At 37.7% G+C, this 72,089-nt stretch overlaps 1 protein-coding gene, 1 long non-coding RNA gene and 1 pseudogene across 2 annotated transcripts; 1 reads left to right on the plus strand and 2 right to left on the minus strand.

The window, feature by feature from the left end:
* The first annotated feature begins 4,071 nt into the window (after positions 1–4,071).
* On the plus strand, positions 4,072–26,010 carry LOC142181177 (stearoyl-[acyl-carrier-protein] 9-desaturase 6, chloroplastic-like; annotated as a pseudogene).
* A 6,593-nt stretch (positions 26,011–32,603) lies between these two features.
* Positions 32,604–33,229, minus strand: LOC107813427 (uncharacterized). The gene is made up of 2 exons (XR_001654340.2): positions 33,106–33,229; positions 32,604–32,932 (listed from the first exon to the last, which is right to left on the minus strand). It is a non-coding gene; the product is annotated as an uncharacterized LOC107813427 (long non-coding RNA).
* Positions 33,230–43,274: 10,045 nt separating this feature from the next.
* LOC107813433 (uncharacterized) lies at positions 43,275–46,024 on the minus strand. The gene is made up of 2 exons (XM_016638710.2): positions 45,757–46,024; positions 43,275–44,499 (listed from the first exon to the last, which is right to left on the minus strand). The coding sequence occupies exon 2, from the start codon at positions 44,351–44,353 to the stop codon at positions 43,529–43,531; it is 825 nt and encodes a 274-aa protein (XP_016494196.1). The 5' UTR covers positions 44,354–44,499; positions 45,757–46,024; the 3' UTR covers positions 43,275–43,528.
* Between the last annotated feature and the right edge of the window lie 26,065 nt (positions 46,025–72,089).

Below are 72,089 nucleotides of genomic sequence, written 5' to 3' on the forward strand. Positions count from 1 at the left end.
CTCATAATGAGTTGAGTTAGTTCCTTATTAAGAAGAACGATATTTTCCAAAAAACAAAAAAAATTAATTTCAGAATTTACAAGATTTCATATGGCATTTGTTTTGTTGATTTCTCCAATGGAAAGCTTTTTGGAAAAGTTTATCAGAAAAAGAATACTATTTTATGACACTTTTTAATAGACCTTCTTAGAAGGGTACGTTTTACTTACCGATACGATCACTGATTTTTACTCATTATGCCGGTTAAATCATAAAATTATTTTTTAACACACTAAAGTAACTAAAGTAACTGAACTATGTCTTTAAATTGGTCAAAAAATACATATAACTGGAAGATCAAAGCTCTAGTCCGAGTTAGGACACATCACTCGTTAGCTGTCACTTTACCATTCTTTAAATTTCACATTAGAAAATATAAAAAACAATCCTAAACATTTGATTACCAATAATTACACCCAAAAAAAAAAAAGTAAAGGGATAATGTCACTTGTGGTCCCTCAATTATTAGTAAATTTTAGTTTTGGTCCTTGTAATTTCTAATTAAGTACATTCAATCTTCATTTAATTGAAATGTGTCCTTGATTTTTGTCATTTTATGTAGGAAGCATATAATATTTGGACTAATTTTAGAATTATATTACCGTCAAATATGAAGTAACAATACAAGGTTAACATAACACATAAGTAATTAAATGGTTGAATGGTTAATAATTATGATAAATTTATGAATATTTAAATCAAACAGCTAAAAAATTGCATATTTCAATTAAGTAAAATATTTCAATTAAGTAAAGGATCGGATAAATATGTTTAATCAGATATTACAAGAGCTAAAATTAAAATTTATTTACCAATAACTAAGGACCAAAATTAGTCCTATTCAAAAGGAAAAAAGAAACGATTGAAGTGTTATAAAATTTGTTCAGTATTCGTTTTCCTTTTTCCCCCCCTCATTGAAATGGGATTTATGCAATATGTTATGTACTCAACATTCAGGTCAAACTATATTCATTTTTCCCCCAAATAGGAGAAATTGGCCAACTCTAAGCTCTCAACCATTATTCTCTACTACTAGTAAAACGGCTATTCCAAATTTAAAATTATACACCATGCAACTCACTGCTCTCTCGCACTTCAGCACCCACCCCCTAGCATGCAGTCCGTGGCGGCCTCGCCATCTGTTAGAATATACTATAAACCATGCGTATTGTTATAGTATTCTTTATGAACAATTATTTATTTACTTGTTTAAATTCAATAAAGTTTCATTTTAAATAGATCATGTGTTGGTTTGTGCGTCCATTGCTTACATAGTAGATGATTTAGTGTATAGAGTTTAGCTTATACACGGAAGATTAAATCATCGGTTCTTGTAAGACATAAAAGTTAATGTTCACAATCTAATGATGGAATTGGACAAATCATCGGAATGATTGTAGCACAAGATTAAATATAATTTATCTTGATTATGGGAATGATTTAATTCCAACTTCTTGTGCTAGTACATTTTGTATGTATTGAACGGATCAAGTAGAGATGAGTATTTTATACTGACTTTATAAAATAATTTCTCTAGTCCATTTAATGTACTTATACTCTTAATCCTGATATAATTATTATTAGCTGTGTATGTCACTTGTTTTTTGATTTATTAAAAGGCGAGATTCTTTCGCGAGTCAATAAGCCTGGTAATTGGATAACAATGATATACATTGGCGAAGTAATAATTAGTTGATGGAATCCATGTCTCAATTTTGAGATTGATGATACTCCTTTATGAAAGCTTATAAGTTTTCATGTGTAAACCCGACCGGTTGATTTTGTATCCGACACATGAAATAAGTTAAGTGTAAGTCTAAAGGAAGTAATCAATAAATTAAATAGTCAGTAATTTAATTTGATTGATTAGTATCTGAATCTTAACATGGGGAGTTAGATAAGGTTTTATGGAAGAATTTCGAAATTGAACTAAGGAGTGCAATTACGAATTTTTAGTGGAATAATTCGTAATTTATTATGATGGAAATTAGTTTCAGAATTTCGAAATTAATATCATAATAGGAAGCCTTGTTAATTAAATTATGTGGTCCCTACTGTGCCTAAATAATAGAAAATAGTGAAAACTGTTACTTAGTGGGAAAGAAAACGTGGAAACCGTCCCTTAGTGGGAGAAGGAAACCTAACAGGTTTTGAAAACGGTTTTGACCTAAAAATCGCAGCTATATATATGGATATAAGGGCTGGACGTTTTTTACACATGATTCTGACTGCGGTTTCTACTAGAATTTTGCCCACCCAAAATTCTCTTTTTTCGGTTATTGTTTGGGTAACACAGTAGAAGACTGTGGAAATCTGCTAGTGTGTTTTCAACTGAGGAACTGGAGAACGACCTAGATTTGTTGTGTTTACGCTTCAAGAGGTAATCCTAAAATCTCCATACGTGCTAGTTGTTTAGATTACACGTGAATAAGATTCTCTTATTGTTTCCGCTGTGGTATATATTCCATCAATTGGTATCAGAGCTTACTCACGTCTAATTAAATAATTAGGATAAACCATAAGGATTAATATCATGTTCTATATGCAAGTTTTGAATTACATGCAAAGTTTGTTTTTCTGAAAACCTGCACTATTTTTTTGGTGTGATTATCTGTTATGGGTTGTGTTGATTATTCTGAAAACTTGATGTATCCTTTTAATATTGGTGATGTTGAGTTAGAATAATCTGAAAATTGAATTTTATCATGTAAAACGGAAAAACACGTTTTGCTGAATTAGGGCAGAAAATCGGAGGTCAAAAAGTTGACGGACTCCGATTGACCTGAAACTTGGCAGGTCCATGCGAAACGGCCCAGTGAGCAATACTCATGGATTTTATGCATGACTGAAGTCGTTTTTTGGGCGTTCGGGGTCGTTTAGATGGTGTTTTTGCTGTTTTTCTAAAATTCTGAAATTTTTTTTAGTTGTTTTTAATTCCAGAAATTGTGGGGATCAATTTCCTTGGTCCCCGGGCTTAAAAAATCAGTGATATAATGTTTTTACACGTTGATGTAGGTCTTCTTCCATATCGGATAAAAATATTATGAATAATCACTATGTTATACTAGTCATTGATTATTTGTATTTACTCTCCATCTGAGTATGCATGTTGGTTCAATGGGACTAATATATGTTGAATGTTGATATTCACTTGGCTTAAATTAACAGTTTACTCTCCATCTGAGTATGACATGTTTAAGTTTATGGAGTGAAAATCTGTCATTATATATGTATATTGCAAGAATAGCTTCTTTCCCATCGAAATTTGTTGTTCAAGGTGCATAGATTGTATATATATAATGTGTTTTGAATTTTAATGTTCATAATACAAACTGATTTGATCTATTTAAATATTTAATGTCTCCCAGATTAACAATGACTGCTTTTAATCCCCTTACTGCCATTCTTACCCAAAACAAACTTGAGGGTCCAAATTATGTTGATTGGAAACGAAATTTGGATATTGTTCTAATTGCTGAAGAGTACAAATTTGTGCTCGATGAGGTGTGTCCAGAAAAACCTGGAGATGATGAACAGAAGGCTTACCAGAAATGGATTAAGGCTGATGAGATGGCGCGGTGTTACATTTTGGCATCCATGTCGAATGTTCTGCAACATCAGCATCAGTCGATGAAGTCTGCTTATGACATTCTGGAAAATCTCAAAGAAATGTTCGGAGATCAGAATCGTGCGGCTAAGCAGACTGCCATGAAAGCCCTTCTGAATACCAAAATGGTTGAAGGTTCATCGGTCAGGGACCATGTTCTGAAGATGATGAGTCTTCTGAATGAACTGGAGGTCCTTGGAGCTAACATTGATAAGGACACGCAGGTTGAAATGATCCTGCAGACTTTGCCTGACAGTTTTCAGCAATTTCGCCTGAATTATAACATGAACAAAATGGATTTGTCCCTTGCGAAATTGTTGAATGAGCTGCAGTCGGCAGAGACTATTATCAAGTCCCAAGCTCCTCCCGTGGCATTGAATTTTGAGGCAGTTTCTTCTTCTAAGCCGAGAGGCGGGCAGAAAAGAAAAAGGCTCAAAAACCCTCTGTTGGTGGCGCGACTGCTGGTGTGAAAAAGGCTAAGGGCAAGTGTTATCACTGCAAGCAGCCCGGGCATCATAAGAAGCAGTGTCCAACTTATCTGGCCAAGCTGAAAAATAAACCAGGTGATTTACATCTACTTGTCGTTGAAACATTTTTAGCGGCTGTTTCTACCATGTCATGGTGTGTAGATTCGGGAGCCACTAATCATATCTGCACTTATTTGCAGGGGTTTCAGGTAACGCGGCGGCTAAGTAAAGGAGAAATCAATGTTTATCAAGCAGACGGTTCAGCAGCCCCAGCTTTAGCATTAGGAAATATTAGTATTTCGTTTGGTAGTGGTAGAGTTTTAGCTTTAAAAGACACATTATATGTACCTTCCGTTAGAAGGAATTTAATTTCGGTTTCTAGCGCTATGAGAGATGGTTATGATTTTAATTGTCATGACGTTGATAAATGTGTTATTACTCATAATAAGCGTTATCTCTCTTCGGCTACATTGATTAATGGTCTTTTTGTTGTTGACTCTATTCCTAAACCGTTACCACCTAAAGAACTGAATAATGTTGATTTACCAAGCAAGAGAAAACGTTCTTCTGAATTGAGTGAAACATATTTATGGCACTTGCGTTTGGGTCATATAAATCTGAACAGAATTTCCAGGTTGGTCAAGGATGGACCTTTAAGTTCATTGAAAGTGGAGGCACTACCAACTTGTGAATCTTGTTTAGAAGGGAAAATGACAAAACAAAATTTCCCCTCAAAAGGAAATCGGGCAAGTGATAAATTAGAATTAATTCATTCTGATTTGTGTGGTCCAATGAATGTCCAAGCAAGAGGTGGTTTTGAGTATTTTGTGACTTTCACAGATGATTACTCAAAATATGGATATATTTATTTGTTGCGTCGAAAGTCTGAATGTTTTGAAAAGTTCAAAGAATTCAAGACTGAGACTGAAAAGCGACATAATAAACATATCAAGACACTACGATCTAATCGTGGTGGGGAGTACCTCTCTACAGACTTTATTGGTATTTATCAGAATGTGGAATTACATCTCAATTATCTGCACCTGGAACTCCACAACAAAATGGTGTAGCTGAAAGAAGAAATAGGACTCTTATGGAAATGGTTAGATCAATGATGAGTTATTCCGATTTGCCTTCGTCTTTTTGGGGACATGCCTTAGAAACGGCGAATTATGTTCTGAACTTAGTTCCTTCAAAGTCAGTACCCTTGACCCCTACAGAATTGTGGACTGGGCGCAAGCCTAGTCTGCGGCATATTCGAGTTTGGGGTTGTCCGGCACATGTGCTAAAGGGGAAAACGGATAAATTGGAGGCAAGAACGGATGTATGCGTGTTTATAGGTTATCCAAAAGGGACGAAAGGTGGTTTATTCTATTGTCCTAAAAGAGAAAAAGGTAATTGTTAGCACAAATGCCAAGTTTCTAGAAGAGGACTATTTGATGAACCATGTTCCTAGAAGTAAACTCGTTTTACAGGAACTCAGCAAAGGAATGGAAACTCAGTCATCTGAAAATCAAAACGACCATATCCAAACCCCGGAAGTCGATTTTGACATACCATTGCACTTTAGTAGTGGGAGAAATGTCAATAGACTTAATGTACCACAAGAACAAGTGCCCGCAGTCATACTACCACAAAGTAGTGGGAGTCATGTTGAGCAGACTGCACAACAGGAAGAAGTCGTTGATATCCCTGTGGATAGCATGGAGACTCAGGTTCCTGATGATGTTGTGGTTCAACCACAAAATCAACGTGATGTAGTTGCAACTGATGTAGTGCGTAGTCGTAGTGGGAGAGAAATAAGACAGCCAGTTCGTTACACGCTCTTGGGAGAATCATATGATAGGATCCCTGAGGAGCCTACCTCCGAACCTGTCAATTACGACCAAACACTACATGATAAGGATGCCGATAAGTGGGTTGCTGCTATGAAATCAGAGATGGAGTCTATGTACTCTAATCAGGTTTGGGATCTTGTAGAACCAACTGATGGGGTTAAACCCATTGGATGCAAATGGATCTATAAGAAAAAGAGAGGTGTAGACGGAAAAGTACAAACTTTTAAATCAAGGCTTGTAGCGAAAGGGTTTACTCAGAAAGAAGGGATTGACTATGAGGAAACCTTCTCGCCGGTAGCCATGCTTAAGTCTATAAGGATTCTCTTATCCATTGCTGCTCATTATGATTATGAGATTTGGCAAATGGATGTCAAGACAGCTTTCCTTAATGGAAGTCTTGATGAGTGCATCTATATGATGCAACCAGACGGTTTTATGGAAAGTGGCAAAGAGCACATGTTGTGTAAGCTTTAAAGGTCCATTTATGGACTAAAACAGGCATCTAGGGCATGGAACACTTGTTTTGATAAGGCGATTAAAACTTTTGGTTTTGATCAGTGTCTTAACGAATCTTGTGTATTCAAAAAGTGGGATGGGGACAAAGTGGCATTTTTGATCTTATATGTAGATGACATACTGCTCATAGGAAATAATGTGGGCATGTTGAATTCAGTTAAGCAGTGGTTGTCCACACATTTTGATATGAAAGATTTGGGAGAAGCGGCTCATATCCTTGGGATCAAACTCTTGCGAGATCGCAAGAAAAGGATATTAGGCTTGTCCCAAGGTCTTTATATTGATACAATACTCTCTAGGTTTAGCATGCATGATTCCAAGAAAGGATTCCTTCCTTTCAGACATGGAATTTCTCTATCGAAAGATCAGTCTCCTAAGACTGATGAAGAGATAGAAAAGATGAAGGCGGTCCCTTATGCATCAGCTGTGGGGAGCCTCATGTATGCTATGTTATGCACTAGGCCTGATATCTGCTTTGCCGTTGGAGTTGTTAGCAGATTTCAGTCTAATCCTGGGAAAGAGCATTGGATGGCGGTTAAACATATAATCAAGTACCTGAAAAGGACTAGGGATTACATGTTGATCTACCAATCGGATGACCTGGTACCTATTGGGTATACTGATTCGGATTTCCAATCAGACAGAGATTCTAGAAAGTCTACCTCAGGTAATGTGTTTACTCTTGGAGGTGGAGCCATAAGTTGGAGGAGTATCAAGCAAACTTGTGTTGCTGATTCCACCATGGAAGCCGAATATGTGGCAGCCTCTGAGGCAGCCAAAGAGGCAGTTTGGCTCGGTAACTTCCTGAGAGAGTTGGGTGTGGTTCCTTCGATTCAAGCACCAATTACGCTTTACTGTGATAATAGTGGTGCGGTTGCAAATTCAAAGGAGCCACGAAGCCATAAGAGGGCAAAGCACATTGAGCGTAAATATCATTTAATTCGTGATATAGTGCAGAGAGGGGATGTAGTGGTCACCAAGATTGCGTCAGAGAACAACTTGGCAGATCCGTTTACTAAGAGCTTACCACAGAAGACTTTTGATAAGCATGTAGAAGGAATGTGTGTCAAAATTGTAGACGCATGGTTATTAGTCTAAGTGGGAGATTGTTAGAATATACTATAAGCCATGCGTATTGTTATAGTATTCTTTATGAATAATTATTTATTTACTTGTTTAAATTCAATAAAGTTTCATTTTAAATAGATCATGTGTTGGTTTGTGCGTCCATTGCTTACATAGTAGATGATTTAGTGTATAGAGTTTAGCTTATACACGGAAGATTAAATCATCGGTTCTTGTAAGATATAAAAGTTAATGTTCACAATCTAATGATGGAATTGGACAAATCATCGGAATGATTGTAGCACAAGATTAAATATAATTTATCTTGATTATGGGAATGGTTTAATTCTAACTTCTTGTGCTAGTACATTTTGTATGTATTGAACGGATCAAGTAGAGATGAGTATTTTATACTGACTTTATAAAATAATTTCTCTAGTCCATTTAATGTACTTATACTCTTAATCCTGATATAATTATTATTAGTTGTGTATGTCACTTGTTGTTTTGATTTATTAAAAGGCGAGATTCTTTCGCGAGTCAATAAGCCTGGTAAATTGGATAACAATGATATACATTGGCGAAGTAATAATTAGTTGATGGAATCCATGTCTCAATTTTGAGATTGATGATACTCCTTTATGAAAGTTTATAAGTTTTCATGTGTAAACCCGACCGGTGGATTTTGTATCCGACACATGAAATAAGTTAAGTGTAAGTCTAAAGGAAGTAATCAATAAATTAAATAGTCAGTAATTTAATTTGATTGATTAGTATCTGAATCTTAACATGGGGAGTTAAATAAGGTTTTATGGAAGAATTTCGAAATTGAACTAAGGAGTGCAATTACGAATTTTTAGTGGAATAATTCGTAATTTATTATGATGGAAATTAGTTTCAGAATTTCGAAATTAATATCATAATAGGAAGCCTTGTTAATTAAATTCTGTGGTCCCTACTGTACCTAAATAATAGAAAATAGTGGAAACTGTTACTTAGTGGGAAAGAAAACGTGGAAACCGTCCCTTAGTGGGAGAAGGAAACCTAACAGGTTTTGAAAACGGTTTTGACCTAAAAATCGCAGCTATATATATGGATATAAGGGCTGGACGTTTTTTACACATGATTCTAACTGCGGTTTCTACTAGAATTTTGCCCACCCAAAATTCTCTTTTTTCGGTTATTGTTTGGGTAACACAGTAGAAGACTGTGGAAATCTGCTAGTGTGTTTTCAACTGAGGAACTGGAGAACGACCTAGATTTGTTGTGTTTACGCTTCAAGAGGTAATCCTAAAATCTCCATACGTGCTAGTTGTTTAGATTCCACGTGAATAAGATTCTGTTATTGCTTCCGCTGTGGTATATATTCCATCACCATCATCCTCCGCCGCGTCCTTACACCACGAAATGATTACCCACTCAATGCCACCTGAAAATTAAAGTTAGAAGTGTTCAAGTCATTAGAACCTTGGGTGACCCAAAGCGTTCTCCCTCTCCTCAAGCCCGTTGAAAATTCCTGGCAGCCCAATGATCTCCTGGTCGGATGAATTCTTCGACGAAGTTCGGGCCCTGAGGCAACGGACTTGTTAACTCTCAGACGATTACCTTGTAGTGCTTGTGGGAGATATGATAACTGAAGAAGCTTTGCCAACTTATCAAACTTGGATTAATACTTTTGATGGGGTTCGTGATGATACTATGTGCAGTTAATCTCCTTGGGCTATTTGGAGTAGGGGCTGGTCTGCTGAGGAAAATAGACATGGAGATCTGCTACACCTTTCTGGTCGTGTGGACATGAAGATGATTGAAAGGACTGTGCAATATTTGATTGGATCCGGAATGGTAAGTGTTTTCTGTTGAGTTTTTGTTTAAGATGAAATAGTCTTAAAATTAGAGTGAATGGGAAATGGGATTTGGATTCGGATTTGGTCAAATGATCGATCGATTGATTAATTTTTTGGACCAAATTTATTTGTTAATAGTGAATATTAACGTGATATAATCCGTGTTTGTAACGGATATTTTCCAATCCGTGTATTGTATTGCAATACTAAGCAATAAGCAGCCTAGTGCACCTCCCACAATGGTGCAAGTGCTCCTCCCACCAAGCAAGTGTATATACCACCATGTAAGTGCTTTCTCCATGATCTAGTGCTTGTTGCACCATGGAAGGGGCGGATTCTCCCAAATAACTGCTATAAATAGAGCATAAGTTGGAGAGAAAGAAGAACACATCGAAAAAAAACACTTGAAACACTCTTTATACACTTAATATACACTCTGTATACACTGGATATACACTCTGCATATACTAGATATACACTCTGCATATACTGGATATACACTCTGTATACACTGCGTATACACTGGAAAAACGAATTGCAATCTGATATTCTCTTCAGTAAGAATTCAACATTGGCTATACTTTGCATTCCTTCCTCTCAGAATTTCCATTCGACTTTTGAGTTGTCCTCCTTATTCTGCATTGTTTTTAACTACAAACAAAGCATCCATAAGTGTGATTTGCTGCCGAACTTTGTGTTCGCTGAAACACTGGGGTTTGAAGTACCGCTACACCAGTGTGTAATTCGTTCTATCCTGGGAGGAAATAATCTATAACCTTGGGTACTAGGAGGGGATTAAATTCCTTAAGGAAACACTGTGAATTCAGTGGGCTCGAATTAATTTCTGTTTTTTTATTTATATTTACGTTTATAAGCTAACGTTCTAATTTCCAGAATCATTATTTACAAGTACAGAGGAACAACAATCTTAAGGAATTTAATAATTTAATTTCTGTATTTGTGTTACTTTTATTATTCTGGAGACTATAACCTTTGTGGTTTTTTGTGTACTCCCGTTTGGAGAGTAAAGCCTTCGTGGCGGTTTGTTGGAGATTAAAATCTACGTGATTTTTACTCCATTTTTAAAGCCTTCGTGGCATTTTGTTGGAGATTAAAATCTACGTGATTTTTCACTCCAGTTTTAAACGTTTATTAAACATTTGATTGTGTCATTTTTACAGTAAAAATGGTGAATGACGGAAATCAAGCTGTTCCGATGATGACTGCCAACGCATCGACAAGTCGAACTCCGGCGTTGGCACCAGCAGAGAAACCCGGAAAATTTTCCGGGATGGATTTCAAGCGCTGGCAGCAAAAGATGTTCTTCTACTTGACTACGTTATGTCTACAGAAGTTCATCAAGGAAGATGTTCCTGATCTTCGAGATGAAACTCCAGAGAATGATAGCTTTCTCGTGATTGAGGCGTGGAAGCATTCTGACTTCTTGTGCAGAAATTATATTCTTAGCGGACTGGAGGATAATCTGTATAATGTATACAGTGGCGTGGAGACGTCAAAAGAATTGTGGAATGCACTTGAAAAGAAGTACAAAACTGAAGATGCCGGGATGAAGAAATTCGTCGCCGCAAAATTTTTGGACTACAAAATGGTAGATAGCAAGTCTGTTATTACCCAAGTCCAGGAATTGCAAGTGATTATTCATGATCTACTTGCTGAAGGTATGTTTCAAATAAATACTGATATTGAAAGTAAATTTTTTAGTAATTTTACTAACGGAATTTTCATTGAAGGTCTTGTCATCAATGAAGCATTCCAAGTAGCAGCAATAATTGAGAAGTTGCCTCCATTGTGGAAGGACTTCAAAAATTATTTGAAACACAAACGAAAGGAGATGTCCCTTGAAGATCTCATTGTTTGATTGAGAATCGAAGAGGACAATAAAGTTGCTGAGAGAAGAGGCCGTGGAAATTCAACAATAATGGGAGCAAATATTGTTGAAGATAACAAAAAGAGAAAGAAGGCTTCTGGTCCGAAATACAACCCAAGCAAGAAGCGGTTCAGTGGAAACTGCTACAACTGTGGGAAAACCGGACACAAATCTACGGAGTGTCGTGCTCGGAAGAAAGACAAGCAAAGGGGTCAAGCAAACATGGTAGAAAAGCATGATGATGTTGATGACTTGTGCGTCATGCTTTCTGAATGCAACCTGGTAGGAAACCCAAAGGAGTGGTGGATTGATTCTGGAGCCACTCGTCATGTTTGTGCTGTGAGGGAAGCATTTTCTACATATGCTTCTGCTGGACCCGAAGAGACGCTCTCTATGGGAAATGCTGCTACAACAAAAATTGAAAGATACAGTAAGATATTTCTCAAGATGACTTTTGGCAAAGTCATGACTTTGAACAACGTCCTTCATGTTCCCGAGATTAGGAAGAACTTAGTCTCTACTGGACTTCTTGTAAAGCACTGTTTCAAGTGCGTTTTTGTATCTGACAAGGTAGTGATTAGTAAGAATGAAATGTTTGTAGGAAAAAGTTACCTTACTGAGGGCCTGTTCAAGCTGAATGTAATAGTTGTTAAAACTAATAATAAAACTTCAGCTTCTTCTTACTTACTTGAGTCAAATGATTTATGGCATGTACGTTTAGGTCATGTCAATTATAAAACCTTGCGAAAAATGATAAACTTGGAAGTATTGCCTAAGTTTGAATGCGAAAAATCAAAATGTCAAATATGTGTGGAATCTAAGTATGTTAAACATCCTTATAAGTCGGTTGAAAGGAATTCAAATCCTTTAGACTTAATTCACATAGATATTTGTGACATGAAGTCAATACCATCTCGCGGTGGAAAGAAGTATTTCATAACTTTTATTGACGATAGTACTCGATATTGCTATGTTTACTTACTTAATAGTAAAGATGAAGTAATAGACGCATTCAAGCAATACAAAAATGAAGTTGAAACGCAACTTAACAAGAAAATCAAAATGATAAGAAGTGATAGGGGTGGTGAATATGAATCTCCTTTTGAACAAATATGTTTAGAATATGGAATTATTCATCAAACAACAACCCCTTACACGCCCCAATTCAATGGGATTGCGGAAATAAAGAATCGTTCATTAAAGGAGATGATGAACGCATTGTTGATAAGTTCTGGTTTGCCACAGAACTTGTGGGGGGAAGCCGTTCTTACGGCCAACCGAATACTAAATAGAGTACCCCATAGTAAAACACAATCCATTCTATATGAAAAATGGAAAGGAAGGAAGCCCAACTTGAATTATTTTAAAGTGTGGGGGTGTTTGACAAAGGTGCAAGTTCCTAAACCCAAAAGGGTAAAAATAGGACCGAAAACAGTTGATTGTGTTTTCATAGGATATGCAACTAATAGTAAAGCATATCGATTTCTGGTTCATAAATCAGAAAATCCCGACATTCATAATAATACGGTTATAGAATCAGATAATACTAAGTTCTTTGAAAATATATATCCATATAAAAAGGAATGCGAGTCGATTGGTGAAGGATCTAAACGACCTCAGGAAGAAACAAAAGAAAGTACATTTAATCAGGGGATCCAAGACGTAGTAAACGTCAAAGAACGTCTACTTCGTTTGGACCAGATTTTGTGACTTTCTTATTGGAAAATGAGCCTCGAACATTTAAAGAAGCTATGTCTTCTTCGGAATCATTGTTCTGGAAAGAGGCAGTCAATAGTGAAATAGAATCCATATTGAACAACCATACATGGGAATTGGTTGATCTTCCTCCTGGAAATAAACCTTTGGGTTCTAAATGGATTTTTAAGAGAAAAATGAAAGATGATGGCACTATTGATAAATTCAAGGCAAGACTTGTTGTCAAAGGGTATAGACAACGAGAAGGTCTTGACTACTTTGATACATACTCCCCAGTTACAAGGATTACGTCCATACGGATGTTAGTAGCATTAACAGCAGTGTATGGTCTTGAAATTCATCAAATGGATGTTAAAACGGCCTTCTTAAATGGAGAGTTGGAGGAAGAAATTTACATGGAACAACCTGAAGGGTTTGTGGTTCCAGGTAAAGAAAATAAAGTATGTAGACTTGTTAAGTCCCTTTACGGACTAAAACAAGCACCCAAACAATGGCATGCGAAATTTGACCAAACAATGTTGTCAAATGGTTTTAAGATAAATGAATGTGATAAAAGTGTGTACATTAAAAATGTTCCAAATCACATAGTCATTGTTTGCCTATATGTGGATGATATGCTGATAATGAGTAATGACATTGCCAACATAAATGCTACTAAGCGTATGCTAACTAGCAAGTTTGATATGAAGGAGTTGGGAATTGTGGATTTAATTCTGGAGATTAAGATCCAAAAGACTCCTCAAGGTCTGGCATTGTCACAATCTCATTATATTAAGACAGTACTTGAAAAATTCAATCACTTGGGCTTTAAAGTTGCAAAGACTCCAATTGACGTGAATCTTGCACTAGCAAAGAATAAAGGCCAAAGCATATCACAATTGGATTATGCTCGTGTGTTGAGATGCTTAATGTACATCATGAATTGTACACGACCAGATATAGCTTGTGCTATAAGTAAACTAAGTCGGTACACGAGCAATCCAGGCCAATCTCACTGGATGGCAATGACACGAGTTTTGGGATACTTAGAACATACCCAAAACTTTGATTTGCACTACAGTAAATATCCTGCGGTGATTGAAGGATATTGTGATGCAAATTGGATCACTGGTTCAACTGATTCGAAGTCCACAAGTGGATATGTATTCACTATTGGTGGAGGAGCGGTATCTTGGAAGTCGTCCAAACAAACATGTATTGCCCGCTCTACAATGGAGGCTGAGTTCATAGCCTTAGATAAAGCCAGTGAAGAAGCTGAATGGCTCCGGAATTTCTTGGAAGATATTCCATTTTGGCCCAAACCGTTGGCACCAATATGCATACACTGTGATAGCCAAGCGGCAATTGGAAGGGCTGGGAGCGTTATGTATAACGGTAAATCTCGTCATATACGACGAAGACATAAAACCGTTAGGCAACTTCTCTCTAGAGGAATTATCACGATTGACTATGTAAAGTCAAGTGATAATGTGTCAGATCCACTTACAAAAGGCCTAACTAGAGAGGTAGTTGAGAAATCATCGAGGGGAATGGGACTATGGCCGAGAACAAGTCATTGTGGCGGTAACTCTACCTAGAAGACTGGAGATCCCAAGATCTAGGTTCAAGGAGATCAAACAAAGTCATTAATGACGGTTCAACATTGTCAACAAAATTTGTTTTAGTCTATTCTCGTGATGAGACAAAGTTCAGTACCAAGGATAAAGCATTAAAGCTTTTTAATGATTTCTAAATTTGATACAGGGTATATCAAATAGTGTATCTACGGGATGACACGTTTAGGAATCACCTATGTAAGTGTGAAGTGTTAGCCGCTTCAAGGAGAATTTTGCAAGGCCAATTATCTACGCACTTATGAAACCAGGCAGTGTTCATGGCTGAAACGAACACAACAATGAGAACCAAAGACGGTTAAGGGTTGATTGTGTGACTTATGGTTGTCTAGGTATACACTAAAGTTCGACGGTTCAAAGATTGTTGGGATATATACTATTAACCATGAGTTTGGTTTAGATATAGTATTTATTATGAAATAATTGTTTATTCAGTTTTAATAAAGTTTTAAATAGATCATATAATAGTCTGTGTCCTTCGCTAATATAGTAGATGATTTAGTGTATAGAGTTTAGCTTATACACGGAAGATTAAATCATCGGTTCTTATAAGTATAAAGTTTGAGTTCACAATCTAATGATGGAATTGGACAAACCATCAGGAATGATTGTAGCACAAGATTAAATATAATTAATCTTGATTATGAGAATGGTTTAATTCCAACTTCTTGTGCTAATACATTTTGTATGTATTGAACGAACCAGGTAGAGATAAGTATTTTATACTGACTTAATAAAATAAACTCTCTAGCCATTAAATGTACTTATACTATTAATCTTGATATAATTATTATTAGTTGTGTATATTATTATTGTTTTGATTTATTAAAAGGCGAGATTCTTTCGTGGGTCAATATGCCTGGTAAATTGGATAATAATAATATACATTGGCAAAGTAATAGTTAGTTGATGGAATCCATGTCTCGGTTTAGAGATTGATGATATACCTTTATGAAAGCTTATAAGTTTTCATGTGTAAACCCGGCCGGTGGATTTTGTATCCGACACATGAAATAAGTTAAGCGAAAGTCTAAAGGAAATAATCAATAAATTAAATCGCCAGTAATTTAATATAATTGATTCGTATCTGAATCTTCACATGGGGAGTTAAATAAGATTTAATGGATGAATTTCGAAATTGAATAAGGAGTGTAATTACGAATTTTTAGTGGAATAATTCGTAATTAATTATGGTGGATATTAATTTCGAAAATTACAAATTAATTCCATAATTGGAAGCCTTGTTAATTAAATTCTGTGGTCCCTACTGTGCCTAAATAATAGGAAATAAAGGAATCCTTTTTCTGGTGGAAAAGAAAACCTAACAGGTTTTGGAAAAGGGTCTTAACCCTTAAAACTTGTGCTATAAATACATAAGGTTTTCCATCTAGAGGGATGGGTAGATGGTGGCTGAAATTTTCAGCCAAGTTTTCCTAGAAATTTCGCCCACACGAAATTGCTATTTTCGGGTATTATTTGGGTAACACAGTAGAAGACCGTGGAACGTTCGAGGATCACGATTGTGCGGGTGATGGAGATTCCATTGAGAAGTTATGGAACTGAAGGCTCACGTGGTAGAAGAGATATGTTCACGCTTCAAGAGGTAACCCGTGAAATTCCGTTTATGCTAGTTGTCTAAATTACATGTGAATTTTGATACTGGGATTGCTTCCGCTGCATATAATAATCCATCAATTGGTATCAGAGCTCACTCACATCTAATTAGATAACTAAGTTTTTCATGAAACAAGAATATGGTGTTTATGTGCATTTTTTGAATTACATATATATGTGGTTTTCTAAAAAACTGCACTGCTGTTTTGTGAATTAACTGTGCATAATTTATGGATTATTCTTATAATCATGAGATATATATTTTCTTATTGATATTTGATTGAGATTATCTGAATTTTTTGGGGTAAACCTTAGAAAAACGCAAAACCTGTTTTTGACCGAATAGTCGGAATTTTCGGAGGTCAGCGAACTTGACGGACTCCGATTGAGCTGAAATTTGGTGGGTCCATCGGAAACGCCGTGGTGAGAAAAACTCACTGCTATAGCAGTGAATCATGGTATTTTTCGGCGTTTTGAGGTCGTTTGGACTGTGTTTTGGACGTTTTTCTATTTTCTGGAAATTATTTCTTAATAATTTTAATTCTTTTTTAATTCATTGGTGTTGGGGATGACTCCCCATGGTCCCCATGATTAAATACTAGTCATATAATAGGTTTACACATTGACTATTAGGAAATAAACGTGTTGTTGTATTAAATTCAATAATAGAGGTGTAAGATTTTATTGACTAGGTCTTACAAGGTATAATTCATATTGTGTAATGATATAATTATTTTGTAAGAAAGTAAAATTCTCTATTTGATATCCTGGATGACTAATGATTGGAGCGTTTGGCATGTTTGTACATAAAAAATTTCTCAAATTTAAGTTTATATTTTCATGCCCTACGTGATTACTAGTTTGGATTTTCGATGAAGAATTTTATTCTCTGATTGGAAGTTCTAATTAAGTGAAATATGACGGTATGTTGTATGAGTTTTATAATGTTGGTATGACTTTTAAGCTATGGTCTACCATAAAATAATTTTATGAGCTAAATATATATTCACTTGTAAATTGAGAATTTTATGAGTAATAAATAGTTACCACTGAAGTGGTTTGTTTATTTGAACTCATGAAAAATTCTTAGTAAATTTGTACATGTGAAATTATATCTATTCATGGATTGAGCATTATGATTAATAAGTAGGATCCACAAAATGGTCTATTTATTTGAGTCATTGAAATATGTTTAATATACCATGTGAAAATTATCCTTGAGAAATCTACATTAATGGTGGAGGTTCATAACTAGAAAAAGAGTATTTATCTTTGGGTACTAGTGAAACTAACTCCACCCATGAGAAGAGATATTGGGGTTTTCACTGAACGGGAGAAAATATAATATCTCAGGTTCTTATGTATTTAATAAAAGGATAATTTATTGCAAAAGGAGATATTATATATCCTAGAAATAGGAAGAAAATAATATATGCCTTGAGCTCATAGTGTAATTATAAGGAGAATGGAAATCAATATCATATTTATTTTAATTCATGAAACTACTTAAAACGGTTATTCTCCGAGTGTGGTTACAGGCTAGTGGTCATGAATTTGACGGACTCCGATTGACATGAAACTTGGTGGGTTCATCAAAAACGATCTAGTGAGAAATACTCAATGCTATGCAGTGAATCATGTTGTTTTTTGGCATTTTGAGGTTGTTTAGATGGGTTTTCAAGCAGTTTATTAAATTGAATTTGTTATAAATATGAAAAATTATTCTTTATATATCGGCTATATTTGTGTTAAATCTGAAGCATGTGATTTAACTTGATATGATATATATGAAGAATGCAAATCACATGGATTTAATCCTAACTATGCCAAAAAATAATTTATTTGAATTTGGTCTAGTTTTGGCGATCATGAATTCAACGATCTCCGAATGACCTGAAATTTGATAGGATCATCGGAAACGATCATTAAAGAAGAACTCACTGCTATGCGGTGAATCACATCGTATTTTGACGATTCGGGATCGTTTAGATGAGTTTTTTGGTGGTTTGACGGATTAAAATGCGATTTACATACGAAAAGTCATTCTTTCTATCATTTTATTTATGTCTAATCTGGAACATGATAACACATGTTGATTTGACATGAATTGGTATATGATAAAAATGTAGGTCATATTTTAAATTCTTAAAAAATGCTTAAAATGATAATTTTCCAAATTTGGTCGCAATTTTTGGAGATTGTGATTTTAACGATCTCCGATTGATATGAATTTATCAGAAACAGTCCAGTGAACAATAATCACTGCTATGCAGTGTAAAATAATAATTTTAGTATTTTAAGACTGTTTAAATGGGGCATTCAGTATTTTTTTTTAATTATGGAACTTAATCCTCAGAGAAATGTTCGTGGTTATGATAAAGTGGTGATAGGAATTAACCCCTATGATCTCCATTTTTTATTTATAGTGAGATAATAAATTTATGCGTTGACATTAGGTCTTCCTCCATATCGGATAAATTTATTATGAACTCACTGGCTATAGTTACTAGTTATTGATAACCAGTATTAACTCTCCATCTGAGCTTAAAGGGTTGAATCAATTTTGTAACTACAATACAATCATGATTAAGTAGTGATAGAAATATATTTCTATGGTCTTCCACTATTAATTTCAAGTGAGTAATAAATTTATGCGTTGACTTTAGGTCTTCCTCCATATCGGATAAATTTATTGTAAGCTCACTAGGTGAAATACTAGTAATTGATATCGTGTACTTACTCTCCATCTGAGTATACATGTTGGATCAATGAAACTAGAGCTATTAAAAATGATGTTCACTTGACTTAAATTAACAGTATACTCTCCATCTGAGTTGGGTCTGTTTTAATTATTGGAGTGAATAATCTGGCATTGCATATGTATGTTGCATGAGTAGTTCTTTCCCATCGAAATTGCTATTCAAGATGCATGACATATATGTGTAGTGTGTTTTAAAATTTTTGTATTAAAATATATACAATTGACTGAAAATAATAGTATGCTCTCCATCTGAGTTGGTTCTATTTATTTTTGGATTGTATAATTCTTGCATTATATAATATACTTTGTATGAATAATTCTTTTCCCATCGAAATTTATTATTCCAAATGCATGTATGTATATAAATATTGAATGCAGTCTGAATTTTACTATTCAGTGTTTTGACTTATTATGATCTATTTAATTTTTTTATCTCAACTCCACAATGATTTTATGCAATTTGTCGTATTACTTGTTAAAATTTTCTTTTAGTGATAAAGCATTAATTTTAAGGATGCAATATATGTACTTTTGTTAGAAGGAATTTAATTTCGGTTTCTGGGCAAAATAAGAGATGGATATTTGTCTTATTTTTCGAATAACTCTTGAGTTATTGAGCTTAATAAACACTTTATCTCTTGTGGTACATGAATGCATAACCTTGTTATTATATATTGATGTCTCTCCTGAACAGAACAATATTAGTCTACCTCATAAGAGAATATGTTCTTCAAAATTGAGTGAAACTTATCTGTGCACTTTTATCTAAGGCATATTAATCTGGATAGGATTTCAAGTTGGTCAAGTATGGACCTTAAGGTTCATTGAAAGTAGAGGCACTACCAACTTATGGATCCTGTTTGGAAGGAAATTTGACTAAAAGATGTTTCCCTTTAAAAGGAAATAAAACTAGTGATAAACTAGAATGAATCCTTTCTGATTTGTATGGTTAAATGAACATACTCGTAAGAGATAGATTTTGAGTATTTTATGACGTTCATAAATGATTACTCAAAATATTAATATATTTATTTGATGCAATGTAAGTCTTAATGAATTAAGTAATTCAAGGTTTTTAAGACTTGAAATAGAGAAGCACCAAAGAAATATATTAAGTTACTACAATTTGATTATAGTGGCGAGCATCTCTCTAAAGAGTTTTTTAGTTACATATCAGAATAGGGATTACATCTCAATTGACTACACCGTAAACTCCATAATAGAGTCGTGTAGTAGAAAGAAGAAATAAGTCTCTTTTGGATATGGATAGACTAATGACGTGTTATTCAGATTTGCCTTATTTATTTTTGGAATATTTCCTGGAAACTTCAAATTACATTCTGAATTTAGTTCCTTCTAAGCTAGTACCTGGGACATCTATAGAACTGTGGACTGAATGTAAGCTTGGTCTGTGGCATGTTCAGATATAGGATTATCCCGCATATGTGCTGAAAGGGAAAACAGATATGTAAGTTGGAACTAAGTATGGACAGGTGCATGTTTATCGAATATCCAAGAAAACGAATGAAGCTTTATTTTATTGTCCTAAAGAAAATAAGGCAATTGTTAAAACAAATGCATTTTTCTAGATAAGGACTGTTTAATAAAACATGTTCCTAGAAGTAAACTATTTTTACAGGAACTGGGCAAAGAAATAACTAGATGTTCAAGAACATCAAAACCCACACGTCAGAATTGACGTTCCATTGCATTTAAGTAGTGGGAGAACGTTAATAGACATAATATGCCTTTATCGAGTGGGAGTGATGTTTGAACATTGAACACTATAGTAAGAAGTCACTAATATTTCAATGTCGTGAGGTAACGAAGGTAATATTAGTGGTACTTCGTCTTAGTGGGAGAAAGCTAAAGAAAATTATAGTTCGGTGTTCATTCTTGGGATAGTTTCGGTAACAGGATCTCTGAAGAGTTTAATACCAAACTAGATAATTACGACAAAGTACTACTGGACAAATATTGCATCAGATATAACTTGACAAGATTCTTTAACAAAACCTTATTTGGTAAAGACTTTTAATAGTTATGTAAAAGAATGCTTGAGAAAGTTGTAGATGCATGGTTATGAGTCTAAGTGGGAGATTGTTGGGGCATATACTATTAACCATGCATTTAGATATAGTATATTCTAATAATTATCATGGTTAAAAGTCTAAGTGGGAGATTGTTGGGATATATACTATTAACCATGAGTTTGGTTTAGATATAGTATTTATTATGAAATAATTGTTTATTCAGTTTTAATAAAGTTTTAAATAGATCATATAATAGTCTGTGTCCTTTGCTTATATAGTAGATGATTTAGTGTATAGAGTTTAGCTTATACACGGAAGATTAAATCATCGGTTCTTATAAGTATAAAGTTTGAGTTCACAATCTAATGATGGAATTGGACAAACCATCAGGAATGATTGTAGCACAAGATTAAATATAATTAATCTTGATTATGGGAATGGTTTAATTCCAACTTCTTGTGCTAGTACATTTTGTATGTATTGAACGGACCAGGTAGAGATAAGTATTTTATACTGACTTAATAAAATAAATTCTCTAGCCATTAAATGTACTTATACTCTTAATCTTGATATAATTATTATTAGTTGTGTATATTATTATTGTTTTGATTTATTAAAAGGCGAGATTCTTTCGTGGGTCAATATGCCTGGTAAATTGGATAATAATAATATACATTGGCAAAGTAATAGTTAGTTGATGGAATCCATGTCTCGGTTTAGAGATTGATGATATACCTTTATGAAAGCTTATAAGTTTTCATGTGTAAACCCGGCCGGTGGATTTTGTATCCGACACATGAAATAAGTTAAGCGAAAGTCTAAAGGAAATAATCAATAAATTAAATCGTCAGTAATTTAATTTAATTGATTCGTATCTGAATCTTCACATGGGGAGTTAAATAAGATTTAATGGATGAATTTCGAAATTGAATAAGGAGTGTAATTACGAATTTTTAGTGGAATAATTCGTAATTAATTATGGTGGGTATTAATTTCGAAAATTACAAATTAATTCCATAATTGGAAGCCTTGTTAATTAAATTCTGTGGTCCCTACTGTGCCTAAATAATAGGAAATAAAGGAATCCTTTTTCTGGTGGAAAAGAAAACCTAACAGGTTTTGGAAAAGGGTCTTAACCCTTAAAACTTGTGCTATAAATACATAAGGTTTTCCACCTAGAGGGATGAGTAGATGGTGGCTGAAATTTTCAGCCAAGTTTTCCTAGAAATTTCGCCTACACGAAATTGCTATTTTCGGGTATTATTTGGGTAACACAGTAGAAGACCGTGGAACGTTTGAGGATCACGATTGTGCGGGTGATGGAGATTCCATTGAGAAGTTATGGAACTGAAGGCTCACGTGGTAGAAGAGATATGTTCACGCTTCAAGAGGTAACCCGTGAAATTCCGTTTATGCTAGTTGTCTAAATTACATGTGATTTTGATACTGGGATTGCTTTCGCTGCATATAATAATCCATCAAAGATATCAAATCTACCGATTGACCGAGTATATCCGACATAAGTTCACTACGGAAAGTTCAAAGGGAAACCTACTCATCCAGATGCAATTAATCCTTGTTTGCAAATCACACAAGTTTTTTCATGCATACTTCCGTGATATAGCCATTCCCCATTCATGTGGGGGATTGTTGAATTTTTGTTTAAGATGAAATAGTCTTAAAATTAGAGTGAATGAGAAATGGGATTTGGATTCGGATTTGGTCAAATGATCGATCGATTGATTAATTTTTTGGACCAAATTTATTTGTTAATAGTGAATATTAACGTGATATAATCCGTGTTTGTAACGGATGTTTTCCAATCCGTGTATTGTATTGCAATACTAAGCAATAAGCAGCCTAGTGCACCTCCCACAATGGTGCAAGTGCTCCTCCCATCAAGCAAGTGTATATACCACCATGTAAGTGCTTTCTCCATGATCTAGTGCTTGTTGCACCATGGAAGGGGCGGATTTCTCTCAAATAACTGCTATAAATAGAGCATAAGTTGGAGAGAAAGAAGAACACATCGAAAAAAAACCACTTGAAACACTCTGTATACACTTAATATACACTCTGTATACACTTAATATACACTCTGTATACACTGGATATACACTCTGCATATACTGGATATACACTCTACATATACTGGATATACACTCTGTATACACTGCGTATACACTGGAAAAACGAATTGCAATCTGATATTCTCTTCAGTAAGAATTCAACATTGGCTATACTTTGCATTCCTTCCTCTCAGAATTTCCATTCGACTTTTGAGTTGTCCTCCTTATTCTGCATTGTTTTTAACTACAAACAAAACATCCATAAGTGTGATTTGCTGCCGAACTTTGTGTTCGCTGAAACACTGGGGTTTGAAGTACCGCTACACCAGTGTGTAATTCGTTCTATCCTGGGAGGAAATAATCTATAACCTTGGGTACTAGGAGGGGATTAAATTCCTTAAGGAAACACTGTGAATTCAGTGGGCTCAAATTAATTTCTGTTTTTTTATTTATATTTACGTTTATAAGCTAACGTTCTAATTTCCAGAATCATTATTTACAAGTACAGAGGAACAACATTTTCAATGTGTACAAAGAGTATAAGCTCCGTGCATTAATCTGGCTAAACTTTTTAGGGGTTTAGATAACTAAAAAACGATAAGTAATCTTTTATAATTGATTAAATTATACTCTTACATTTTGGTGTATATGTACACGTACGTAAATACTTTAACAAAAGGGGTGGTGATTTTTTATATGATTCCTAACAGTTGTAGATTTTGCTCGGCCTGTTTTGGCTTGACCATTTTTGTTTGGAACAGAACTACCTCATTGCATAGTTTGCTTGCCAAGAGGCAAATAAATTAATCTGTCTTTTAAATTTTTTTAAACATTTTGCTCTATTTTTACTAGTAAAGTTGTTAACAGACCCGTGTAGATAGTCTTTCGGTGGATAAATGTAATGCGCTCCTTTCTATTTGAGTACTATTTTTTTTACTAGTTTGTTTCAAAAAAATCGGTATATTTCTATATTTGAAAATAATGAACTTTAAACTTCTTGTATTTTTTTTAATGAGAAGTTTTTATAGCCACATAAATACTTTGATATATTTAAGATCACAAATTTTAAAAATCTTGTAGTCATTAAATATATTTATTTTTTAAACTTCGTGCCGTAGAGCCGTAGAACTATATCAAACAAATTATAACGAAAGTGAGGAAGTACTTATTAAATTTAAAAAGGTAAATTTGCATTTTCTGTACTTAATTAGTCTACAGGGCGCCGTGCATCTTTCGTTAAGTTAGGACATAAGAGTAATAACTACTCCCTCCGTTTCATAATTAATTGAGGTACTTTCCTTTTTAGTCTGTTCCAAAATAAATGACATATTTCTAAATTTGGAAATAATTCAACTTTAAACTCTTTCATTTTACCCATTTACTCTTAATGAGAAGCTTTTATAGCCACACAAATGTCATAGTCTCACAAACTCTTTACCCCTTAAGCTTTTAAAACCACAAGTTTCAAAAATCTTTTTTTTTTTTTTTAAACTCCGTGCCGAGTCAAACTACCTCATTTAATGTGAAACGGAGGGAGTAACATTTACGTGGCAAAAAGTGACCGCTTACGAGTGTTTACTTATGGATGGAAAAGAGTTAGCATATGAAATCGCTGATCCTCTCCAAAGGTGGAGGAATAAAGGAGCTAGCGACGTCCGACTAACTTAATTCAACTTCACCTCTCAAGGGTTTTATCGAACAAGTTTGCTAAAGGATGAAAATACTTTAATTTGGAAATGAACTTCAGCTAAAAGGGGATATTGCGTTGTAGATCAAGTTTTGATTTTCTTGGTAACATATTCCCATGAAGGAGTCATTAGTGACTGCATGCAAATTCACTCCTCAAAAGAGTTTAGAGTTTATGTTCTGACGGTGCAATTTACACAATTATCACTTATAAAGTTATTGTACGTAAATCTCTATGATAAGTGTTCAATATTTGTTAATCTGAGAAAAATAGTAGTAATTGACATGTTAAATAGGTTAAATTATATTGATCATGTAAAAAAGAATTTACATTATCTATATATGTAGCTAACTCAAATCCTTTATCAAGTGAAGTTGTTAAATCCTTGACTTTATAGGATGTAGGAACAGAGAACAACCCCTACTTAGGGTTTGTGTACACATCATTCCAAGAAAGAGCAACATTCGTGTCACATGGCAATACTGCTCGTCTAGCCAAGGGTGCCGACCCAATATTAGCACGCATATGTGGAACAATAGCAGCGGACGAAAAGCGACACGAAAACGCCTACGTCAAGATGGTTGAGAAATTGCTGGAATTGGACCCAAATGACTCCATGCTAGCTATTGCTAAAATGATGAAAAAGAGGATTACGATGCCTGCCCACCTAATGTACGATGGGTGTGATACAGATCTATTCGAGCACTTTGCTGCTGTGGCTCAAAGGTTAGGAGCGTATACAAGTCATGATTATGCATATATATTGCAGTTTTTGATCGATCGATGGGCATTGGAAAAGCTTGAAGGAATTAAGGATGACGCGAAACGTGCGCAAGACTGTGTGTGGATTACCACCTAAGATAAAAAGGTTGCAAAAGAGAGCCGATGAGAGAGCTAAGAAGTTGGAGTTGCGTCAAGTGAAGTTTAGCTGGATTTTCAACAAGGAAGTGAGCAGAGGCGGATCCAAGATTTAAATTCTATGGGTTCAGTTTTAATGTTTTTAACATTGAACCCATTATATTTTTAAAGTTATGGGTTCATATCTATTATTTTTGCAATTTTAATAAATTTTTACATATGAATTTTCACTCCGCGTCGAAAATTATGGATTCAGTTGAACCCGTAGTTAATACACTACATCCGCCTCTGGAAGTGAGTGTATAAAAGAGTTCATTTGTGAAAAATGTACAACATTAGCCACACGGGCAGCTATATATGCCTAGATATGGAACTTGAAAATGGTAATGGAATGAATGTGTAAGTGTCCTAATTTGGTTTGACATATTACTCAAACTGATGTCAATAATAAATTTTGCCTTCGATACCGATTGTTTGATTATCACTAGTACTGTCATGGGCTGCTTTCCAGACATGCCCCATGACCCCTTGGCCGCGCCCCATGGCGGCCTAGCAAGCCTCACAATGCCTAGCGCCATGGTCGGCCCCGTGGTCTTGGCTGCGCCAAGTGACAAGCGCGCATGTGCCTCTGTCGCCCCACCGATGCCTCTCGCCAGCGCCCAAGGGCTGGCCATTGACAACAGCGCCGCGCGCCCTGACAATGCCGCGCGCGCAGATCCTGATGCCTCGCCAGCGCCCAGCTGCAGGCCCATTCCAACAGCGCCTCGCGCACAGACCCTGATGCCAAGCACCAGTGCCCAGCCTCAGGCCAGCACATCAAGTGTCGCGCGCGCCCACAGCAACGCGCGCGCAGACCCTGACCCGCAAGCCAAAGATGCTGCCATCGGACTTAGTTTTTCCTTGTAATAATCTAAGTCCTTTTCATTGTAATCATAGGCTAGTTTACATCATTTTCATTTCAGTGTGCTTCTACAGCTTTATTAGGACTAGTCTTGTAATGTTGGTTTATTTTTTTTAAGCATTATTAAGGGGGACCAAACAATCAAACATTTCAATCAGCATTTTCTGGTGTCTCTCCCCTCGACACCACATCATTGTAATCATCATTTTCAGTCATCAATAAAATCATCATCAGCATTCAAAACCCAATTCTCTCTCAAGCTTCCGCAATTGCCCACGACATTGGTTTTCCCGCACGGCACTGACAATCTAGTCTAGCGTGCGGCGAGGACCTCATTGGCGGACAGCAACCGCACTGACATCGGTTGCTTAGCCTTACGTTGCCCTTCCAAAGATCATCAGGAAGGCGTTGCGTAACAGTTGGTATCAGAGCCTAGGCTCGACATCGGACGAGGGAAAACATTTGCCATCATCACCATTTCTGACCATGGTGAATCATGGGGAGCGTCTAGCATCCCTAGAAGAGACGGTTGACCGATTACGACCCATCGTAGAAACGGTGCCTGATCAAAGCAACAACCTAGTGCAAAGGTTGGACGACCTGGACCGCCGAATGCGGCAGGCCGAAAATGACATTGCAAACATCAGTCGTGACTCCGACGAGGACCGACAAACGGCAGCCATCGAAACTGCCAATATTCATGGCAAATTTGAGGACCTCCAACAGGAGCGTGCCGACGATTTAGCCCATCAGCAACATGAGGCAGACAGACTAACTGCCATGCAGCAAACCATAAACGACTTGACTGACAAGCTCAACGTTGTCAATGCTGCCTTACAGAGCCTACTTCGGGAAGGCGACCATCACATCAGGGGTGCAGCAAATCTCACCCCCATTCCACAAAAGCTTAAGATACCGGAGCCAAAGCCATACGACGGATCCCGGGATGCTAAAGAAGTGGAAAACTTCATCTTCGACATCGAACAATACTTCGATGCCGTGGGCCATTTGGAGGAATCCAAAAAGGTAGCGACTGCTGCCATGTATCTTCAGGGCGATGCCAAACTTTGGTGGCGGGTCAAACACGAAGCCATCAAGGCCGGTGAAGATACTCTTCAGACATGGGACGAATTGAAGGTAGCCATACGCCTGCAGTTCTTTCCCGAAAATGTGGAATACAACGCAAGGAGAAAGCTACGGGACCTCCGCCACACCAGATCAGTGAGGGAGTACGTGCGCGAATTCTCCGCACTCATGCTAAACATACGCGACATGGGGGACAAAGACAAACTCTTCGCATTCATAGAAGGTTTGAAACCTCATGCCCGTATGGAACTACAGCGACAACGGGTAGACACCCTGCCCAAGGCCATTCAAGCTGCAGAATGCCTTGGCGACTATCATTTGGGAACTCAGAATGACAGGCCCCAGCCGTCTGTCCGAGGGGGATCCAACGGGCACCATCCCAGCAATGGTGGCCCAAGCAAAAGTGGGGGAGATCGGAGTGCATCAAAAACTAAGACTCCTCCCTCCAACAGCAACAGTGCTGCATCCATCAACAACAATCAGGGGAGAAAGCCTCCCTCAGAATGCCGTCATTGCGGCGGGGCACATTGGAACAATGAATGCCCAAACATCAAGGTCAATGCTCATCAGACGGTCGAGGATGAGTTAGACACATCAGACTCATCAGACGACGACCAGGTAGGCGCCTTCAATGCAATTGTTGGCTCTATCCCTCATGCCTTAGCGGGGACCAGTGCATGTCCTCCTAAGAAAACATCAGTCCCGATCACCAGGAAAGGGAAAGAAAAGATGGACGAAGGACCTCCTAAGCAAGCGAGGACCCTAATGTTCGTCGAATTGAAAGTGAACGGCAAGCCCCTTCACGCATTGATAGACACGGGTGCCACCCATAACTACTTGTCATCAACGCAAGTAGAGCGCCTAGGTCTTGTGGTACAAAAGAGCAAAGGCCGTGTCAAGGCTATCAACTCACCACCTCAGACATTGGGTGGAACAGCTACAAATGTCCCAGTGAAACTTGGCCCATACAAAGGAAGCATCGACCTGCGCATCGCAATCATAGATGACTTCGACATCATAGTGGGTCTGGAGTTCATGAGGCAGACCAACACCATTCCAGTACCATTTGCCAACATGCTCCTGATGATGGGAGAAAACGGGGCCAAGCCCTGCACCATACCATGCTTTCCCATAAAGATGGCCGCTGAAAACATCTCGGCCATGCAGTTGGAGAAGGTAGTCAACAGACATGAACCTCAGGTTCAGGCTACCCTTCGCAGCAACAATCAGTCATCATGTCATCGGCCTCAAAAGACTGGTGACGCTCATCATCGTGTGAAGACTTGTCAGCCATGCCACAAGGACAAGTCGGATCACTCATCACAGCCGGGACCCTCGCAGCCATCACATGTCCCTCAGAAACCATGGGAAAGTGTTTCCCTCAGATTCATCACGGGATTGCCCCAAGTCGGCAATCTTGCATCCATCATGGTTGTCATAGATCAGTTCTCAGACTATGCAACTTTCATAGCAGCCCCGCAAAATATCTCAGCAGAAGATACAGCTCGACTCTTCTTCTCGCACATTGTCAAGCATTGGGGCCTGCCCAAAAACATTGTTAGTAGGCGCGACTCACGCTTTACTAGCAACTTCTGGACCCATCTCTTCAGGTGCTTTGGGTCAACATTGAGTCACAACACAGACATCCATCCACCATCGGATGGCCAGACAGACCGGTTCGATGATATGCTGGAGGAATATCTCCGCAACTTTGCAACCGGATCCCAGAAGCATTGGGTGAAGCTCCTGGATGCTGCTCAACTGTGTTTCAATTCTCAAAAGAGCCATCATACAAACAAGAGCCCTTTTGAAATTGTTACCGGACAGCAACCGCTTCTCCCGCAGACGGTGAATGCCTCAACCATGCCGAAATCTCCTCGAGCTGCCAACTTCTCGAGCGAATGGGAGCGCAACATGGAGATAGTGCGGAGCTATCTCATCAGGGCCCAAGAGCGGGCAAAAAGGTTCACCGAACAAAAGCGTTGCTTTTCCCAACATCAACCAGGGGATAAAGTAATGCTACGCATCCCAAAGCAGTACTTGTTTGCAGAAAGGACCCATGACCCTCGCCTGCAACAAAAATACATCGGGCCCCTGTCCATTGAAAAACGCATTGGGGAGTCCACATACCAGGTGAAAACTCCATCCTGGTGGAAGATCCATCCAGTCTTCCATGTCAGCCGCATGAAATCATTGCTTCGCTACAACAACAAGCTCACAGAACAGAGGGGCGCAGACCTCCCATCCAACAACCATCAGAATCATCATCATCATCATCATCATTATAAGGCTCCGAGGACGGCGCCAACTCAGGTGGGGGAGAATGTCATGGGCTGCTTTCCAGACATGCCCCATGACCCCTTGGCCGCGCCCCATGGCGGCCTAGCAAGCCTCACAATGCCTAGCGCCATGGTCGGCCCCGTGGTCTTGGCTGCGCCAAGTGACAAGCGCGCATGTGCCTCTGTCGCCCCACCGATGCCTCTCGCCAGCGCCCAAGGGCTGGCCATTGACAACAGCGCCGCGCGCCCTGACAATGCCGCGCGCGCAGATCCTGATGCCTCGCCAGCGCCCAGCTGCAGGCCCATTCCAACAGCGCCTCGCGCACAGACCCTGATGCCAAGCACCAGTGCCCAGCCTCAGGCCAGCACATCAAGTGTCGCGCGCGCCCACAGCAACGCGCGCGCAGACCCTGACCCGCAAGCCAAAGATGCTGCCATCGGACTTAGTTTTTCCTTGTAATAATCTAAGTCCTTTTCATTGTAATCATAGGCTAGTTTACATCATTTTCATTTCAGTGTGCTTCTACAGCTTTATTAGGACTAGTCTTGTAATGTTGGTTTATTTTTTTAAGCATTATTAAGGGGGACCAAACAATCAAACATTTCAATCAGCATTTTCTGGTGTCTCTCCCCCTCGACACCACATCATTGTAATCATCATTTTCAGTCATCAATAAAATCATCATCAGCATTCAAAACCCAATTCTCTCTCAAGCTTCCGCAATTGCCCACGACATTGGTTTTCCCGCACGGCACTGACAATCTAGTCTAGCGTGCGGCGAGGACCTCATTGGCGGACAGCAACCGCACTGACATCGGTTGCTTAGCCTTACGTTGCCCTTCCAAAGATCATCAGGAAGGCGTTGCGTAACAGTACTTGCGCTCCAGTTCACGTGGCAATTTTGTCATTTCATCGGCTTTGTAAAGTTAAATTTTTTAGTTTGCTCCAAGTGAAAAGCTTTTATATTTACACCAATATTCTAAAATAATTAATATAACACTATAAGTTTCAGAATTTCATAGCCATACAAATATTATGATTATCATAAACTTCAAAAGTGGTGCATTACAGTTTCAAAATATTTGGTCTTAATCTCTAGACTTATTATTAGTAATGTTAAAAACTCTACATGGCTGTCATAGAGAGATAATTATATAAAGAGTGTACTGTCATAAAGATGGATGTAATTGTTGTAGGTAAAAAAATGTTATAGAAAAGTAAAATTTAACATAAAAAACTGTTATCGTACACAAATCTATGGTAAGTATTATTTTGTAACTTGATAAAAACTATAATTAATTAACATGTTAAATTAAGTTATACTATTGATCGTGCATAGAAAAATCATTACAATTGTATGGGTATGTACATAGCTTAAATCCTTCATCAAAAGAAGTTAACATAGTCTATATATATATCATTGACTTTAGGATCCAGGAACAGAGAATAATCCCTACTTAGGCTTTGTGTATAAATAGAGCAACATTTGTGTCGCACGGCAATACTGCTAGGCTAGCCAAAGAGGGTGGAGACCTAATATTAGCAAGCATATGCGGAGCAATAGCAGCGGACGAAAACGCCTACGTTAAGATCGTCGAGAAATTGCTGGAATTGGACCCAAATGATGATGAAAAAGAGGATTACAATGCCTGCTCACCTTGGGTGTGACCCACGTCTATTCGACCACTTTGCTGTTGTGGCTCAAAAGTTGGGAGCGTATACAACTCATGATTATGTAGATATATTGGAGTTTTTGATCGATCGATGGTCATTGGAAAAAAATGAAAGAATTAAGGGTGAGGTGAAACGGACGCACGAATTTGTGTGGGGGTTACCACCTAAGATAAAAAGGTTGCAAGAGAGAGCCGACGGGAGATCTAAGAAGTTGGAGATGCGTGATGTGAAATTCAGCTGGATTTTGATCAACAAGGAAGTGTGTGTATAACAAAGTTCATTTGTGAAAAATGTGCAAAAATAGCCACAAAGTGGCAAGTAATAAAGCTATGCCTCGTATAAAAGTTGAAAATTTGTAATGGTTTGAATATGCAAATCTCCTAATTTGGTTGACTTGTACATATACTAAATCTCACTTTGATAGCCGGTCGTTTAATACCATTAAAGTTACTACATGGTGATAAAAGAAGATTGGGATTTATAAAGGAGCGAATGAACCGGCGTTTGCTAGTTACATTTGGTTTTTCTCTTTTTACAAAAAGCTATATTACATTAGAAAACGGGGAGGGGAAATGGTTAAACCATTTAATCTTGAGATTTCACATTCAATGTTAAGTCCTAAACAGGAAATTGGGCAATAGATTGGTAAACTGGGTAACCCTATTATGAAACTTATTTTGAGATCTAGACCGTTGGGGATGCTATACTGATGAAATGAAAATGAGATTTGAACCCTCCGCCATACAAAGGGCGGAGCCACCATTGTAGCTCCGGATTCGGCGAACCCGGTAGCTTTGATTCAATTCATATATTTGTCTTGAAAAGTTCATTTATTAGTAATAAATTAACAATTTAGAACCCAGTAACTTAAAATGTTTAGAATAATAAACCTGCAATCTTCAAATTCTAGCTCCGCCAATGCTCGAAGACACAGAGCTCACCCTCAAATCCCTAATTATATTTAGTTACCTCCTTTTTGGTGATTTAAAAACTAAAGAACAGAGTTTTCTTTTTCCCCTTAAAACTGAATCTGCAAGACAAGCAAGGTAACAGCGGAATAGCATAATATAACATGGAAATCATACTTAAGCCGTTCAAAACATAAGAGTAAAATTATTACATAATATGGAAATTAAACTAAAGCCTTTGACAACAGATATGTTTTGGCTTCAAACACTACTTACATCATTACTCTAATAAAATATTGTTTTATTAGTATGAGACTATAAATACTAGGTCTTTACTTCCTAGTTAACATTTCAATGTCCCATGGTGATCATGCAACGTAGACCTTCCCCTTTCAGCATATACTCAAATGCTTTGTTGATCTCTGAAAATGGAACTTGGTGGGTAATGAATTTCTCCAGCTCTAGCTCCTGAAATTTTTTCCAGCTCACCAATTAGCTAAAAACATAGACTGATAAATCTAGAAATAAAGTTTAACTTCTATGCCCTCACGGCCAAAAAGACACGAGTAAAACTTCATTGATATTGTAAACATTCTTTAAAATGTCTGTGTATAGGTTACATTGTTATGGTGTAGAATCACCTTATTCATGTACTTGCCCACCACAGATGGAAGGTCAGTTTTGGGCTTGTAGTTGCCAAAGAAGGTGCCCTTGAGAGTCCTCTCATTCAACAGATTCATTGGATGAGTTTTGAACGCATCGTCATTCAACCCAAATCACCTCCCGAAGCTATCCGAACCATCGAAACTCACATCCGAGCCCTCTAACACATAAGTCAATATCTGGTTAACTTTTCCAACTCAAGCTTCCTCAAAAGAGACTAAATGTCTCAAACCTTACCAAAATCGTTCCGGATCGATCCGACCAATCCAATACCACATAACATGGATAAACAAAGCATAAAGAAGCTGAAATGGGAGAAACGGAGTGGTAACTCATAAGACGACTGGCCGGATCGTCATAGACAAACATTTTAGCCGTGTTCGTCTTACCTCAAGATTTCACACACACACACACACACACACACACACACACACACACATATATATATATATATATATATATGAATGCATAGGTAGAGGCATGTAGTTTTGCTGACATGAGGGTTAATTGGTGCCTTGGTACTTGACAGTTCATAATGTGTTCCCGAATCACTTTGCTTGTTAAAATGAAGGAGATAATAGCTGGTGACAGTCGTGAATGTCACAACATCGTGGGTGAGCAAGGTGTAGGATAATAGCTGAGTAATGTTAGCATTGGTTAGTTATGTTAGTTAGTGAGTAAGTAGCCAATAGACTAAGTTAATTAGCTTAACAATGTACAATATATATAGATTAGCACTGTAAAATGATTTGGTGGTATGTTCAATACAAATGAGAGTTTCTCTCCAGAACCGACTTTCTCTTTTTCTTCGATACTTTCAGTAGCTCAAATATCACACAACAATGGCGTGATTTAATATGGTATCAGAGCTTGGTGGATCGATTAAAGCTCAATTTGATTTTTACTTTTCGATTGTAGAGAAACTGTTTTCGTTCAAATCGAAGGAAGTTAGTTGCTTCTTCAGAGGCTTTGAAGCTCAACAATGGCAACGTTAGACATTGATAACCCTAGACACCCTTTGTTTCTACAACCATTAGATAATTCTAGTAATGTAATCATCTCGATTCAGCTGAAAGGAACTGAAAATTATTCAGTTTGGAGCAAAGCGATGGTGATAGCATTACGAGCAAAGCGTAAGCTAGGTTCATTGACGGAACTTGTACGAAATGTCAATTCACTGAGGATCTAGGAGAAGATTCGGAGCGAGTCAATGCAACAGTCCTAACAACGATAATGAACATTGTTTCACCAGATTTGATTACTGGAATTGTTTATGCTGATAATGCTCATGAAGTTTGGCTAGATTTAGAGGATCATTTCAACAAAGTTAACGTATCTAGAGTGTATAACCTTCAATGACAGATAGCCAAAATTCTTAAGGTACTTCAAGCATTTCTGTTTATCATTTTAGACTGAAATATCTATGGAATGAGTATGGATCCTTAATTCCTTCACTTCCTGTTACTATTGGAACAAGGGATTTTATTGAACATCTAGATCAACAAAAAAAATTTCAATTTTTAATGAGACTAAATGAGTCATATGGAGCCATTAGAAGTCAAATTTTATTGCAATCTCCATCACCCTCAGTAAATCGTGCGCTTGCAATGTTGATCAATGAGAAAAATCAGAGGAGGTCTATTTGTCTAATTTACAAGTCAATTTGGCAAGTGATATGAATGATTCTACAACATTCATGAGTACTAAGGAGAATCCAGTAAAATTTAGAAAATTTAGCAATCTGTATTGAGAGTATTGCCGATTCAAGGGTCATACCAAAGATACTTGTTATAAACACCATGGTTATCCACCGGGTTTTAAGGAAAAAAGGAACCAACACTACAGACAAGCAAATGCAATGGTAATTGACAACAATCATGAACAGGAAAATGCTAAGTACAAAGGTAAAGCTGAAGGACATCAAGGAATGACTAATTTCTTCACTGAAGAGCAATATGGGCAGATAATGAGGTTGTTGAACAAGGAGATGTCAGATGATCACATGGCTAACATGACAGGTAATGATATTTCACAATTTTTTGAAAATTGCAGAGATCCTTGGATTATAGATACTGGAGCAACTAATCACATGACTTCAAATCATAATTTGTTGTATAAGAGAGGTAATGTGCACCCTCCAAATGGTAAGTCTGTCCTTGTCACCTATCAAGGTAGCTACAATCTCATAGGAAATGATACAGTCCACGATGTACTGTGTGTGCCTAAGTTTAAGTATAACTTATTGTCAGTTTCAAAATTAACAAGGGAACTGCAGTGCTCCGTGAACTTTTTTCCAACATTCTATGTGTTTCGGGACCTGGAGGGTGAAGGGGATTGGTAAGGAGAGAGGTGGCCTTTATCTCTTGATCCCAAGGAAGATTGACAGGAATAAGTAGCACAAAGAATTAGGAGTTGTCTTGCTACAGAAATGATGACTGATATATTCACATGGCACAGAAGGCTTGGACACATACCTGCAGTGGTCATGAAGAAGCTGGATTTCTTGAAGAATAAGGGTATATCAAGTTGTAGTTTTGAATGGTGTTGAAAAATAGCCAGATTTACAATTGGTTGTTCAAAAATAGTCTAGTTTCAAAAGTAATCGAAATTTAGCCACTTTTTATGTAAAGATAAATTTGAGCGAAAACACTGTTCAAAACCCGAAAAATACGCCAATATATTATACTGAAGTTCCAGCATAAGTATGTTTGAACTCCAGCATATTATACTGGAGTTCTAGGATAAGTATGCTGGAACTCCAGCATAATATGATGGAGTTCCAGCATAAGTACACTAGAACTTCAGCATAATATACTGGAGTTCCAGCAAGTATAATTGTCCAGTATAATATACTGGAGTTTGGAGCACTGGTGCTCCAGTCTCCAGTATATTATACTGGAGTCAGCAAAGTATATCGGTCCAGTATAATATGCTGGAGTTCATACACAGGTGCACCGAACTCCAGCATATTATGCTGGATCGGTCTCTGTTGCAGCAAAATAGTATCTATTTTTCATTGACTTCGTAAACGCTGGCTATTTTTGAATGACCAGTCCGAAAACTGGTTATACCGTGTTATTTTTACGAATTTGACCCAAATTCAAATTAGTAGGTTTGGCGTATGTGTAGTTTAAATCTAAAAAGAATTTTAATCTTAGGTGATTTACAATTATATCCTTAAATTATATAAATTTTTAAGGTTATAAAAGTCCATCAATATCTTGGGGATATTTTAGTCGTGCAACATTTAGCATAAGTTATTCGTGCTTTTATAATAATATTAGTCTATATGTTCGTGCGATGCACGAGGTATTTTGCGTCAAATATTGCAAAACACGTTCAAAAGTAATAAATTTTAAATTGCATATATATTCTAAAACTATATGTTACTGAATATGGATGAAATTTTTTCGATCCATGAATATATATGAAGTTCGATAATTAGTTCCTTGAAACAACAAAAAAGGAAAAAAGAAAATAATATATAATCCAAACTAATTACCTCATTAACAAAAGTTTTGACACAATCTAAGGATAAAATGGAACTAAATATTCTAAGAATTATGTTAGCTGTAAAATTACTTAAAGAATGCAACAACATTTAAAAATTATGGTCACACCATGTAATGGCGACTCTACGGAAGTCATAATTCTTTAGATTAAGATATATTAACAACAGAGAAAACAAAGAATAAAAAGTCAATTTGTAATTTTCTAACTTTCCTGACATTGTTTTTTTGTTGTACTGTACGTTATCCAACGTTAATTAGTACAAAATTTTATATCTAAAATTAAAAATTCTTAATTACATAACAAATTAAAAAAAATAGTTTACCTCTAGAAAGTCTTCAACTCCAATCCTAATCAATTCAATTTCTAGATTCTAACTCCTTAAGGTTAAAAATTTAGTAACGATAAGGATATATATAGCTAAACTATTAAATGAAAAGGGAAAATGTTTAATAGTATGATACCTAAATTGTAAGGGAACACGTTTTGCCACATCCATTATTTTTTTCGTTAGTTTTATTAGGGGTTGACCAAAGCTGTCCACTTTAATAAAAAAAAAAGAGATATTCTATATTCAATAGTATAGATAAAATAAGCAAAAAAACAACAGTATAGATAAAGGATAAAAATACTCTTGTGCCAATCCTTTAATTGGAGTAGTATTTTGTAAGGGAAGAAGATCAATACAAAAAAAAAAAATGCTAGTCATAGAAAGACTTTTAAATATGATAGGTCTCTATAGTTATCGTATAGCTTTACTTGGACTATATAATCAATATTTTGTAGTGATAGCAGTTTTTTACTTCGTATATTAGATTGCAACTTGGACTTCAGAAAAAATACCAAAGCAGTTACCTCTATAAACTCTATTAAATCGATATATCCAACAACCATATACAAAAGCGTAAATACGCATACAAATAGCGTCCAAATATTACGGAATATAGTTAAATATCACATAAGGGGCATATCCGGTTTATACGTATTCTCAAATTTATATTTAGTTATGGTAAATTCATATAGCATGACAAAAAAAGGTAACTTTGATATATAAGCAATTTAAAGAGTATATAAGTCGGTCAAAATTAAAGTTTGAATTTTCTTCTATACAACATTATACATTATCTTAACAAAAAAAAAAAAATCTTAAAATACCAACTCTCTGCAACAAAGTCACAAATTAAAAACAGAAAAAGAAAAAAGAACATACAGAAGAAAAAAAGACAGTAAAACTCCACACACCATTGTCCTAATTAAAATATTTTCATGGACTTGGTTTGCAATAAGGTGCGGCCAAGACACAGCTTCACACTATATAATAGGAGGTACATCTTTTACTTCAGAAAAAAACACATGCTCAGTGCTTATCCCTATAAAAGTAAATAAAAGAATAACATGAATCCAAAAATATCAACTGTTGATATGTCATACTCATAATGTCAAGAGAAGTTAAGTAAGTTGCTAGATGCTTTTGAGAATACCATACACAGTTTCTGCTGCTATTCAAGAAGGGCAGGACTCAGGAGCAAAAGTGACAGGAGCTTCATACCTCTGCTTGATGTCCATCTAGCAATATATGATCTGTGATTTTCCTCTCAGCAAGAATGCTACTATTTGATGGGCCTTCACTGCTAATAGCAGTCTGCTATGTGAATTTGATCGGCATAATTGCGCTTTGTTTTCCAAAGTTATTGATATATAGAAGTATTCTTGTTCTGTTGTTCCTGTGAGATTGATATGGCAAGAGCAAATAGAATATATGTATTGTTGACTTTGGGGTGCCAATTTGAGCCCAAACCTATCTAACCCGTCCAGAGATTAGTGGGTTGGATTACATAATTTTTGCTCATGGGTTAACTTGGGCTGACCCATTATATTTTAGGAATTTTTACCTTATATAGCAAAGGTTAACACCTTATTTATTTTAAATAAATATAATATAGATACCTTTTAATGTTTATAGCAAAATATCTAATTTTGGTTACCTCCTACTCCTAAGCCACTAAATACGCTATTCGGTTACACTATTTTCTTTCTCTCTCTACTTTGATACATGAAAATTTCTCTTTCTTAATTTCTATATTTGTCGCGAGAAGGGTTTTTGAGGGGTTCCGAGAAGGGTTTTTGAGGGGTTTCCAATTACTTCGTCACTTTCACTTTTCATTGCAGAGCCAGATTCATCCTAGGTTTTGAGCATTATGCGGTGAAATCAAGATGATGCGAATAACCGAAATCACAAAATCCAAACCCCTGACCTCATCAATCGAAACCGTAGGTCACAATTTCATACAAAAATGCTTCGTCAGTCGAACAACAAAAGGAAAAGGCAAACTCAAAGCAGGGTTTTCATTGTCTTTTTTTTTCATTGTAATTCAATCTATCTCATTGTATTTTTATGTATTTCATTGTATTCATTGTCTTTTTTTTCATTGTATTTCAATGTATCCCGCTGTATTCTATGTATTCCATTATATTCACTGTCTCGCTATATGCCAAAAATATGTTCATATGTTTTTTTTAAATTAATATAATTTATGTATTCAGATGTATTATATAATTTCTCTGAAAATTGCTATATTTTTTGGGGTATTTTTCGGTTGAGAATCTTTTTTATAACTGGAAATACAAAATTTGTGTGTTATAATTGAGTTTGTTAAGTTATATTAGGAGTTTATTATGTTAATTGATTCACTTTTCGTTTAAAAACAGTGTAATCCCATGTTTTACGCCGTAATACAGTCGAATACAATAATTTGTCCAGCTGTAATCCCATGTTTCACGCCATGAATACAGTCGAATACACTCGAATACAATAACTGATTAGCTGGACTTCCCTGATTCACGCTTGTTTTTGTTACTGTATTCATGAATACAGTAGCTTAAATACATCTAATGCATCTTATAACAACAGAAAATGTATCTACAATCCGTAATATTGTAAATGGTATCTATAGATAGCTAGTTACCATTAAAAGATAGTGCTTTATAAAAAATTCTCTATATTTTATAACTCATTCTGACCCATTAAGCAGCCCAAATACAACCCATGAAACTCACTCAAAACTAAAGGTATCTAAACCCAACTTATATAGAAATTTATTTAGTTGCCCTAATTTTCCTTTTTTTTTTTCTTTTTTTTGTATTTTCAATTTTCTATTTTTTTTCCTGCACCACCCACTCACCCACCCTGCACCCCCCCGGGCAAAACCCCCCTCCTCTCAAAAAAATAAATTTTTACTTTTTTTTGTATTTTTAATTTTCTGTTTTTTTTCTGCACCACCCACCTCCACCTGCCCCCCACTCCCCCGCGCGCAAAAACCCCCTCCCCTCAAAATTTTTTTTTTTTCCTTTTTTTTTTGTATTTTCAATTTTCTGTTACTTTTTTTAAAATTTTTAATTTTCTATTTTTTTTTGTTTTTCTGCATCACCCACCCGCCCCAACCCCCCAACCCCACACCCCACCCTTAAATTTTTTTTCAACTTTTACATTTTAAGGTAAAATGCTTTTTTTATGCAAGATGAACATGATTCTAAAACATGAGTCAAGTTGGGCGGGTTGGGATATGACCCATTATTTAACTCATCTTGATTCAGCCCATCTTAACCCAAGTACACTTTGGACTGGATTGAGCAATGACTCATTTATTGACCTAACCCATCTTGGCCCGTCCAAATTCAGCCCAACTTGCCCATCTGCCACCCCTAAATTTGTTGTATAGTCGAAGAATTTGGCCCCCCATCTACATAAGTATATTATAAGCCATAATTTGATTTACTTGATCGGCAAGATAGGTGACGTATTTGTTGGCAGTCAAAGTTTTATACTACTTGGACGCTAGAAATAAGGAATGTATACATGATTAACATAGTAGTTTTATATCTTGGATATTACAATTACATCCATCTTTAATTTGCTTCGTTAGACAAATACTTTAAGTATTTAAGGTATGCGCTTTGCACATGTACCCATGTTAATGAGTATATAATTTTATAAAATTATACAAATATTATTAAACAATCTGTTTGAGATATACAATACTATAAAAAAAAAGTGTCAAGTCATTATTGTGCTTTCGCGACTATTTATCGATTGTGATTATGGTATTCATGCTTGACAAAGACTAAAAACTAATTCGGAAAAATTGCCTCTGGAATATTATATTTGGACATGTTCGATTTATGTGATTAAAACAAAAATACATTAACTGTCGCATAAAGCAACTTAAGGGTGTGTTTGGTATAAAAGAAAATATTTTTCAATTTTTTCATGTTTGGTTGGTTTTTTTACTTATTAACTCATTTTCCTCCAATTGGAGGAAAATATTTTCCTTATCAAGAGAAGGGAAAACATTTTCCAAAAATCCCTCTCAACCTTCCCCATCCCACCCCCTCTCTCCAAAAAAAGGATTTTTTTTTTAAATTTCAGTTTTTCTGTTACCACCCACCCTATTATCCCTCCACCCCACCCCTACCCCCTCCTTAAAAAAAATTTATTTTTTAACCTTTTTTTTTTGCAATTTCAAATTTCCGTTTTTTCGTTTTTCTGTACCACCCATCCCCTCCCCCTTTTTTTTTTTTTTTTTTTTTTTTTTTTTGTAATTTTAAATTTCTGTTTTTTTCGTTTTTCTGCCCCCCTCCCCCCCTCCCCTCGAAAAAAAATAATTTTTTAAATATATTTTTCAGTTTAATTTTTTTATTTATCGGTTTAAAGGTTCAAAATTTTACAAGTTCCAAAGTTATGAGTTCAGAGGTTTATGTGTTTGGAAGTTTACGGGTTTAGAAATTACAAAGTTTACGGGTTCAAAATTTCGCGCTCAAAAGTTTAGCGGTTCGAAAGTTTATGAAATTTGTGGGTTCGGAAGGTTGTTGGTTTGAAAGTTTATGGGTTCATGTTTATTATATCTAAATTATTTATGAATACTCTTGAGAAGTCATTTTCTTTAATTTGCGTAACAAACACCAAAAAATCAATAAGATTACTACTTGTTTACCAAGAAAACATTTTCTACGGAAAACATTTTCCGTTATACCAAAGACACCCGAAGTGTCTTTTATTTTGAAAATGTTTTGAACTTTTTTCTTGTAAAATCTTCCAAAATAAAAATGTTATCCTCTTTAAAAATTGATAAATATGTCTTAAGTTTTTTTCGAAAATTCGCTAATTTTTTTATTTTAAATATCAGTTTATGTAGATTTTTTTAATTTTTTTTTTAAAAAAATTACAGGATAACTTATTTCACCTACTGTTAGAACAATGCCATATTATTTTGATTGACAAAGCAACTATAATCAACAACCACATCGTTACTTTGCTATTGATTATCTTTAACTTCTCAGTTTTGATATCTCTTTCTGTGTGAATTAGCGATTTTTTGATCCTTCTGATCCTGATCCGATGTCTTTTACAAATTGATAACAATACAAATACGAAAAGATATTATATAAGATATTTATTATTAAAACTTTCCGAATCATTCAAATAAGGAAGAATTTAATACATAGCATTTAGTTGATTTAAAAAATGCTAAGTTTTAGGGGAAACTAAATCGACTTTAGATCTTTACACAAAGATGCGTGGTTAGAATTTAACTTTATTTTTATCTAATTTAGTTTACATATGATTAAAATAATTGTTACAAAAAAAAAAAGATTACAACTTAGACGTAGATACTTTCTGCGATTCCTAATTAATTATAAAGATCATTAAACCTAGAAAACTTAAAGTAGAAGAGTAAGATTCTTATCAGTTTTTACATGCATAATTAGGAATAGGCGTGGTAAATTCACAAAGATCTTCAACTTCTAGGAAACTTGAAGTAGAAAAGTATAATTTAAACAAGGAAAGTTTTAACAATCAATTTTTTGTTGATTTTAGCATCCTAAATAGTAGGAAAAATAATTAAATTACTATTTTGTCCAATATGAACTATATTTTTAAAGGTTAAAAAAGATGAACGATATTTCGCTAAGGATTTTCGTGCTTTTAATATATATATATATATATATATATATATATATATATATATATATATATATATATATATAGACACACACACACACACCTTTAAGTATTTGGGCCTGCCAGCACTTGTGAGAAGATTAAAGAGATGTTGTCTTTTATTAAGTATTGAGAACTGATGTTGAAATCAGTTCTTTCAGCTATACCCGCCTACACAATAAGGGGTCGTTTGGTTTGAATACGGCTTATGCCGGGATAAGTTATGCTTGGATTAATTATGATCGGGTATCTTGGTATTATTTTTTATCCACTTTTGATAGGTTGTATTAAAAATGACAGTTGCATAATTTCTAAGAAGAATAAGATATAAGTTATCGCGGCACTAATTACCCCTCTCTACAAGGTAGAAATTATCCCAGTACTAATTTTAATCTCGGATAACTTATATCAAGTTTGCTAACCAAACAAAGTATTAACAACAACAACAACAACAACAACCCAGTGTAATCCCACAAGTGGGGTCTGGGTAGGGTAATATGTACGCAGACCTTACCTCTACCCCGAGGGGGCAGAGAGGCTGTTTCAAAGTATTAAGGTGGTATTAATTTTTTATTCCAGCACTATACCTTCTTATACCTCGTACCAAACGACCCCTAACATGCTTCAGAATGCCAGATGGGTTATATAAAGATATCACGTCTTTATTCAATAGATTTTGGTGGGGGCAAGATGAAGGGATACGAAAGTTTCATCTACAAAAATTGCGAAGGCTTTGAGACAGCAGTATCTAGCTATGTGATATATTAAGTTCACTAATCAAATACAAAACATAATGTTGCTCTATCTCCAAAGCTAAGAATTTTGAGAACCTAATAAATAAACTCTTTCTACACACCGAAACCGACGAGTGTAACGAAGCCCATATCCTCGCCTTACTCTTCCACCTTCTCCTCCTTGGATTCAGCTGAAGCACCACCTGCAGGAGCAGCAATGGCAATAGCACCTCCACCAGCGGGTACTGATTTTGCAAATTTTTCACGTGCAGTAGCAATTAACCCAGTGATAGCCTTACCCTTGACTTGTGATAGCAGTAGCTCTATCCTATCATCATCATCAGCTTCAGCTCCAACACAGGGTAAGATGTCCTTCAAGTCATTGGCGCAAGGAGACGTATGGCCTCCCAAAATGGCGAGCACATAGGCAGCTGCTACCTTCACTATTGTGTCAAAGGAGTGAGAGGAAGCTGCTTTGAATCTGCAATTGGCATCATAAAGCTTGCTTGCAATTAGGTAGCATGAGTAAACTTCATACATTGCGTATTTCACCTCCTCCTCCGACAGAACTGAAGACGATTGCCAGTTAGTACGCATTTCACCATTATTAATGATAGGTCTCTTAATATGATCAAGCCCAGCTTCAACCATCAGATCTTCTAGTGTTCCAGTAAGAAGCTTTGGCTTCATAAGAATCTTAGCACCCAAATAACAAATATCCACGATTCTGTTACATTCCAATTTTATCTCGCTGCGAACTTCAGATACATAAAAGAGAGTAGATTTATGGCTTATGTTTTTAGGACCAACAAGAGTGATACTTTTGTCATTCAGGAACTGCATAAGAGAATCGGGGATTTCAGTTAGATCATCCAAGGTCATCATGCGCCTAAATTGAATAATTAGGCACTGCTTCTTTACACAAAGCAGCAGCAAATCTCCTCCATTTATAATATCAATTCCAGCAGCTGGATTTGGATACATCAATTCACCCCTTAGTTTGGAGATGCAAGGGTTCAGAAACAGTCAACACTCTTGTTGTTATGGTGGCACCACCCATACTGACAAAGCAAGGGCTCATTTCATAGAGCCAAGGTAGGGGCAACAGCTCTGACATTTTCACCCGTGTGCTGTCCATTACAGATTACTGTTAAATGGAATATATATGAAACATAAAGTATGAAAAATGTAAAAAGACACATTATCCATGGGTAAAGCTGACCAGGACCAGCAAAGTACATACATGAAACATAAAGTACGATAAAAAGTAAAACCACACCACGACCAGCAAAGTTCATACATGAAACATAAAGGACAAAAAAAAGTAAACAAACAATTGAAGATTTGGCATCAACCTGTTGGATGACATGAGGAGCTTCGCATTTCGATATTCTGGAACCTTGTTATTCATCAAATGATATGATATAAAAGAGATAACAATTTTCTTGCGACATTACAATCTCGCAAATTTGTTGCACTAAATCTTTCACGTCAAACCGAAAATACATTAATTAATCAATTCATTTGGGACCCTGCAAATCCATTCTTTTCCAATTCAAAGATGCTCCCCCTCCCCAAATACTACACTTACGTAAAGAATTTTCTTTGATAAGGTAAGTATACACTTATCCGAGGGTCCATCGGAAACAGTCTCTCTATCTCTATGAGGTAGGGGTAAGGTCTGCGTGCACACTACTCTTGCCAGACCCCATTTATGGGATCAAACTGGGTTTGTTATTGTTGTTGTTGTTGTTGTTAGGTAAGTATACACTTATATAAAGATTTTGACATGTGTCACACGTCAATTGAAAAATTAAACTGTTCCAGATCTAAAAGTTGCGTTCCACTGTGCCAATCCTTTTAACCGCTAATATGGAAAATATAGTGGTAGCAGACCAAAAGAAAAATGCAATTAAAGAACCTTGAGAATAATAATGTACGCAGGAGTGATCCCATGGATTCAACTTGCAGGACTGGAAAAGCGTTCTAAGTGGTTTATATCTCCAGGCAGCCATTAATATCATCAAATGTTATGTTTAAGTACTCTTTTGATCGTGATAGATTTTCCTTTTCTTTTTTTCTTCCAAACTCCTTAGTTTCCCTTTCAACCAAAAGCGGGCAAGCCCACAAGTTTTCAGGTCTCTGAAAGTATTAGAGGTTTCATGCAGCTGTATTGAACTATCCTAACTTTTCTCTCTGCTGCACCAACGTGGTCTCAATAAATTGCTAAAAAGAATGGATTTGATTTAACTTCTATTTACCATCCTAAAGGAATGAACTTTTCACATAGCACCATCTATGAAAAAGATAATTATGCATAATAGTCATAATTAGACAAAAAATAATCACATGACAAAGATTAGCTGAGGCCAGAGTGAAGGGAATACCCTACAAAATTGGCATCAGATAGTTCTCGAATATCTTCATCTACATTTTCTACAGTAGCTTTGACCTGCAAGAGAAGTCTGTTAACTACCACCGAAAAGATCTTATCTGGTAGCACGTTTGGCTAGCACATAGACAGACAAAAACAACTCTTGAATGTTTCATTATTTAAAGGTAGAAATATATCAAAATTAATATTAGAACATCAGAAAATGAGTTTTGTTAATATGCTTTTTACATTAAGGGTGAGTTTGGTAGGACAAAAATATTTTCCGGAAAAAAAAATTCTTGAAAAATAATAGATTTTCTTATTTATTATCTGGTGTTTGGTTAGGTAGCAGAAAATATTTTTTTTGAAAAATATATAATTTAGTTAAACACTATGGGAGACAAAATGGGTAAAGAATAGAGAGGGTAGTAGGTTTGATTCTAGGGGTGGGGGCGGCGGGGGGTGGCGGGGGAAGGGGTGGTGGAGTGGGAGTGGGGGTAAGGGTGGGGGTTGTGGGGTAGGGGTGGGGTGGATAATAAGGTAGGAAATGTTGAAAAGAGTTCCAGAAAATGTTTTCCCTCATTTTGGTGGGATTTCATTCTCGTCCAATTGGAGGGAAACGAGTTCACGAAGAAAATGTTTTTCAAAATATTTAAACCGACCAAATATGAAAAAATTAAAAATATTTTCCTTTATACCAAACACCCCCTAAAGCTGCAATGAAACAATTTCTATTGCTTTAAATAATTTGGTTTCTTTGCGAAGAGAAACTACACCAACTGGGGGAAATGGAGTGAATTAAGACAGACAGACTAAAGAAAGTAGATCACCTCAATCAAGATGAAAAGAGTATTTACAAACCACTAAACAAAGCATATTAATTTTGCATTGGATGGATTTCTAAGAAAACCTTATCAAGAGACAAAACCAAAAATTCTAGACGGAACATCATTGTTCAAAGGATTCACAGGCAACCTCAACTATGTTAAATAGAGGCGTAGTTGACAGAATTTAACATCCTAGTTCAATTTGTCTTGATGGAAAGAAAAGCAAAGGGAAAAGGGTTGAATACATAGACGGCCCCTCAGACTTACCAAATTTCTTCATTTAGCAACTTAGTTTTGAATTAAGGCTACAAGAACTCCTCAATCGATGCCAAATTGTTCCAATTAAACACAACACTCGGTCTTTCGAGCAACTTAAGGGCATGGCGGACAAGAGAGGTTGCTCAGATGATCAACACCGCACCTACAATCCTAGGGTCATGGGTTCCAGTCACGAGCAATAACTCCAACAAAGGGATAGAAGGGGAATCAAACAGAAAGGAAATCTAAAAAAAGGACATGGTGTCAAGCGCCTCCTACGTGGAAAACTCAAACAATTAAAACATTCCACCTATTATTTTAATTTCACACATCAGATTTAACATAAAAAATTTATTCTTAACAAAAAACTATCTCTGTCCCTACCCCCTTCTTCTCGCCCCCTCTCCTTCCTGATCTATCCACCGTTAAACCACCACAAAACCCATAGCTACAATCACATAAGCATATTTTGAAGAACTTACGGTGTGCTCTGATCCTCCTTTGCCTCCCTTTCCACGTCCTGACATCCTCAATAAACTTCAATTCTCTGCAAAACCTTTGAATTTATTAAAAGTGAAAAGTAGTTGCTAAAACTTTTTACATCATCTCATGAATTAGAGAAACTCTATCTCAAAAATGTTCATTCTTTAACCGGAAATTGACAGATTAATTAATGAACAAGACGAGAAAACTGACGTAGACAAATGAAGATAGAGAGAGAGGGATAGATTGGTGAACCTGATAATAGTCGGAAGTTTAAGAGCTTGAATACTAAAGAGAACTGTAGATGATAATGGAAATGCAGGGGCTAAATTGTTGGTCTATTTAAGGGGAGTTGAGAGCTTCGATCTGTGTGTGGTCACGGGGAATAACATTTGACGAGAAAATAACCCGCTAAACTTTTTTTTCAAACCCGCTAAACTTTTGATATTGTTTTCCATTTGGGGCTAATTTCTTCTAAGTGTAACTCATTTTTTATTTTCCAAAACAAAAGTATTACTGGCGATTATGTCACCTCAACATGTAACACATTGTACTTTTTAGAATTTTAATATAGAAACATTAGTGGCCATTGGAAAAGGTTGCAACAAAAGCAGTACTTTTTCGGGCGAGTAGGTCGCTACAGAAAATATTTTCTCGCAATTACTGAACGGTCTCCAAATACTTTTGCAGTCATGGGGCGCCTCTATCAGGATCCATGGGGCGCCTCTATCCGGATCCAAGAGATCAACCCCACTCGGGACTGTTATCACGATCCAAAATCCAACTAGCCGTGATGACACCTAACCTAACCTCACCTGCTAGGTAAGCCAACTAACCACAATCTTATTTAATAAATATTTGACAAATTCTAATACACTCCTCAAAGACTGGTAGTACAAATCATGAGCTTCTAATAGTGTAATTTACAAAACTGATATGAAATAAATACATCTTCTGTTTGAAAAGTACATAAACAGAGTTTAATGAATCTAAGACTACCATGAACAAGAGGCAGCTACAACAGGGACGCCGGTACATTTTCCAAGTCAGCTCCCATCGAACACAGCAACGTCGACATCCGAAATCTGCACGCAATGTGCACGAAGTGTAGTATGAGTACAACCGACCCCATGTACTCAATAAGTAACAAACCTAAACTTAGGTTGATAGTAGTGACGAGCTTGTACCAAAGTCAGAATCCACTCCAATATCCAGTAACATCTCATAACAATATAGTTAAAGCATCACAAGGCATAACTCAATAATAAAATTCTCAACTCATTCACAATCCCAAAAAAAATATTTTCTTTTCAAGTATAATAGTGAAACTCAATTCTTTTCATTGAAATCACCAAAATATGAGTAAGTCTGAAGACTATGATTTTTCTCATAAAAACTTTCTTTCTAAAATAGAAGATTTCATTTTTTTCAAATGGCATGAAGAAAGTACATCTCTATGCCTGTATTTCAATGTGCATGCCAATGCAATACAAAATAGTGATAAAACTATGTGTATACTCTCAGAGTATCAATTCACGCAGTCCTCCCTGTCACTCAATCCTCTTAGTCACTCAGTCCTCCCAGTCACTCAATCCTCACAGTCACTCATGCCTCACAATCACTCAATCCTCACAAGTCACTCGACACTCGGCACTCGTACTCAGTAGGTACCTGCGCTCACTGAAGGTGTGTACAGACTCCGGAGGGGATCCTTCAGCCCAAGCGCTATAACAAGTCATCTCGTGGTATAAATCAATCAGGCCATCGGCCTCACTCAATCATATATTAGTAACAACATGTTGCGGCATGCAGCCCGATCCCATAAATATCCTCACAAAATCAGGCCCTCGATCTCACTCAGTCATCAATCTCTCCAGTCTCTCGGGCTCAAAATGTCATGAAAATTAGCCCAAAAATGATGATATAATGTATCAATAATAACAATTGAGACTGAGATATTATATGAATAAATGAATATGACTGAGTATGAAATATCAATGAAATCAGTGAAATGACAGCAAGAAACGACCACTATGGGTCCCAACAATATCGACATAAAGCCTAAATATGATATCTAGCATGATGTACAACTCAATTTACTTATCACATGGTGAAAACACAGATATCAACAAAGTAGGACCACTACACAGTGTCCTGCAGAGTCACCATTCACAGGGTGCACGCCCACACTCCCGTCACCTAGTATGTGCGTCACCTCAACATCAATCACATAGCACATAATTCGGGGTTTCATACCCTCAGTACTAAGTTTAAAAGAGTTACTTATCTTAAACCGTGAAGTTCTTTCTCCGCTGCGCCCTTGCCTCGCAATTCGGCATCCGAACGCCTTGAATCTAGCGACAATTAATGTGATTCATTCAATACAAATTGTAGGAATTAGTTCCATATGAAAATACTAATTTTCCCACAAAATTCGAAATTACACTCAAAAATACCAGTGGGTCCCACATCTCGGAACTCGACAAAAGTTACGGAATATGAATGCTCATCCGACCAGAAGGCCAACAATATAAATTTTACCAAATTCCGACATCAATTCGACCTCCAAATCCTTAAATCAAATTTTCAAATCCCTAGGCTAAATCCTTCGGATTTCACCCCAAAAATAAGTAATCTAGTCGGGTAATCCCATATTATTGACTAGCAATGACTAGAGTGACTTCACTCAAATTTTCCCATAAATTCTTGCTCAAAAATCACCTGAAAACAAAATTGAAAATAAGGTATAAATCCTTACCTCTTTGATGAAGTACTTGAGGGATTTCTTGTTGGATTTGAAGGATTGGACGAGCTTTAGCTTCTTCCTCTCTCTAGAATCTCTCTTCCCTCTCTCTAAAAGTACCAGAATTTCCCAAAAAAAAAAAAACAAACCCCAAACGAGTTAAATAAAATGGGGTTCGGGTCTTAAAAACCTGGTTTTGTACAGCTGCGGTGCGTGGGACACCGCAGGGCATGGGGCGGATGTGCAAAATGCGTCTGGAAATGAAATTTCGGATCATTATGGAATTCCCTACAGGTGCGGCATGCCAGGCGCCGCGTAAGGCGGCGCAGTAGTACAATTTTCGGCAATGTTTGGTAATTTGGCCATAACATCTTGTAGGAGTGTCCAAATGACAAACGGTTTGAAGCGTTAGAAACTAGACTCAAAGATCTTTCATTTGATAGGTTTTTAATCACATAAATCCTTATATATATATGTAGATATATTCGTTCAAAGTTTGGTCTTGTGCGTGCTCATTTGAAACTTTCGTCTAAAATGAAAATTTTCAACTTGGCTTGGACTTAGGCCTCTCCGTAGACCCTAAATCACTTATAATATGCCTTGTACACTTACTATCATATCCAATTGATATCCATCATATTAATAGTCTTTGTTTACAGACAAAATAATATAATTAACGCACGCCAACTTTCTTAATAGCGCTTAAGTACTTCAAAATTTTTTCGGGGTATTACATTCTCCCACACTTAGGATCATTCGTCCTCAAATGAGAAGTAGAGTCTGTCCCCAAACACATAACATAATTTAACCCTTTTCTCACACACCTCCAGCTCCCAAATTTTTACTAAGTCCCAAATTTCTCAAAAATTTCGGCAGAGTCTCCTTTGTAATTGGGTCTATCCACCTGCCGGAGAATCACCAAAATCATCCTAACAACACATTCACAACTCGACAAAGCATCACAATGTATATCAACAACATTAATCTCAACATTACATGCATTATATTATCAAAATTGATACATGGACATGAGTTGCACCTATTTAAATCATAACACATAGAAAATACCTTTCGATCCACCATTATTGGGCTATACAACCAAGTGAGAACATTTTCTTTCCTTAACGTTTTCGGCCTTCAAGGTGGGCTCCTCGACTCACACACTTTGCCATAATACATTCACAGAAGCAATCTCAACTTTCAGACTTATCTGATAAGGATGACAAACAGATTCCCCTCATAAGCCAATTATCCATCAACTTACCTTCAGTAGTATCCCACCGGAATGATACACAAAAGATTTTCAACTAACATCTTAGACATAGATATATGAAAATACAAAATACATGGAGGACAATTATAGGGAGTCATCATACTCATAGTTTGGTATATTCCATTTAGGATTTCATAAAGCTTGACGTAACTACACATATTTTACCCTTATTAGAAATTCACATAACATACTCATGGATAAAATATTGAGAATAATCCATTCACTTTCTTCAACTTTAAATCTCTATGCCAAACACCCGAACTAAACCTTTGGCGACCTCCAATAATTATTCTAAGGTATCTACTATAAAAATGACCATAAAATTTCCTATCCAATATATATGATCACGGGGTGATATTTCTTCTTTGATATATTTGAACCTTCAAATCACTAAAACACCTATCATACATGCATACCCGAGGGTGATCCCAAGTCATCCTATACCATATAGGCCTGACAACACCACATAACTGAAAATTACTAATTTGGCCTTAGTCCATAAACCTTGGAATCAAACTTCCAACATCCAATTTTTTATTTTTTTCAAGACACGAATTTCATGTCTACACACTGTATAAATTAGAGCAAGTTGTATTAAGCTTTAACCATGACCCTAAATATAATTACACCATATACTACGCAACTCGTATACTTGCAACACCATTTCCGATCACAGTAACTGCTCAAAACCAAACAAGTACTAGTATGAAACTCCATTTTCCATAAAGTCTCGTTCCAAAATCTTCGTACACTTCCGATATTATTCTCCCAAATCTACCGTAATCACATTCCATAGTACTCATTCTAGGTCCAATGACTTTATATCACCAAACACAACTATCCCAACTATTCCGATGTAATCCCGCCTTTTCGGCATAGAACATTATTTAAATCCAACTCATCAAATTCTGTGAGAAGGCCATCTATATGTGCATGCGCCCAATTTTATTTTTTCAAATTGCCCTGATCTGGAAATATCATGGCATAAACAGAAAGGAAACTATTAATCATATAAATGAGTGGGGAATCACAATTTCCACATAACTCACGTGCTAACAATAGTACCCGCACGGACAACTGACGTGCCAATCACATCAATATATAGATCTACACGGACAGCTCACGTGCTAACAATAAAATACGCATGGATAACTCACGTGCCAATAATATAATCTACCGGGTATAATCTCAGACCTCCAGTTCAAACATTTTATATGGGAGCATTCAAACAGGTATACATTTTCATGTTGAGTAAGATAAAACTTTCATGTTCTTGGACTGGTATAAGTGACATGCTAAAGTGTAGGCATGTTATTGTAGCTCAAATAATAATAATAATAAAATATTTCATCGCTGAGGCATTTATCAAGTTCATTCAGGTATTTTAACTTCTATGTATCCTCAATCACAGCTCAAATAGCTCACGCATTGTTACATATTTGAAAAACATCATAGCATAAAGCTCAACAGTCGTTTCCAGACTTATCATAACTTAGGCATTTTCTCGAGCACAGATAATTTCTCAGGTGCTTGCACATGGGTTCAAACCTCACATATATGCACACTCACAACACATAGGTATCACAATCAATTAGCGAAACTAGTGCCTCTACTGAGTTCAAATAAAATACTCACATCAACATGCCGCGAATCCCGAAATATTATACTTCTGGGAACTCCCAGTCTTCAAATTCATAGATCACATTAATCACCGTAACTGATCACAACTCCAGCACTCGAATGACTAAAATATTCCTCATGCACGATCATCCCACTAGGAATACTTCCATAATTCTTTTGTATCACATAATAATAATTCAAATATCAATAGTCTATCAACCATGTGAGTGTAACGATCCGAACCGTTGTTTCCTGTATTTTCGTCTCGTATTCCCCGTTAAATGCTTATTCATGTTTCAATATTTGTACTTGGTGAATTTGAGTCAATTTGGATCGATTTTGGTATGAAATGAGACAATTAGTCTCTTTAAGGAAGAATTAGTTTGGAAAAGTTAACTGGACATTGACTAGCGAGTTAGAGGGCTCAGAATTGAATTCTGATGATTCGGTTAGTTTCGGGGGATGATTTAAGGCCTAGGAGCGCAATCGGAATTAATTTTGGAGGTCCGGTGAAGAAATTAGCTCATTTTGGCGAAGTTAGTATTTTGGCGATTTCCGGTTGATAGGTGAAATTTTGATCCGACGGTCAGAATGGAATTACGAGAATTTTGTAGCTTCATTATGCCATTTTGGATGTGTGTGCAAAATTTCAAGTCATTCGGACATATTTTGGTCGAGTTTTTGATCGAATGCTCGTTTTGGAAGTTTTAAAGGAACTTAGACTTGAATTCGATGTAATTCGATAATTTTGGTGTTAGTCGAGGTGTTTTGATAATTGGAACAAGTTTGAATAATATTATAAGATGTATTGGTATTTTTGGTTGAGGTCCCGAGGACCTCGGGGTGATTTCGGATGGCTAATAGGAACTTTTGAAGTTGGGAAATTTCATAATAGACGAAATTGTAAATGAGTGTGCACAAGACCTGACGTTAAACGACCATATCTCCAGTTATATAAGGAGTTGTGTGAGGATCTACCTATAAAATTAAAGCCTTTTGAGTCTAGTTTCCAACTCAACAAACAGTTCGTAATTTGGAGTTGTATACAGAAAGTTATGATCATTTTACTGGGCATGTGTCAGTAGCACGGCCTTAGCGCGGGAGCGCGTAGCCATCGCTAATTGAATTTTCTTCTGCCTCACTAGTGCGGGATTAGCGCGGGATTAGCGCGGGCGCGCTAGTGTCAGGCCTCTAAATACACCTAAGGACGGAAAATGACGGACTTTGAGTCATTTCTCAAGCCTAGGGCTTCCCCAACACCCCCAATTCAACCAAGGCACCCAATTGCATTCCTAAGGTAAGATTTTTGGAGTATTTTGAGTTGATTACTACTCCCAAACACTTATATTAACATGGATTGATCTTAAAAATCCTTAGATTTTCAAGAAATTCCTTCAAGAACTCAAAGGAGGGTTTTGCAAGATTTCTTCCAAAAGGTAATCCTACACCCTTAGACTCACATATATGAATATATTATGGGAATATGAGTATGAATCAAGTATTACAACTTATTGTATGGTGGTTGGAAGCCATAAATTCCCAATTTAAATACATGAACATGGTAGGGATTTAAAGGTGTTTATTTGATGGAATTTTTGTTGGTTTGGGTGTGAATGGTTGATCACACATGTGATGTTAGGAGTATAAATTGTTAAAGAATAATAGTGGGATGAATTATTGGTTAATGGTGATAGTTGGAGGAACCAATGCTATAGTTAAGAGGTGTAAATATTTATGCCTACAAGATGTTTGATAATATGCCTAAATGACATAATTTATGGGATCTAGTACTAATATTGGCCCTATTGAGTGTTGTATTGTAGATTGAAGTTACATAACTATATGGGATCATTATAGTATCATTAAGGGGCGAATTTCAGATATGTATGGTTAAAACCCCGTCTTTTAGAAATCGAACTTCATCGATGTTTGTGTGATTTTTGGCAGATTCGTCACACGAGGAGGCCAATTTGAGAGGAAAAGGCATAGCGAGCTAGAGGTGAGTAATGATTTTAAATGATGCACTGAGGGTTTGAAACCCCGGATTGCACAACATACTGCTATGTTGAGATGAGACACGCATTGTATGACGAGCGCGAGGTCATTTACTATTGGGGATTGTGACTTGGTCCATCCCAGTTGATATTTTTACCGCGTAATTGATAAAGATTTATTGTTTTTCACTATGATTGGGCTTATTGCCATATTTGGGTTTCGTGCCAATTATCTGAAATCTTTTGTGAATTTACATCACTATTTTCCTCACGAATTGAAATATTATTTGAACTCAGTCCAATTGAATTATATTATTTTGTGAACTCAGCTACATTTATACTCAACTCGAGATTTAATGATATTTATTATGCTGTTGAGCTGAGCACTATTGTTTTACTGATGCCCAAGAGGCTTATGATTATTTTCTGGACTGATTGAGGCTGAGGGCCATACGTGAGGATATGTTGAGTGATGTGAGGAGGCTTTCAGGCCTCGAGTGTTATATGAGGAGGCTTTCAGGCCTCGTGTGTGATGTGTGAAGGCTTTCAGGCCTATTGATATTGCGCTTGGGCTGTAGGAGCCCCTCCGGAGTCTGTACACACCCCCAGTGAGCGCAGGGTACCCAGGTGAGTTGGGAGTGGGCCCGAGAGGCCGTTGCTTGTGTGTGGTGAGTTGGGAGTGAGCCCGAGGGGCTGACATTGTGTGCTGGTGAGTTGGGAGTGAGCCCGAGAGGCTGATACTATACTGAGATTTACATATTGAGCCCGAGGGGCAAGCTTTTGATTTATCCTTACTGTGGAAATTATTTGTCTTTACTGTTTTAAAAGAAGAATTATCTGATACTCACTATTTTACTGTATAACTGATTTTACTGCTTGGGATAGCGCTATATTGTGCCGTTATGAGATTTTATGTTTTCAGTCGTTATTTATTTTTATTACTCACTGGGTCAGAGTACTCACATTACTCCCTGCACCATGTGTGCAGATACAGGTAGAGCTGAGTTCGCTCCTGAGCACTGATTCTTTCCAGACCAGATAGTGACTAGGAGTAACGAGGTAGCTGTTGACGTCCGCAGCCCTGTTTTCTCCCTTATCTTTGTTATTTATGATAATTCCAGACTTTGTAAAATATTAGTAAACTCTGTAGTAGCTCATGACTTGTGACACCCCGATTTCGGGCTGAGTTGGGAGGATTTTCCTTGTTCTATCACGTTTATTTCGCATTTAAGATTATATTACCCATAATTTAGACTTATTCCTGCTAAGTAATTATAAAGAGATGTACTGTTTTGTTGATTGGCCGGCCTTGTCCTCATGAGAGGCGCCATCACGACCGGGTTGGGATTTTGGGTCGTGACAAGTTGGTATTAGATCCTAGGTTACATAGGTCTCACGAGTCATGAGCAGGTTTAACAGAGTCTCGTGGATCGGTATGGAGACGTCTGTATTTATCCTCGAGAGGCTGCAACACCTTTAGGAAAGACTTCATATTCTTGAATTCTTATCGTGCATCTTTGATTCAGCTTGAAAAAGTGACTCTTATAATTCCTTCCACGTGTTCGTATGCGCGAACGAGCACTCAGTATTAGATGTGCCTTGATGGCCTGTGATTACCTTATCGAAGGGAGAGATGTGACCTTTGTGAGTTGATGTTAGGCCAGTCTGAAGGACTTGAGGACGGATCTTTGCCTATGGCTTGAGCACCGAGGTGCTAATTGTGCGAGCAAGTGTTTTGAACTTATATGTCTGGTATTGTACCTATTAGTGGGAATTATGGTTGGATAGCTACGTGAGGAGTATGTTAGTACTACGAGATGTATCTATATGACTTGGAAGTGACGAGGAAGGGTTGTAGGATGATAAATGAACTATTAAGTGTTTGATTTTCATTGTGATTAGATGTGTAGCCCCGAATTATGGGCGCGTGGAGAATCTTTTCATGTCTCCTATTTGGAGTGAAGTGAATTTCATGTTACGGTATGAGTTTAGACTCAGAAAGATTAAGTGATTGTGTAATGTGTATGACCGTGGAAGGTATACAAAAATGTTAATTGGAGGTGAAACAGGTGGGTTATCTCCTGAGGAGTGTCCTAAGGTAGTGCGATCCTTATGTTGTCTATTAGAAGATCTCATTTACAAGTGAAGAATATGCATTGAAATCTAAATTGGGCCTCCTAAAGAGTGGGCTTAACTGTTGTGTGAGTGAATGCAAGAATTGTAGAAGAGTTAAAATTCTAGACGATTCATGTTTCCACAAGCTTATGAAGGAGTGAGTTTAATATCACTATGGTATTACGGCAGCAATAGAGTATATGCGTTGTGAATTATTGAGTGCATTTTGATCTATGACTTTGAGCCAAGTTGGGGAGTTTGCTATTAATTAAGTCGATTGCACGGTTATGTGCTATATTGGTTCCATTTTAAGGCGTGTTGGTGAGTCAGTTATGGCTTACGGAGATTTAAGGTCGATTAGGCGGTGGCCGGGCCCATTTTTATGCTATTCCAGGAAGGACAGACTCTATTGCTTCAGATGATGTCATTATAGGAATTGTTCTAGTCTGCCACAGAGATGCCTTTGTATTATTCGATCCCGGTTCCACCTATTCTTATGTGTCCTCATATTTTGCTCATTATTTGGGTACGCCCCTGGAGTTTCTTTCTTTATCTATTCATGTATCTACCCCAGTGTGCGATACTGTTGTTGTGGACCGTGTGTACCGGTCATGTGTTGTGATTATTGAGGGTCTGAAGACCCGAGTTGATCTATTGCTATTGAGCATGGTGGATTTTGATATTATATTGGGCATGGATTGGTTATCTCTGTGTCATGTTATTCTAGACTGTCATGCTAAGACAGTTACTTTGGCTATGCCAGGTGTACCGCGGATCGAGTGGCGTGGTATGACTGATTATGTTCCTAGCAGAGTAATTTCTTTCTTGAAAGCCCAGCGTATGGTTGGGAAAGGTTGTCTGTCATATCTAGCTTTTGTGCGGGATGTTGGAGCTGAGACTCCTAGTATTGATTCTGTCCCAGTTGTGAGGGACTTTCCTGATGTATTTCCTGCAGACCTGCCCGGCATGCCGCCGAACAGGGATATTGATTTTTGCATTGACTTAGTGCCGGGCACTCAGCACATTTCTATTCCGCCATATCATATGGCACCAGTAGAGCTGAAAGAATTGAAGGAGCAGCTTCAGGAACTCTTAGATAAGGGGTTCATTCGGCCTAGCGTGTCCCCTTGGGGTGCACCTGTTTTATTTGTGAAGAAGAAAGATGGCACAATGAGAATGTGCATTGATTATAGGCAGTTGAATAAGGTAACAGTGAAGAACAAGTATCCTTTGCCTCGCATTGATGACTTATTTGATCAGCTTCAGGGAGCGAGGGTATTTTCTAAGATTGATCTCCGTTCGGGCTATCACCAGTTGAAAATCAGGGAGTCGGATATTCCCAAGACTGCTTTCAGGACTAGATATGGTCACTATGAATTTTTGGTTATGTCTTTCGGGCTGACCAATGCCCCATCAGCGTTCATGCATTTGATGAACAGTGTATTTCAGCCTTATCTGGATGCATTTGTTATTGTATTCATTGATGATATCCTGGTGTATTCGCGTAGCCAGGAGGAGCATGCCCAACACTTGCGTGTAGTGTTGTAGAGATTGAGAGAGAAGAAGCTTTATGCAAAATTCTCCAAATGTGAATTTTGGCTAAGTTCTGTGGCATTTTTGGGACACATAGTGTCCAGCGAGGGTATACAGGTTGATCCAAGGAAGATAGAAGCAGTGCAGAGTTGGTCTAGACCGTCCTCAGTCACAGAGATTCGGAGTTTTCTTGGGCTAGCAGGCTATTATCGCCGATTTTTTCAGGGGTTTTCTTCTATTGCATCGCCTTTGACCAAGTTGACTCAGAAAGATGCCCCATTTGTATGGTCCGACGAGTGTGAGGAGAGCTTCCAGAAGCTCAAAGCACTTCTGACCACAACTCCAGTGTTGGTGTTACCATCATCTACAGGTTCATACACGGTATATTGTGATGCTTCCAGAGTTGGGATTGGTTATGTGCTAATGCAGGAGGGTAGAGTTATTGCTTATGCTTCTCGTCAGTTGAAGCCCCATGAGAAGAACTACCCTGTTCATAATTTGGAGTTGGCTGCTATAGTTCATGCCTTAAAAATTTGGAGGCACTATTTATATGGCGTATCTTGTGAGGTATTCACTGATCATCGTAGTCTTCAGCATTTACTTAAACAAAAAGATCTTAATTTGAGGCAGCGGAGATGGCTTGAGTTACTTAAAGACTATGATATTACCATTCTATATCATCCGGGAAAGCCCAATGTAGTGGCCGATGCGTTGAGCCGAAAGGCAGTCAGTATGGGGAGTTTGGCTTACATCCCAGTTGGGGAGAGGCCTCTTGCAGTTAATGTTCAGACCTTGGCCAATCAGTTGGTGCGGTTAAATATTTTTGAGCCTAGCCGGGTATTGGCTAGTGTGGTTTCTCGATCTTCCTTATATGATCGCATCAGAGAGCACCAGTATGATGATCCGCATTTACTTGTCCTTAAGGACAGAGTTCAGCATGATAATGCCAAAGATGTGACTATAGGTGATGATGGCGTATTGAGGATGCAGGGCCGTATTTGTGTGCCCGACGTTGATGGGCTTAGAGATTTGATTCTTGAGGAGGCCCACAGTTCGTGGTATTCCATCCATCCGGGTGCTGCGAAGATGTATCAGGACTTGAGATAGCATTACTGGTGGAGGAGAATGAGGAAAAACATTGTGGGATATGTGGCTCGGTGTCTCAACTGTCAGCAGGTGAAATATGAGCATCAGAGACCAGGCGGTTTGCTTCAGCAGATGATTATTCCTAAATGGAAATGGGAGAGAGTTACTATGGATTTCGTGAGTGGCCTTCCTCGGACTTTGAAGAATTTTGATTCGATTTGGGTCGTTGTGGATAGGCTGACCAAGTCAGCGCATTTCATTCCGGTGTGTACCACATATTCTGCGGAGCGGCTGGCTAGGATCTTTATTCAGGAGATTGTGTGGTTGCATGGTGTTCTAGTTACTATTATTTCGGATAGAGGTACTCAGTTCACTTATCAGTTTTGGAGGACTTTTCAGCACGAGTTGGGCACTCAGGTGGAGTTGAGTTCAGCATTTCATCCTCAGACGGACGGACAGTCCGAGCGTACTATTCAGATATTGGAGGATATGTTGCGTGCCTGCGTGATTGATTTTGGAGGTTCTTGGGTTGAATTTTTACCACTTGTAGAGTTTGCCTACAACAACAACTATCAGTCCAGTATTCAGATGGCACCGTATGAGGCCTTATATGGGAGGCGGTGTAGAACTCCAGTGGGTTGGTTTGAGCCCGGTAAGGCTAGGTTGTTGGGGACAGATTTGGTCTAGGATGCCTTAGAAAAGGTGAAGGTAATTCAGGAAAGACTTCGCTCAGCTCAGTCGCGTCAGAAGAGTTATGCGGACCGGAAGGTCCGAGATGTGTCATTTATGGAGGGTGAGAAGGTTTTGCTGAAGGTTTCGCCGATGAAGGGTGTTATGAGGTTCGGAAAGAAAGGGAAGTTGAGTCCGCGGTTTATTGGACCATTTGAGATACTTAGGAGGATTGGAGAGGTGGCTTACGAGCTTGCTTTGCCGCCTAGATTGTTGGGTGTTCATCCGGTATTCCATGTGTCCATGCTCCGGAAGTACATTGGGGACCCGTCTCATATTTTAGATTTCAGTACAGTACAGTTAGATGAAAAGTTGACTTATAATGTGGAGCCAGTGGCTATTTTGAGTCGACAGGTTCAAAAATTGAGATCAAAAGATATAGCATCAGTGAAAGTACAGTGGAGAGGTCGGCCCGTGGAGGAGGCTACTTGGGAGACCGAGAAGGAGATGCGGAGCAGGTACCCGCAACTATTTGAAACTCCAGGTATGTTTCTTAACTCGCTCGAGGACGAGCGTTTGTTTTAGTTTGGGAGAATGTAAAGACCCGAACCGTTGTTTCCTGAATTTTTGTCTGGTATTCCCCATTAAATGCTTATTCATGTTTCAATATGTGAACTTGATGAATTTGAGTCAATTCAGATCGAGTTTGGTATGAAATGAGACAATTAGTCTCTTTAAGGAAGAATTAGTTTGGAAAAGTCAACTGGACGTTGACTTGTGAGTTAGAGGGCTCGGAATTGAATTCCGATGATTCGGTTAGTTTAGGGGGATGATTTAAGGCCTAGAAGCGCAATCGGAATTAATTTTGGAGGTCCGGTGAAGAAATTAGCTCATTTTGGCGAAGTTAGTATTTTAGCGATTTCCGGTTGATAGGTGAAATTTTGATCTGACGGTCGGAATGGAATTCCGAGAATTTTTGTAGCTTCGTTATGCCATTTTGGATATGTGTGCAAAATTTCAAGTCATTCGGACATATTTTGGTCGAGTTTTTGATCGAATGCTCGTTTTGGAAGTTTTAAAGGAACTTAGACTTGAATTCGATGTAATTCGATAATTTTGGTGTTAGTTGAGGTGTTTTGATAATTGGAACAAGTTTGAATAATATTATAAGATGTATTGGTATTTTTGGTTGAGGTCCCGAGGACCTCGGGGTGATTTCGGATGGCTAATGGGAACTTTTGAAGTTGGGAAATTTCATAATAGACGAAATTGTAAATGAGTGTGCACAAGACCTCACTTTAAACGACCATATCTACAGTTATCTAAGGATTTGTGTGAGGATCTACCTATCAACTTAAAGCTCTTTGAGTCTAATTTCCAACGCAACAAACCGTTTGTAATTCAGAGTTGTATACAGAAAGGTGTGATCATTTTACTGGGCATGTGTCAGTAGCGCAGCCTTAGCGCGGGAGCGCGTAGCCAGCGCTAATTGAGTTTTCTTCTGCCTCACTAGCGCGGGCGCGCTAGTGTCAGGCCTCTAAATACACCTAAGGACGGGAAATGACGGACTTTGAGTCATTTCTCAAGCCTAGGGCTTCCCCAACACCCCCAATTCGACCAAGGCACCCAATTGCACTCCTAAGGTAGATTTTTGGAGTATTTTGAGTTGATTACTACTCCCAAACACTTATATTAACATGGATTGATCTTAAAAATCCTTAGATTTTCAAGAAATTCCTTCAAGAACTCAAAGGAGGGTTTTGCAAGATTTCTTCCAAAAGGTAATCCTACACCCTTAGACTCACATATATGAATATATTATGGGAATATGAGTATGAATCAAGTATTACAACTTATTGTATGGTGGTTGGAAGCCATAAATTCCCAATTTAAATACATGAACATGGTAGGGATTTAAAGGTGTTTATTTGATGGAATTTTTGTTAGTTTGGGTGTGAATGGTTGATCACACATGTGATGTTAGGAGTATAAATTGTTAAAGAATAATAGTGTGATGAATTGTTGGTTAATGGTGATAGTTGGAGGAACCAATGCTATAGTTAAGAGGTGTAAATATTTATGCCTACAAGATGTTTGATAATATGCCTAAATGGCATAATTTATGGGATCTAGTACTAATATTGGCCCTATTGAGTGTTGTATTGCAGATTGAAGTTACATAACTGTATGAGATCATTATATTACATTAAGGGGCGAATTTCAGATATGTATGGTTAAAACCCCGTCTTATAGAAATCGAACTTCATCGATGTTTGTGTGATTTTTGGCAGATTCGTCACACGAGGAGGCCAATTTGAGAGGCAAGGGCATAACGAGCTAGAGGTGAGTAATGATTTTAAATGATGCACTGAGGGTTTGAAACCCCGGATTGCACAACATACTGCTATGTTGAGATGAGACACGCGTTGTATGACGAGCGCGGGGTCATTTACTATTGGGGATTGTGACTTGGTCCATCCCAGTTGATATTTTTACCGCGTAATTGATAAAAATTTATTGTTTTTCACTATGATTGGGCTTATTGCCATATTTGGGTTTCGTTCCAATTATCTGAAATCTTTTGTGAATTTACATCACTATTTTTCTCACGAATTGAAATATTATTTGAACTCAGTCCAATTGAATTATATTATTTTGTGAACTCAGCTACATTTATACTCAACTCGAGAATTTATAATACTGTTGAGCTGAGCACTATTGTTTTACTAATGCCCAAGAGGCTTATGATTATTTTCTGGACTGATTGAGGCCGAGGGCCATACGTGAGGATATGTTGAGTGATGTGAGGAGGCTTTCAGGCCTCGAGTGTTATATGAGGAGGCTTTCAGGCCTCGTGTGTGATGTGTGAAGGCTTTCAGGCCTATTGATATTGCGCTTGGGCTGTAGGAGCCCCTCCGGAGTCAGTACACACTCCCAGTGAGCGTAGGGTACCTAGGTGAGTTGGGAGTGGGCCCGAGAGGCCGTTGCTTGTGTGTGGTGAGTTGGGAGTGAGCCCGAGGGGCTGATGTTGTGTGCTGGTGAGTTGGGAGTGAGCCCGAGAGGCTGATACTATACTGAGATTTACATATTGAGCCCGAGGAGCAAGCTTTTGATTTATCCTTACTGTGGAAATTATTTGTCTTTACTGTTTTAAAAGAAGAATTATCTGATACTCACTATTTTACTGTATAACTGATTTTACTGCTTGGGATAGCGCTATATTGTGCCGTTATGAGATTTCATGTTTTCAGTCGTTATTTATTTTTATTACTCACTGGGTCGGAGTACTCACATTACTCCCTGCACCATGTGTGCAGATACAGGCAGTGCTGAGTTCGCTCTTGAGCGCTGATTCTTTCCAGACCAGGCGATGACTATGAGTAACGAGGTAGCTGTTGACGTCCGCAGCCCCGTTTTCTCCCTTATCTTTGTTATTTATGATAATTCCAGACTTTATAAAATATTAGTAAACTCTGTAGTAGCTCATGACTTGTGACACCCCGATTTCGGGCTGAGTTGGGAGGGTTTCCTTGTTCTATCACGTTTATTTCGCATTTAAGATTATATTGCCCATGATTTAGACTTATTCCTGCTAAGTAATTATAAAGAGATGTACTATTTTGTTGATTGGCTGGCCTTGTCCTCACGAGAGGCGCCATCACGACTGGGTTGGGATTTTGGGTCGTGACAAGTTGGTATCAGAGCCTAGGTTACATAGGTCTCACGAGTCATGAACATGTTTAACAGAGTCTCGTGGATCGGTATGGAGACGTCTGTATTTATCCTCGAGAGGCTGCAACACCTTTTGGAAAGACTTCATATTCTTGAATTCTTATCGTGCGTCTTTGATTCAGCTTGAAAAAGTGACTCTTATAATTCCTTGCACGTGTTCGTATGCGCGAACGAGCCCTCAGTATTAGATGTGCCTTGATGGCTTGTGATTACCTTATCGAAGGGAGAGATATGACCTCTGTGAGTTGATGTTAGGCCAGTCTGAAGGACTTGAGGACGGATCTTTGCCTATGGCTTGAGCACCGAGGTGCTAATTGTTCGAGCAAGTGTTTTGAACTTATATGTCTGGTATTGTCCCTATTAGTGGGAATGATGGTTGGATAGCTACGTGAGGAGTATGTTAGTACTGCCAGATGTATCTATATGACTTGGAAGTGATGAGGAAGGGCTGCAGGATGATAGATGAACTATTAAATGTTTGATTTTCATTGTGATTAGATGTGTAGCCCCGAATTATGGGCGCGTGGAGAATCTTTTCATGTCTCCTATTTGGAGTGAAGTGAATTTCATGTTACTGTATGAGTTTAGATTCAGAAAGATTAAGTGATTGTGTAATGTGTATGACCGTGGAAGGTATACAAAAATGTTAATTGGAGGTGAAGCAGGTGGGTTATCTCCTGAGGAGTGTCCTAAGGTGGTGCGATCCTTATGTTGTCTATTAGAAGATCTCATTTACAAGTGAAGAATATGCATTGAAATCTAAATTGGGCCTCCTAAAGAGTGGGCTTAACTGTTGTGTGAGTGAATGCAAGAATTGCAGAAGAGTTAAAATTCTAGATGATTCGTGTTTCCACAAGCTTATGAAGGAGTGAGTTTAATCTCACTATGGTATTACGGCAGCAATAGAGTATATGCGTTGTGAATTATTGAGTGCGTTTTGATCTACGACTTTGAGTCAAGTTGGGGAGTTTGCTATTAATTAAGTCGATTGCATGATTATGTGCTATATTGGTTCCATTTTGAGGCATGTTGGTGAGTCAGTTATGGCTTACGGAGATTTAAGGTCGATTAGGCGGTGGCCGAGCCCATTTTTATGCTATTCCAGGAAGGACAAATGCTATTGCTTCAGATGATGTCATTATAGGAATTGTTCCAGTCTGCCACAGAGATGCCTTTGTATTATTCGATCCCGGTTCTACCTATTCTTTTGTGTCCTCATATTTTGCTCATTATTTGGGTACGCCTCTGGAGTTTCTTTCTTTATCTGTTCATGTATCTACCCCAGTGTGCGATACTGTTGTTGTGGACCGTGTGTACCGGTCATGTGTTGTGATTATTGAGGGTCTGAAGACCCGAGTTGATCTATTGCTATTGAGCATGGTGGATTTTGATATTATATAGGGCATGGATTGGTTATCTCTGTGTCATGTTATTCTAGACTGTCATGCTAAGACAGTTACTTTGGCTATGCCAGGTGTACCGCGGATCGAGTGGCGTGGTATGACTGATTATGTTCCTAGCAGAGTAATTTCTTTCTTGAAAGCCCAGCGTATGGTTGGGAAAGGTTGTCTGTCATATCTAGCTTTTGTGCGGGATGTTGGAGCTGAGACTCCTAGTATTGATTCTGTCCCAGTTGTGAGGGACTTTCCTGATGTATTTCCTGCAGACCTGCCCGGCATGCCGCCGAACAGGGATATTGATTTTTGCATTGACTTAGTGCCGGGCACTCAACACATTTCTATTCCGCCATATCATATGGCACCAGTAGAGCTGAAAGAATTGAAGGAGCAGCTTCAGGAACTCTTAGATAAGGGGTTCATTCGGCCTAGCGTGTCCCCTTGGGGTGCACCTGTTTTATTTGTGAAGAAGAAAGATGGCACAATGAGAATGTGCATTGATTATAGGCAGTTGAATAAGGTAACAGTGAAGAACAAGTATCCTTTGCCTCGCATTGATGACTTATTTGATCAGCTTCAGGGAGCGAGGGTATTTTCTAAGATTGATCTCCGTTCGGGCTATCACCAGTTGAAAATCAGGGAGTCGGATATTCCCAAGACTGCTTTCAGGACTAGATATGGTCACTATGAATTTTTTGTTATGTCTTTCAGGCTGACCAATGCCCCATCAGCGTTCATGCATTTGATGAACAGTGTATTTCAGCCTTATCTGGATGCATTTGTTATTGTATTCATTGATGATATCCTGGTGTATTCGCGTAGCCAGGAGGAGCATGCCCAGCATTTGCGTGTAGTGTTGCAGATATTGAGAGAGAAGAAGCTTTATGCAAAATTCTCCAAATGTGAATTTTGGCTAAGTTCTGTGGCATTTTTGGGACACATAGTGTCCAGCGAGGGTATACAGGTTGATCCAAGGAAGATAGAAGCAGTGCAGAGTTGGTCTAGACCGTCCTTAGTCATAGAGATTCGGAGTTTTCTTGGGCTAGCAGGCTATTATCGCCGATTTGTTCAGGGGTTTTCTTCTATTGCATCGCCTTTGACCAAGTTGACTCAGAAAGGTGCCCCATTTGTATGGTCCAGCGAGTGTGAGGAGAGCTTCCAGAAGCTCAAAGCACTTCTGACCACAGCTCTAGTGTTGGTGTTACCATCAGCTACAGGTTCATACACGGTATATTGTGATGCTTCCAGAGTTGGGATTGGTTGTGTGCTAATGCAGGAGGGTAGAGTTATTGCTTATGCTTCTCGTCAGTTGAAGACCCATGAGAAGAACTACCCTGTTCATGATTTGGAGTTGGCTACTATAGTTCATGCCTTAAAAATTTGGAGGCACTATTTATATGGCGTATCTTGTGAGGTATTCACTGATCATCGCAGTCTTCAGCATTTACTTAAACAAAAAGATCTTAATTTGAGGCAGCGGAGATGGCTTGAGTTACTTAAAGACTATGATATTACCATTCTATATCATCCGGGAAAGCCCAATGTAGTGGCCGATGCATTGAGCCGAAAGGCAGTCAGTATGGGGAGTTTGGCTTACATCCCAGTTGGGGAGAGGCCTCTTGCAGTTGATGTTCAGACCTTGGCCAATCAGTTGGTGCGGTTAGATATTTCTGAGCCTAGCTGGGTATTGGCTAGTGTGGTTTCTCGATCTTCCTTATATGATCGCATCAGAGAGCACCAGTATGATGATCCGCATTTGCTTGTCCTTAAGGACATAGTTCAGCATGATAATGCCAAAGATGTGACTATAGGTGATGATGGTGTATTGAGGATGCAAGGCCGTATTTGTGTGCCCGACGTTGATGGGCTTAGAGATTTGATTCTTGAGGAGGCCCACAGTTCGCGGTATTCCATCCATCCGGGTGCTGCGAAGATGTATCAGGACTTGAGACAACATTACTGGTGGAGGAGAATGAGGAAAGACATTATGGGATATGTGGCTCGGTGTCTCAACTGTCAGCAGGTGAAATATGAGCATCAGAGACCGGGCGGTTTGCTTCAGTAGATGATTATTCCTAAATGGAAATGGGAGAGAGTTACTATGGATTTCGTGAGTGGCCTTCCTCGGACTTTGAAGAATTTTGATTCGATTTGGGTCGTTGTGGATAGGCTGACCAAGTCAGCGCATTTCATTCCGGTGTGTACCACATATTCTGCGGAGCGGCTGGCTAGGATCTTTATTTAGGAGATTGTGCGGTTGCATGGTGTTCTAGTTACTATTATTTCGGATAGAGGTACTCAGTTCACTTCTCAGTTTTGGAGGACTTTTCAGCACGAGTTGGGCACTCAGGTGGAGTTGAGTTCAGCATTTCATCCTCAGACGGACGGACAGTCCGAGCGTACTATTCAGATATTGGAGGATATGTTGCGTGCCTGCGTGATTGATTTTGGAGGTTCTTGGGTTGAATTTTTACCACTTGCAGAGTTTGCCTACAACAACAGCTATCAGTCCAGTATTCAGATGGCACCGTATGAGGCCTTATATGGGAGGCGGTGTAGAACTCCAGTGGGTTGGTTTGAGCCCGGTGAGGCTAGGTTGTTGGGAACAGATTTGGTCCAGGATTCCTTAGAAAAGGTGAAGGTAATTCAGGAAAGACTTCGCACAACTCAGTCGCGTTAGAAGAGTTATGCGGACCGGAAGGTCCGAGATGTGTCATTTATGGAGGGCGAGAAGGTTTTGCTGAAGGTTTCGCCGATGAAGGGTGTTATGAGGTTCGGAAAGAAAGGGAAGTTGAGTCCGCGGTTTATTGGACCATTTGAGATACTTAGGAGGATTGGAGAGGTGGCTTACGAGCTTTTTTTGCCGCCTAGATTGTCGGGTGTTCATCCGGTATTCCATGTGTCCATGCTCCGGAAGTACATTGGGGACACGTCTCATATTATAGATTTCAGTACAGTACAGTTAGATGAAAATTTGACTTATAATGTGGAGCCAGTGGCTATTTTGAGTCGACAGGTTCAAAAATTGAGATCAAAAGATATAGCATCAGTGAAAGTACAGTGGAGAGGTCGGCCCGTGGAGGAGGCTACTTGGGAGACCGAGAAGGAGATGCGGAGCAGGTACCCACACCTATTTGAAACTCCAGGTATGTTTCTTAACTCGCTCGAGGACGAGCATTTATTTTAGTTGGGGAGAATGTAACGACTCGAACCGTTGTTTCCTGTATTTTCGTCTGGTATTCCCCGTTAAATGCTTATTCATGTTTCAATATGTGTACTTGGTGAATTTGAGTCAATTCGGATCGAGTTTGGTATGAAATGAGACAATTAGTCTCTTTAAGGAAGAATTAGTTTGGAAAAGTCAAACGGACGTTGACTTGTGAGTTAGAGCGCTCGGAATTGAATTCCGATGATTCGGTTAGTTTCGGGGGATGATTTAAGGCCTAGGAGCGCAATCGGAATTAATTTTGGAGGTCCGATGAAGAAATTAGCTCATTTTGGCGAAGTTAGTATTTTGGCGATTTCCGGTTGATAGGTGAAATTTTGATCCGACAGTCGGAATGCAATTCCGAGAATTTCTGTAGCTTCGTTATGCCATTTTGGATATGTGTGCAAAATTTCAAGTCATTCGGACATATTTTGGTCGAGTTTTTTATCGAATGCTCGTTTTGGAAGTTTTAAAGGAACTTAGACTTGAATTCAATGTAATTCGATAATTTTGGTGTTAGTCGAGGTGTTTTGATAATTGGAACAAGTTTGAATAATATTATAACATGTATTGGTATTTTTGGTTGAGGTCCCGAGGACCTCGGGGTGATTTCGGATGGCTAATAGGAACTTTTGAAGTTGGGAAATTTCATAATAGACGAAATTGTAAATGAGTGTGCACAAGACCTGACGTTAAACGACCATATCTCCAGTTATATAAGGAGTTGTGTAAGGATCTACCTATCAAATTAAAGCCTTTTGAGTCTAGTTTCCAACTCAACAAACAGTTTGTAATTTGGAGTTGTATACAGAAAGTTATAATCATTTTACTGGGCATGTGTCAGTAGCACGGCCTTAGCGCGGGAGCGCGTAGCCAGCGCTAATTGAATTTTCTTCTGCCTCACTAGCGCGGGATTAGCGCGGGCGCGCTAGTGTCAGGGCTCTAAATACACCTAAGGACGGAAAATGACGGACTTTGAGTCATTTTTCAAGCCTAGGGCTTCCCCAACACCGCCAATTCGACCAAGGCACCCAATTGCACTCCTAAGGTAAGATTTTTGGAGTATTTTGAGTTGATTACTACTCCCAAACACTTATATTAACATGGATTGATCTTAAAAATCCTTAGATTTTCAAGAAATTCCTTCAAGAACTCAAAGGAGGGTTTTGCAAGATTTCTTCCAAAAGGTAATCCTACACCCTTAGACTCACATATATGAATATATTATGGGAATATGAGTATGAATCAAGTATTACAACTTATTGTATGGTGGTTGGAAGCCATAAATTCCCAATTTAAATACATGAACATGGTAGGGATTTAAAGGTGTTTATTTGATGGAATTTTTGTTGGTTTGGGTGTGAATGGTTGATCACACATGTGATGTTAAGAGTATAAATTGTTAAAGAATAATAGTGTGATGAATTGTTGGTTAATGGTGATAGTTGGAGGAACCAATGCTATAGTTAAGAGGTGTAAATATTTATGCCTACAAGATGTTTGATAATATGCCTAAATGACATAATTTATGGGATCTAGTACTAATATTGGCCCTATTGAGTGTTGTATTGTAGATTGAAGTTACATAACTGTATGAGATCATTATAGTATCATTAAGGGGCGAATTTCAGATATGTATGGTTAAAACCCCGTCTTTTAGAAATCGAACTTCATCGATGTTTGTGTGATTAGAGGTAAATTCGAGAGGCAAGGGCATAGCGGAGTAGACATTGGACCGTCTTGAAGTGAGTAATGATTTTAAATGATGCACTGAGGGTTTGAAACCCCGGATTGCACAACATACTGCTATGTTGAGATGAGACACGCGTTGTATGACGAGCGCAGGGTCATTTACTATTGGGGATTGTTACTTGGTCCATCCCAGTTGATATTTTTACTGCGTAATTGATAAAGATTTATTATTTTTCACTATGATTGGGCTTATTGCCATATTTGGGTTTCGTGCCAATTATCTGAAATCTTTTGTGAATTTACATCACTATTTTCCTCACGAATTGATATATTATTTGAACTTAGTCCAATTGAATTATATTATTTTTTGAACTCAGCTACATTTATACTTAACTCGAGATTTAATGATATTTATAATGCTGTTGAGCTGAGCACTATTGTTTTACTGATGCCCAAGAGGCTTATGATTATTTTCTGGATTGATTGAGGCTGAGGGCCATACGTGAGGATATATTGAGTGATGTGAGGAGGTTTTCAGGCCTCGAGTGTTATATGAGGAGGCTTTCAGGCCTCGTGTGTGATGTGTGAAGGCTTTCAGGCCTATTGATATTGCGCTTGGGCTGTAGGAGCCCCTCCGAAGTCTGTACACACCCCCAGTGAGTGCAGGGTACCCAGGTGAGTTGGGAGTGGGCCCGAGAGGCCGTTGCTTGTGTGTGGTGAGTTGGGAGTGAGCCCGAGGGGCTGATGTTGTGTGCTGGTGAGTTGGGAGTGAGCCCGAGAGGCTGATACTATACTGAGATTTACATATTGAGCCCGAGGGGCAAGCTTTTGATTTATCCTTACTGTGGAAATTATTTGTCTTTACTGTTTTAAAAGAAGAATTATCTGATACTCACTATTTTACTGTATAACTGATTTTACTGCTTGGGATAGCGCTATATTGTGCCGTTATGAGATTTCATGTTTTCAGTCGTTATTTATTTTTATTACTCACTGGGTCGGAGTACTCACATTACTCCCTGCACCATGTGTGCAGATACAGGCAGAGCTGAGTTCGCTCTTGAGCGCTGATTCTTTCCAGACCAGGCGGTGACTAGGAGTAACGAGGTAGCTGTTGACGTCCGCAGCCCCGTTTTCTCCCTTATCTTTGTTATTTATGATAATTCCAGACTTTGTAAAATATTAGTAAACTCTGTAGTAGCTCATGACTTGTGACACCCCGATTTCGGGCTGAGTTGGGAGGGTTTTCCTTGTTCTATCATGTTTATTTCGCATTTAAGATTATATTGCCCATGATTTAGACTTATTCCTGCTAAGTAATTATAAAGAGATATATTGTTTTGTTGATTGGCTGGCCTTGTCCTCACGAGAGGCGCCATCACGACCGGGTTGGGATTTTGGGTCGTGATAGTGAGTACCGCAATACCAATGAGCATCTGTAAGTAAATTCACAATACACCTTCTGAGATGCACATCATTCTCAAGATTTACTGGGCAGTTAATAACATTCATCTAAATATCTGAAATGGGTCATGATGTCCAAAATTTGTGATATTCCATTCAAGAATGAACTGCCACCCTGTACATGAAACTCTTAATCCCACACAACACACCATGTCCACCACACCATCATGTGACAAGCACAAGAATCTCATTATCAATTCCGAGTTATCAGCAAATTACCTACTGGTTAGTTAGAAACCTTCTAATGGCTCC

This window comes from Nicotiana tabacum, chromosome 5 (assembly GCF_000715075.1).
Source record: "Nicotiana tabacum cultivar K326 chromosome 5, ASM71507v2, whole genome shotgun sequence".
In the NCBI taxonomy this organism is placed as follows: Eukaryota; Viridiplantae; Streptophyta; class Magnoliopsida; order Solanales; family Solanaceae; genus Nicotiana; species Nicotiana tabacum.

Coding starts and splice junctions, on each gene's coding strand:
- LOC107813433 (XM_016638710.2), bottom strand. CDS start 44,353: ATGTATCCAAATCCAGCTGCTGGAATTGATATTATAAATGGAGGAGAT.